Source organism: Sapajus apella, unplaced genomic scaffold, assembly GCF_009761245.1.
Source record: "Sapajus apella isolate SASKATOON/1434 unplaced genomic scaffold, GSC_monkey_1.0 scaffold95, whole genome shotgun sequence".
Lineage (NCBI taxonomy): Eukaryota > Metazoa > Chordata > Mammalia > Primates > Cebidae > Sapajus > Sapajus apella.
In genome coordinates, this window is record NW_022437035.1 from 7,399,545 (window position 1) to 7,470,845 (window position 71,301).

At 44.4% G+C, this 71,301-nt stretch overlaps 2 protein-coding genes and 1 non-coding gene across 6 annotated transcripts in view; 2 read left to right on the plus strand and 1 right to left on the minus strand.

Annotated features, from left to right (window-relative positions):
- Positions 1 to 2,447: 2,447 nt before the first annotated feature.
- RNF185 (ring finger protein 185) lies at positions 2,448 to 46,722 on the plus strand. 2 transcript variants are annotated; one of them, XM_032256529.1, is made up of 8 exons: positions 2,448 to 2,606; positions 24,342 to 24,456; positions 27,656 to 27,879; positions 33,515 to 33,533; positions 36,194 to 36,306; positions 37,706 to 37,760; positions 41,871 to 41,988; positions 44,209 to 46,722. In XM_032256529.1, the coding sequence occupies exons 3-8, from the start codon at positions 27,704 to 27,706 to the stop codon at positions 44,304 to 44,306; spliced, it is 579 nt and encodes a 192-aa protein (XP_032112420.1). In that variant the 5' UTR covers positions 2,448 to 2,606; positions 24,342 to 24,456; positions 27,656 to 27,703; the 3' UTR covers positions 44,307 to 46,722. The 2 variants fall into 2 exon arrangements, with proteins under 2 accessions (XP_032112420.1, XP_032112421.1); XM_032256530.1 differs by lacking the exon at positions 24,342 to 24,456.
- Positions 46,723 to 52,627: 5,905 nt separating this feature from the next.
- LIMK2 (LIM domain kinase 2) overlaps positions 52,628 to 71,301 on the plus strand; it is a 68,346-nt gene continuing 49,672 nt past the window's right edge. For 2 of the 3 annotated variants that reach the window (XM_032256578.1, XM_032256579.1), the window contains exons 1-2: positions 52,628 to 52,852; positions 66,538 to 66,637. In XM_032256578.1, coding sequence (XP_032112469.1) covers positions 52,837 to 52,852; positions 66,538 to 66,637 — 116 coding nt within the window. In that variant the 5' untranslated portion in view covers positions 52,628 to 52,836. The remainder of the gene's footprint in view (positions 52,853 to 66,537; positions 66,638 to 71,301) is intronic. The other variant, XM_032256581.1, reaches the window with a different exon arrangement.
- On the minus strand, positions 63,252 to 63,354 carry LOC116535671. The gene has a single exon (XR_004262314.1). It is a non-coding gene; the product is annotated as a U6 spliceosomal RNA (small nuclear RNA).

The window sequence follows — 71,301 nt, forward strand, 5'->3', positions numbered from 1 at the left end:
GGGGCTTTGATCTGGATTGGATGCTGTCTGTGAGTGAATGCCTTGATAAACTTTATTTAGAAGAAGGGAAGAGTAGACTGAGGCTAAAGCTATAATCTCTTTATGAGTCAAAATAAGGAAATGTTTGGCCATTTTTGTAGTTTGAACAATGTTCATATTTTGTCTGGGTTCGGATGTGATTAGAGGGGTTTTATTATTGTCATGACACATCATGGTCACATAATGGCCTTGTTTGATGTTGATATTCTGTGAAGTTTTTACGTGCAATAGGAGAACACACCAAGGTTTATTTGTGAGTGCCAGGCCATCTCCTGGATATCAGGGGCTGCCTTTCTCTTAGAGCCAGGTTTCTTTTTTTTTTTTTTTTTTGAGACGGAGTTTCGCTCTTGTTACCCAGGCTGGAGTGCAATGGCGTGATCTCGGCTCACCGCAACCTCCGCCTCCTGGGTTCAGGCAATTCTCCTGCCTCAGCCTCCTGAGTAGCTGGGATTACAGGCACGTGCCACCATGCCCAGCTGATTTTTTGTATTTTTAGTAGAGATGGGGTTTCGCCGTGTTGACCAGGATGGTCTCGATCTCTTGACCTCGTGATCCACCCGCCTCAGCCTCCCAAAGTGCTGGGATTACAGGCGTGAGCCACCGTGCCCGGCCGAGCCAGGTTTCAAATCCAGGTTTGTGTGACTAAAAACATCTCTTGTATTGCTTCTTGATCACAGGAACTTGAGAAGGTGGCTGGCAGACTAGAAATTTCATCTACTTTTTTTTTTTTTTCTGAGACGGAGTTTCGCTCCTGTCACCCAGGCTGGAGTGCAATGGCACAGTCTTGGCTCACTGCAACCTCTGTCTCCTGGGTTCAAGTGACTCTCCAGCCTCAGCCTACCAAGTAGCTGGGATTACAGGCACCCCGCCGCTACACCTAGCTGATTTTTGTATTTTTAGTAGAGACAGGCTGGTCTCTAACTCCTGACCTCAGGTGATCCACCCGCCTTGGTCTCCCAAAATGCTGGTATTACAGGCGTGAGCCACCACACCTGCCCTTTACTGTGTTCACCTCCAACTCAGGCCCAATCTTTAACAGTTCCTGGGATAACTGTAGGCACTTAATAAATGTTTGCTGAATGAATGAAGATGGCTGTTAAGAACTCCAGTGACTGCTTGGGTGCAAATCACAACCTCCATCACTTACCAGAATGTGATTTGATACAATATGTATTAACAGCTAATCCACAGTCCATATTCAAATTTCATTACTTGTCCCAATATTGCCCATTGCAACTATTCCAAGACCACCACCACCCCAGTCTAGGGTCCTATTTAGAATCACACACCACATTTTGTTGTCATGCTTCTTTAGTCTCCTTTAAACTGGAACAGTTCCTCAGCTTTTCTCTGTTTTTCATGATAATGAGTTATTTTGTAGAGTGTCCTTCATTTGGTGTTCTCTAGCGCTTCCTCATGAGATGTAGATGGTGTACTTTTGACAGAAATACCACAGAAGAGATGTGTCCTCAGTGCATCTTATTAGGAGGCCTTTGATCTGATCCATTAACTAGTGGTGTTAACTTTGATCACTTTGATCTGTTAGTTCTGCTAGGTTACACCTCTGTAACATCACCATTTTCCCTTTGTAATCAATAGGTAATTTATGGGAGACGCTTTTAATGTTTTAAACATCCCGTTTCTCTAGTTTTACCACACATTATTGATTTTCTAACTTCACCATGCTTATTAGTTGGCATTCTACTAAAAGGAAGATTTTCCCTTCATCCATTAATATACTCACTTCTTTATGTCTGCAAAGACTCATGAATCACTATTTTATTGAATTAGTTATATTCTATTACTATCACTACATATTTTGACTCCGAAATTGCCCTGACTTGGCCAGTGGGATCGCCTTAAAGACAGCTTCTGTGTTCTTTGACACATTCCCATGATTCTTATTACCATCATCCTTATATTCTTGTGTAACATGATGTTCCAAGTTTATCTGGTACTTTCCGGAATCAGTTTTTTCTTTTCTTCCCCGCCCCGCCCCCCGCCGTCCTCCAGGCTGGAGCACAGTGGAGCGATCACCACTCACTGCAACCTCCGCCTCTAGGTTTCAAGCGATTCTCCTGCCTCAGCCCCCCGAGTAGCTGGGATTACAGGTGTGCGCCACCACACCCGGCTAATTTTTGTATTTTTAGTGGAGACGGGATTTCACCATGTTGGCCAGGCTGGTCTCGAACTCCCGACCTCAAGTGATCCACCCGCCTCCACCTCCCAAAGTGCTGGGATTACAGGTGTGAGCCACCGCGCCCGGCCGGAATCAGTTTTTCCTTTTGAGAGCCCGGAACTCAAGCTCTTTAAAAAGCTGCCCAGGAGCTCCAAGTTTCCTCCGCTTCCTGCCCGCAAGCGGAACCTTACCGCTTCGGACCTGGGCATCAATCTCTTCCGGTCGGGGCCGGAAGTTCCTCCGAAAGGGGAGGCTCCGCGTCAGGTGACTGGAGTCCTCGTAGGAGGGGTCGGAGGTCCTACCCAACAGATTGGGCGGTAGGACTGACCGTTCAGCTAAGTAAGTGATAGACCGGGCGGCCCCCAAGGTGTTAACTGCGCGGAAGCAGGTACGTGAGGGGCTGGGGTTGGGGCGGGGGTCGCCGCGGTTTAGGGACGGGGGCCGGGAGACCCGGGTCCGCCTTCCCAGGACACACGGGCGTCAACACCTGAGCCCAGGGGCCCAGAGACAGCAAGACTGGCCGTGTCTCCGCCCCCGAAAAGAGGACGAGCTGGCGTTGTGGTTCTCCGTCCCATGATTACAGATTGGGGAAACTGAGGCCTTGAGAAAGAGAGGGGCTCCCACAAGTTTTGCTTTCGAGGCATGGGCACTGATTCCCATTCCATCGCTCCTGCGAGTCCGCCTCTGTCATCTAGGAGTGCATTTCACGAGTTTGTCCTGAGTGGAGAAGCAGAGGCTCGGGAGCGCGATGAACAGAGTTGGGCTGAGAGTAAAAGACCTGGATTCGAGACTTCGCCTCCGACAGACAATTGTGCATTCTGGGCCAAATCTCCTCCCTGTGCTGGGCCTCAGTTTCCTTGTGTCTAAAACTGGGCAGTGTTTCTCAAAATATGGTTCTTATACTATCTGCTTTGAAATTCTCTGAGATGCCAGCTTTACATTAAAGTGCGGGACTCAATTCAGACATCTGGTTTAAAATCTGAGTAGGAACCTGAGAAACTGCTTTTTGAGCTTATGCCTAGGGAGGTCGTGTCTATACTGATGTTCGAAGTGCCTTGATTTTAAGTACTTTCCTGCTGTGAGCACTAGGTATCCATTCTTCCCTTTGAGGCAGCTGGTGCCAGTTCAGGAACTTTGAAAGAACTTAGTTCAGTAAAGAGAGCACTGGAAGGGAATTAACTTTTTAAAATTTGAAAATATTGTTATGGCAAAGAGGACTTCCACCTCATATTTGGGGCTAAAAGAGGCAGAACTGGGACTAACAGGTGAATTCTACAGGAAGACAAGATTTTTGTTTAATAGAAGAACTTAAATGAAAGAATCATCAGAAGTGACCAGCGATGGAGTGAATGGACTGACTGCCTTTGTGCCTCCTTTAGAGGGAGTTATATAGGTATTAGATGAAGGTCCTTTCCAACTTGAAAGTCTGTGATTCTAAGGAGTTATTCAGCATCTTTCTGGTGCTGACTCTCCTCTCAGGACAAATGTGACTTTTTCTTCTCTTTTTTTGGCACTTCCATCACTTTGGCCTACATCTCCTGTAAATAAGGCCATGCATCTGACCTTATGTAATCTCTTACTGGTTGTCCTGTGCACCATCCTTCTTTTCAAGGACTTTGAAATGACCCAATATCTGATAGAGGTACCTTAAATGTTTGTTGAATGAGTAAGTAAACTGGGTCCCACCCCATAGGTTAGTAGCTTTTTTCTAAGAACAACTTGGAAATGCCTCTGGAGATTTTGTGTTTGACCAGGAGAAGCCAGTGAACTCTTTGAATCACAGAATTGAGGAGTCTCAGTTGAAAGGACCCCTTGAGGCCATTCAGAACAGCCTTTTCCTCCCTGGAACATAACCCCCTCTTGAATCCTTTCTTCAGCAATATGTGTATAGATGTGAGAGAATTTTTGCAGTCTGTAGGCTAGCTTTCCATCCATCAAATAAAACCAGTCCTCTTATAGACCTGACTTGCTAGTTCACACACACCACCAGTCCTAGCTAATTTTTTTGTATTTTTAGTAGAGATGGGGTTTCACCATGTTGGCCAGGCTGGTCTCGAACTCCTGACCTCAAGTGACCTGCCTGCCTCAACCTCCCAAAGTGCTAGGATTACAGGTGTGAGTCACCATGCCTGGCCTCTAGCATAGCTTTAGTTTTCTAATCAAATATCATTATTTCCTTATTTTATGCATTACAAAGCTCTACCTAAATCACTTTTTCAACACCTGTTAGAATGCTTGGGAATGTTTATGTTGTCTTAGGGAGCAGAAGCTCCATATTATGACCCAGTTCTGCCGACTTGCTCCCCCACCCCCACAAAAAAAAGGTTAGTGTTGAGCCAAAACTTTCTGCCTGTGTTTATTGACTTGCTTGTGTTTCCCAAGATTCAAAAAAAAAAAAAGTTGCAAAATGCTTATTCAGATGTTATCCAGGTGCTAGGTAAAATGATCTTAATTTGTTGGAGTTTTTAGAACTTCTCAATCTAAAAATTTCCTTTTTTTTTTAATTGCAATTTAGGTTTTGGGATACATGTGAAGAACATGCAAGATTGTTGCATAGGTACACACATGGCAGTGTGATTTGCTGCCTTCCTCTCCATCACCTATATCTGGCATTTCTCCCCATGCTATATCTCTCCCCAACTTCCCACCCCCCTGAAAATTTCCTTTTAAAGAAGTACCTGAATTGGCATGCTCATAAGTGTGTTCTTCGGGCCACTGGTCTGAAGAAATGGCTCTGAAAAAAGGATTTGCTGCTAATAATAAGTTTGAGAAAGCTATACACCATTATCCTTTCTTGGAGCATCTCAATATGTAATACCACATTAAAAGCCCTGAGAGGTCCTGCAATAAGGAAATGTGCTTTATAAGCCAAGATAATAACTTGTTTCATTTGTTTAATCTACTTGATGTAAAATCTTTTTTTTTTTTTTTTTTTTTTAATTGAAGTACACATTAGCAAATGCTGACCTAGAGTGGGGTTGTGTATACTATGTATAGCCTGTGAACCAAACCTGGACCTACTGCTTGTTTATGTGGCCTGTGAGCTAAGAATGCTTTCTACCTTTTTAAATGATGGGAAATAAAAAAAGAATAATATTTCATAGATGACAATTACAGGAAGATAAAATTTCAATGTTCATTTCAGCCATACCCATTTATTTATATTTATATACGTATATTTATATATTGTCTTTGGGTGATTTAATGCTACTCAGTGGTGTTGAGTAGTAGTTGCCATAAAACCATATAGCTCACAGAGTCTAAAGTATTTACGGTATGGCCCTTTACAAATAAAAGTTGCCAATCCCTGACCCGCAACATGTACATTTTTTGTTTGTTTGAGACAGTGGCTCGCTCTGTTGGCCAGGCTGGTGTGCAGTGGCACGAACATAGCCTAGTGCAAGCCTTGACCTCCTGGGCTCAAGCCTTCTTCCCACCTTAGCTGGGAACTAGGGGCACACACCACCACACCCAGATAACTTTTACATTTTTTTGTAGAAACAAGGTCTCACTGTGTTGCCCAGGCTGGTCTTAAAACCCTTGAGCTCAAGCGATTCTCCTGCATCATCCTCTCAAGGTGCTAGGATTACAGATGTGAGCAACTATTCCCAGCCATATATTGTTTTTTAACTTTTTATTTTATTTTTTTCTTTTAATATTTTTTTTTAGACAGAGTTTCACTCTTGTTGCCCAGGCTGGAGTGCATGACACAATCTTGGCTCACTGCAACCTCCGCCTCCCAGGTTCAAGCAATTCTCCTGCCTCAGCCTCCCAAGTAGCTGGGATTATAGGCATGTGCCACCACACCTGGCTGATTTTTTTTATTTTTAGTAGAGATGGATTTCACCATGTTGGCCAGGCTAGTCTCAAACTCCTGACCTCAGGTGATCCACCCGCCTTGGCCTCCCAAAGTACTGGAATTACAGCCATGAGCCACCATGCCCGGCCTTTTTATTTTAAAATAATTTTAACCTTATACAAAACTTGCAAAAATAATACACAAACTTTCTGTATATCTGTTATCTAACTTCACCTAATGTCAAAACTGTACATAATTATATCGAAATTATAGAACTTTAACACTAATACAATATTATTAGCTAATCTAGAGACTTTATTCAAATTTTGCCATTTGTCTCACTATATACTTTTTCTGTTCCAGGACCTAATCCTGGATCCCACATCACATTTAGTTGTCAAGTCTCCCTGGTCTCATCAGACATCTGGGACAGTTCCTCATTCTCCTTTTTTTTCCTTTTTGAGACAGAATCTCATTCTGTCACACAGGCTGGAGTACAATGGCATAATCTCAGCTCACTGCAACCTCCCCCTCCCAGGTCAAGTGATTCTCCTGCCTCAGCCTCCCGAATAGCTACAATTACAGGCGTATGCCATCATGCCCAGCTAATTTATTTATTTATTTATTTATTTATTTGTATCTTTAGTAGCAACAGGGTTTTGCCATGTTGGCCAGGCTAGTCTCAAACTCCTGACCTTAAATAATCCACCTGCCTCGGCCTCCCAAAGTGCTGGGATTACAGGTGTGAGCCACTGCACCTGGCCTCTCTTTCTTTTTTTGTCTTTCATGGGTATAAATTTTTTTTTTTTTTTTTTTGAGACGGAGTTTCGCTCTTGTTACCCAGGCTGGAGTGCAATGGCACGATCTCGGCTCACCGCAACATCCGCCTCCCGGGTTCAGGCAATTCTCCTGCCTCAGCCTCCTGAGTAGCTGGGATTACAGGCACGTGCCACCATGCCCAGCTAATTTTTTTTTGTATTTTTAGTAGAGACGGGGTTTCACCATGTTGACCAGGATGGTCTCGATCTCTTGACCTCGTGATCCGCCCGCCTCGGCCTCCCAAAGTGCTGGGATTACAGGCTTGAGCCACCGCTCCCGGCCTCATGGGTATAAATTTTTGAAGAGGACTGGCCAATTATTTTGTAGAATATCTCAATTTTTTTGAGATATAATTCACATACCATAAAATTCACCATTCTGTTTTTTATTTTTTTATTATTTATGTTTTTAGACAGAGTCTCACTCTGTTGCCCAAGCTGGAGTGCAGTGACATAATCACTGTATCCTTGACCTCCCAGGTTCAAGTGATCCCCCTGCCGCAGCCTCCAAAATAACTAGACCACAGGCATATGCCACCACACCCAGCTAATTTTTTAAATTTTTTTGTAGAGACTGGGTCTTACTGTGTTGCTTAGGCTGGTCTCAAACTCGTGGGCTCAAGCAATCCACTCACCTCAGCCTCCCAAAGTGCTGGGATTACAGGCGTGAGTCTCTGTGCCCAGCCAAATTCACCATTTTAAAGTGCACAGTTCAGTAGTTTTTTTAGTATATTCACACCGTTTTATGACCACCACTCATTCTAGAACATCTCATTGCCCCCAAAAAGAGTTAGCAGTCACTATTCTCTCTTCTTCCCATCTCCTGGCAACCACTAATCTCCTTTCTGTCTCTGGATTTGCCTATTTTGGATATTTAATAGAAATGGAATAATATAATATATGGTCTTCTATGTCTGGCTTCTTTTATTAAGCATCAGGTTTTCAGTATTCATCACATGTAGCATGTATCGGTACTTCATTTATATTGTGTAGTAATATTTCATTGTAGGGATATACCACATATTGTTTATCCATCAGTTTATTCATTAATTGATCGACATTTAGGTTGTTACTACCATTTGGTAATTATGAACATTCATTTACTGGGGTTTTTTTTGAAGCAGAGTCTTGCTCTGTTGCCCAGGCTGGAGTGTGGTGGCGCAATCTCAGGTCACCTCAGCCTCCTGGGCTCAGGCGATTCTCCTGCCTCAGCCTCCTGAGTAGCTGGGATTATAGGCGTGTGCCACCATGCCTGGCTAATTTTGTATTTTTAGTAGAGGTGGGGTTTCACCATGTTGACCAGGCTGGTCTCAAACTCCTGACCTCAAGTGATACACCCACGTTGGCCTCCCAAAGTGCTGGGATTACAGGCATGAGCCACCACACCTAGCCTGATTTACAGGTTTTTGTTGGAACATATTTTTAGCTCTCTTGGATGTATACCTAGGAGTGGAATTGCTAGGTCATATGGCAACTCTGTGTTTAACTTTCTAAGGAACTGCCGAACTGTTTTCCATAGTGGCTGCACCATTTTACATTCCCACTAATTTTTTTTTTTTTTTAAGACAGAGTCTCACTCTGTCGCTCAGGCTGGAGTGCAGTGGCACAGTCTTGGTTCCTCTCAGCTTCTACCTCCTGGGTTCTAGCAGTTCTCATGCCTTGGCCTCCTGAGTGGCTGGGATTACAGGCATGTGCCACCACACCTGGCTAATTTTTGTATTTTTAGTAGAGATGGGGTTTCACCATATTGACCAGGCTAGTCTTGAACTCCCAAACTCAGGTGATCCACCTGCCTCGGCTTCCCAAAGTGCTGTGATTACAAGTGGGCCACCACACCTAGCCTGCATTTGCACTAAAATTTATGAGAGTTCCAGTTTCTCTGCATCCACAACAACACTTGTTATTGTCCACTAAAAAAATTATCTCTCTTCTAGTGAGTGTGAAGTGATATCTCATTGTGGTTTTGATTTGCATTTCCTTAATGGCCAATGATGATGATGATGATGATCTTATTGGCCATCTGCATATCTTATTTGGAGAAATGTCTATTTAGATCTTTTGCCCATTTCGTAATTAAGTTTTTTGTTATCATGTGCAGTTTTGAATGCAGGTATTCAAAGAGTTTGCAGATTCCTTGAAATAACTCAGTGATCTGACCTCCAAATGCTGAGGCAATACCCCTGTCTCCGTAATCTGAATGTAGTTAGATTTGGACATACTGAAGCACAGAGCACACTTCCATTTGAGGCTACTGACCATGCAGAGCTTGACCAACCCCAGCCACTCTGGCCATGTGGAATTGGAGTGGCCATGGTCAAGTGAAAGGAAGGTTAAAATTTGTGTCCAGAAATAAGGTTATCATCTAAGATATGGTAAGACCAGTCAGGGAGCTTTCATTTTGGGCGCTACTCTGATGTATGTCTGGTTATAGGCAGGGAGTAGAGCAGTCAGTGGTGGCTTTGAATGCTCAGGACTAGCTGCTTATAGCTACAGAACTACGGTGCACCCAGGCCTATCTTGACCCTACAGCATTTGGCTGTAACCAGACCATCTTGGACATGTACCTTAAAACAAACAAAAACTTCAGTAACGTAAATTGTGAAAGTAATATGTGCTTATTTTATTACTATTATTATTTAGAGATGGAGTCTCGCTCTGTTGCCCAGGCTGGAGTGCGGTGGCACAATCTCGACTCACTGCAGCCTCCATCTTGCAGATTCAAGCGATTCTCTTGCCTCAGTTCCCAAGTAACTGGAATTACAGGCACGTGCCACCATGCCTAATTTTTGTATTTTTAGTACAGGTAGGGCTTCACGATGTTGGGCAGGCTGGTCTCAAACTCCTGACCTCAAGTGATCTGCCCGCCTTCGCCTCCCAGAGTACTGGGATTACAGGCGTGAGCCACCGTGCCCGCCCAATGTGCTCATTTTAGACATTTTGGAAAATACAAAAAAATCTCCCTCTCTCCATGCTAATCATCCCTAGCTTTAGTATCTAGAGAACCTTTGTTGTAGTTGCTGTATTTCCTTCCAGCTTCCCACCATGGGACATATTTTTAAGGTTGGAATCACTCACTGTACACAGTTCCGTATCTTGCTTTTTCTTATTAACATTTTAAAACTGAAGAAAAAAAATTTTAATGTTAATGTCTTCATGTTTCTGCCAGCCTCTTCTATAAGCATTACTTCTGATGGCCTGCATAGATTTCCATTTCCTTAACTTTTCATTTATTCAGTAAGTCTTACTATGTAGACGTAATGTGTATAATAAGCACTTGGTATGTTCTTAGTGGGATAGAAATGTAGTTTTGATTTTTTTAAAATAAGGAGCATAGATTTTCTTAAAAATTTTTTATTGTGGTAAGATATACATACCATAATATTTACTGTTTTAACTAATTTTATTTATTTATTTATTTATTTTGAGATAGGGTTTCGCTCTGTGGCCTAGGCTGAAATATAGTGGCCTAATCACAGCTCACTGCAGCCTCAACCTCCTAAGCTCAAGCAGTCTTCTTGCTTCAGCCCCCTGGAGTGCTGGGATTACAGCAGTTAATCATTGTTCCTGCCCCATTTTAACTATTTTTAAATGTACAATTCAGTGGCATTAAGTAAATTTACAATGTTGTATAACCATCGCCACTATTTCCAAAACTTTTTCAGCGTCCCAAACAGAAACTCTACCCATGAAGCAATAACTCCTCACTCTCCCCTCTCCTCTAGCTCCTAGTAACCTCTGATCTACTTTGTATCTCTATGAATTTGCCTATTCTAGATATTTCTAATAAGACTCTAATAAGAACATCACACAATATATGACCTTTTATGGAAATGTAGGGTCCCCCCCACTTTTTCCTTTTTTTTTGGGACAGAGTCTCACTCCGTCATTACCCAGGCTGAGTGCAGTGCAGTGGTATCATCTCAGCTCACATCAACCCCCACCTCCTGGGTTCAAGCAATTCTTGTGCCTCAGCTAGAATTACAGGCGCTCATCACCACACCTGGCTTATTTTTGTATTTTTAGTAGAGATGGGATTTTGCCCTTTGCCCAGGCTGGTCTCAAACTCCTGACCTCAAGTGACCTGCCAGCCTTGGCCTCCCAAAGTGCTGGGATTACAGGGATGAGCCACTGTGCCTGGCCTCAGTTTTTTTTTAATTGTAGTGAAATTCATATAAAATTTACCATCTTAACCATTTTTTAAGTGTACAGGTCAGTGGTATTATGATATTGTTCTAGAAACATCACTACCATCTACCTCCAGAACTGTTTTCATTTTGCAAAAGTGAAACTCTGTGTCCATTAAACAATAACCCCCTATTTCTTCTTCCCCCTAGCCACTGCCAGTCACTATTCCACTTTCTGTCTCTATAATTTTGTTTACTCTAGGTACCGCATATAAGTAGAATCATACAGTATTTGTCCTTTCTTTTTCTTTTTAAAAATGAGGTCTAACCATGTGGCCCATGTCAGACTTTTGGGGTTAAGTGATCTTTCTGCCTCAGTCTCCCAAGCAGCTGGGGTTACATGTGGGCGCCACTGCACCCAGCTGAGTATTTGTCTTCCTGTGACTGACTTATTTCATTTAATATGATGTTCTTGAGGTTTATTTATGTTGTAGCATGTGTCAGAATTTTTCTTCCTTTTTAAGATAAAATGATATTCCATTGTATGTGTTTTGCTTATACGTTCATCTGTTGATGCACACTTGGATTGCTTCCATGTTTCACCTATTGTGAATACTGCTGCTGTGAATATCGATGTACAGAATCTCTTTGCGACCTTGCTTTCAGTTATTTGGGTACATACCTAGAGGTAGAATTGCTGGATCATATGGTAGTTCTATTTTTAATTTTTTTGAGGAACCTCTGTGCTGTTTTCCACAGCAGCTGTACGATTTTACATTCCCATCAACAGAGCCCAAGGGTTCCATTTCTCTACATCCTTGACAAAACTTGTTATTTTATGGTTTTAAAAAATAGTAGTCCTTTTAATGGTATCTTGTTGTGCTTTTGATTTCCTTTTCCCAATTTTTTTTTTTTTTTTTTTTTTTTTAAGATGTAGTCTCGCTCTGTCGCCCAGGCTGGAGTGCAGTGGCACGATCTCAGCTCACCGCAGCCTTCGCCTCCTGGGTTCAAGCGATTCTCCGGCCTCAGCCTCCCGAGCAACTGGGACTATAGGCGCATGCCACCACACCCAGCTAATTTTTGTATTTTTAGTGGAGATGGGGGGTTTCACTGTGTTAGCCAGAATGGTCTTGATCTCCTGACCTTGTGATCCACTCACCTTGGCCTCCCACAGTGCTGGGATTACAAGCGTGAGCCACGGCACTCGGCCTCTTTTCCCTAATGATGAATGATGTTGAGCACCTTCTGTGTGCTTGTTGGACATTTGTGTATCTTCTTTGAAGAAATGTATTCAAGTCCTTTGCCACCCTCCCCCCCCCTTTTTTTTTTTTTTTTTTTTGAGACAGAGTTTCTCTTTCTTTCTCTCGCCCAGGCTGGAGTACAGTGGTGCGATCCAGATCGCACCAACCTCACTGCAACCTCCGTCTCCTGGGTTCAAACAATTCTCCTTCCTCAGCCTCCTGCGTAGCTGGGTACAGGCATGTGCCACCACACCCAGCTAATTTCTTTGTATTTTTAGTAGAGACAGGGTTTTACCATGTTGCCCAGGCTGGTCTCGAACTCCTAACCTCAAGTGATCGGCCCACCTCAACCTCCCAAAGTGCTAGAATTACAGTCCTGAGTCACCACACCTGGCCCCACTTTTGAATTAGGTTGTTTTGTTGTTAAGTTTTAGGAGTTCTCTATGTATTCTGGATGTGAATTCCCTTTCAAATATATGATTTGCAAATATTTTCTCCCATTCTGTGAATTGCCATTTTACTCTATTGGTAGTGTCTTTTTATGCACAAAATTTTTAAATTTTTATGAGATCCAATTTGTCTGTTTTTTTTGTTACCTGTGCTTTTGGTGTTATTCCAAGAAATCATTGCCAGAAATAAGCTTTTAAAGTCATGACCAAGTGGCTCCTGGTTTAAAATTCTCAGAGGTGGCCCTAATTGCTGCCTGGTTACATACCCTATTTCTCTCTTTTTAATTTTTATTTTTCTAAAGACAGGGTCTCTCTGTCACCCAGGCTGGAGTGCAGTGTTGTGGTGTTGGCTCACTGTAACCTCCGCATCCCGGACTCAAGTAATCCTCCCACCTTTGACTCTTGAGTAGTTGGGACCACAGGCTTGCACCACTGCTCTTGGCTAATTTTTGTATTTTTTGTAGAGATGGGGTTTTGACATGTTACCCAGGCTGGTCTCAAACTCCTGGGCTCAAGTGATCCCACCTGCCTCGGCCTTCCAACGTGCTGGGATTACAGGCGTAAGCCACAGCGCGGGCCTTCAAACCCTACTACATCTGCTGTGGATAACATGGGTCTCTCTCTTTATTTTATTGGTCATTGGGAATGAAGCACCTGAGTGTTGGATCCTTGCCTTCCAGCTGGCCTTGGGATGTGCAGAGATTAGAAGCAGCACTTCTATCTTCTTTGAGCCAGATGGTGTCTGCTTCTATGGAAATGGCCTAGGGGACTAACTGGCCATTCTGTCCTGGGTCCAGTTGTCAGGTTAATTCCTATGACAGTTGCTATAGCACCTGACTCTTTGATATTCACTCTCAGAATTGCTCCTCAGAAGTGCCTTGTGATGAAACAATGTCGTTTTTATTTTTTATATTTTTTATTTATTTATTTATTTTAGTTTATTGTGGCAGAGTATCACTCTGTCACCCAGACTAAAGTGCAGTAGCGTGATCTCGGCTCGCTGCAACCTCCACCTCCTAGGTTCAAGTGATTCCCATGTCTTAGCCTCCCAAGTAGATGGGATTACAGACATGTGCCACCACACCCAGCTAATTTTTGTTTTTTTTTTTTTTGTTTTTTTTTTTTTGAGACGGAGTTTCGCTCTTTTTACCCAGGCTGGAGTGCAATGGCGCGATCTCGGCTCACCGCAACCTCCGCCTCCCGGGTTCAGGCAATTCTCCTGCCTCAGCCTCCTGAGTCGCTGGGATTACAGGCACACACCACCATGCCCAGCTAATTTTTTTGTATTTTTAGTAGAGACGGAGTTTCACCATGTTGACCAGGATGGTCTCGATCTCTTGACCTCGTGATCCACCCGCCTCGGCCTCCCAAAGTGCTGGGATTACAGGCTTGAGCCACCGCGCCCGGCCTAATTTTTGTATTTTTTAGTAGAGACAGGGTTTCACCATGTTGGCCAAGCTGGTCTCGAACTCCTGACCTCAGATGATCCACCCACTTTGGTCTCCCAAATTGCTGGGATTACAGGCATGGGCTACCACGCCTGGCCAGGGTTTTTTGTGGTTTTTTTTTTGTTTTGTTTTTGTTTTTTTTTTGAGACTGAGTTTCACTCTGTTGCCCAGGCTGGAGTGCAGTGGTGCGATCTTAGCTCACTGCAACTTTCACCTTCTGGTTCAAGCAATTCTCCTGTCTCAGCCTCCCGAATAGCTGGGATTACAGGCACATACCACCACGCCTGGCTAATTTTTGTATTTTTAGTAGAGACAGGGTTTCATCATATTGGTCAGGGTGGTCTTGAACTCCTGACCTCGTGATCCACCTGCCTCAGCCTCCCAAGGTACTGGGACTACAGGCATGAGTCACCGAGCCTAGCCTAGGGTTTTTAAAATTTATTTATTTTTGCTTATTTGTTTGAGATGGAGTCTTGCTCCCATCATGCAGGCTGGAGTACAGTGGTGCAATCTTGGCTCACTGCAACCTCCACCTCCCGGGTTCAAACGATTCTCTTTCCTCAGCCTCACGAATAGCTAGGATTACAGGCGTGTGCCACCACCCCTGGCTAACTTTTTTTGTATCTTTAGTAGAGACAGGGTTTCGCCATGTTGGCCGGGCTGGTCTCAAACTCCTGACTTCAGGTGATCCACCCAACTCAGCCTCCCAAAGTGCTAGGATTACAGGTATGAGCCACTATGCCCAGCCAGGTTTTTTTTTTTTTTTTTAATATTTATTTATTTATTTTTGAGACAAGGTCTTTCTGTGCTGCCCAGGCTGGTCTCAAACTCCTGGCCTCAAGCAATTCTCCTGCCTCAGCCTCCTGAGTAGCTGGCATGTTCCCCTGTGCCTGGCATGGTGGGGTTTTTAAAGAAGGACAGGTCTCTGAATACAGGAGTGGATCTTGGGCAAAGCCAAGGAAGTTTTTTGTTTTTTCTTAACAGTATCACCTCTGCCAAGGCAATTATCAAGGTGAGAAGCTTTTTGTTTTTTAATGGTTACATTCTGACTTGATCATAAATTCCTTGAGCACAGGAACCAGGACCTTCTATGATTTATTTTTACCATGGCCTAGTAGTTGGCATTCTCTCAGTGTTTGCCAAACAGCACTGGTAACAAACACAATGGAGGTGGCTCAAGGCACAAGTCCAATTTGTAAAAGTCAATATTATAGACTTTTCAAAATGGTATCGTTTTGGTTTTATCTTTAACCACAGTTAGTCCTCATCAGGACCTCCTGTTGAAATGAGAAATGAGATTGTTGTTTGTCAAGTATATACCAGGTATTAAACTCTAGAAAATTTTCTTAATTGGTTAAATCTTGTCAGCTTTATTGTTTTTATACTCCATAGTATTTTAGAGGACTTTAGCTCAACCTCTGGTAAAATATGAATTAATGACATTTTATAGAATCTGAACTAATGAAATTTCACTGACTGTGTGAAAATAAAAGTGAAACCCAGATGAGTGTGGTGGCTAACGCCTATAATCCCAGCACTTTGGGAGGCCAAGGCAGACAGATCACTTGAGGCCAGGAGTTTGAGACCAGACTGGCCAATATGGCAAAACCCTGTCTCTACTAAAAATACAAAGAAATTAGCCAGGCGTTGTGGCACACACCTGTAATCATGAATTCAGAATATTAATCTTACTGCTTCCTCCTTAATTTTTTTGTCTAATATGGGCTAGGCACTGTTTCATACTTATTTAAAATAACAACAAGGTTTAGCATGGTGGCTCTCGTCTGTAATCCCAGCACTGGGATTACCACCTGGGAGACCGGAGGTGGGCAGATCACCTGAGGTCAGGAGTTTAAGACCAGCCTGGCCAACATGATAAAACCCCATCTCTACTAAAAATTCAAAAATGATCCAGGTGTGATGGCACATGCCTATAGTCCCAGCTACTCAGGAGGCTGAGGCAGGAGAATCGCTTGAACCCAGGAAGCAGAGGTTGCAGTGAGCCAAGATTACACCACTGTACTCCAGCATGGGCAACAGAGAGAGACCACATCTCAAAAAAAAAGCAAAACCCTTATTTTGTAAATTTTTCTCATGATGCAGGGATGGCAGAAATAAATATTCTCCATTTGTGGTAAGGACACTGGCATCGTGAGTGAAAGAGTTGAGCCTTAAGCTAAGTCTTCTGGCTCCAGATTATTCCTTTCACAGTGTTATACTAGAACTTCATAGTCCTTAACTAGTGTCTATCCAGTCTGAAGCGCTTTTCTTTAGAACATTATTTTGCTCATTGATTCACATATATTAGTCAAACATCCACTTCCTGTCAGGCACTGTGCTGTTAGCCCTAGGAGATATCTCACTGGAGTGGATAATAGTTCAGTGGATAACCAAACCTCTGTGTGAGTATGTTATCTTTACTACAGGTGGGTATCAATTTGGGAAAACTTGAACCGTCTTCTGGTTGCAGATCCCTGAATTTTTTTTTTTTATTTGTTTAAGAGTTTTGGGTAATACTTAAAAAAATATATATGACTAAGTTATGTAACATTTCCAACTTTAAACAGCATGTTTTGCTCTTATAGGATACTGATTTTCTACAACTCTAGTTGTGGCTATATTGAGTTATGCAGTTCTAAGTGCTCCTGGGCCTCAGATCTGTCAACACACACACACACGCACGCACGCACGCACGCACGCACGCGCGCGCGCGCGTATATATCGGGTGCTCCTGAGGCACCTAACCCCCCTTCCCACACACACATGTATATATCAGGTGCCCCTGAGGCACCTAACCCTGTGCTGAATAAGAAACCTGGAAGCTGGGTCTCAGCTTGAAGAGACACACAAAAATAGATCACTGAGTTACCATCTGTTAAGGACATTGGCTTGGGTTGAGAAGCTTTGCCTCTGACTAGGCCTGTGACCTGTGACTGTGGACAAGTGACCTAACTACCCTGAGCCTTTATGTAACATCCCAAGGGATGCTGATGATGATACAGTAGTGTTTACTTAAAAGCAGGCTGTAATGATTAAATGAGATAATTCACGTAGAGGACTGAGCAGAGTGTTGCCTGTGTAACTTATAGTGATAAGAAATACAAGTGAACCCTAATTTTAACAACTGGGGAAAATCCGATTTTCTCTGGGTCAAAGTGTGTCTAACTTTAGATTTCCTCTCACCTCATAAACATACACAGTTCTGATGTCTCATCTACTCTGCAGTCAAGGAACGATGCTCATTCAGAAAGGGAGGTTGTGACTCATTTACTCAGCACATTAACCAAGTACCTGCTGGTTGCATATCTCTGTGAGGAATATACAAAAACAATTTACCTTAAGTGAACTCAGAGAACTTAAAAGGGAGGGGTATTAACATTTCGTGAGCACTTAACTATGTGCCAGGCACTATGCTAGTCCCTACTGTTTTATCTCTGATTCTTACAACTGTCTTGTGAGGAAGCTATCAGCCTCATTTTAGCAAATGAGAAAAACAAAGGCTCAGGGAGAAAATAACTTGTCTAGAGTTACAAAATAAGTGGCAGAGCTGAGATTCAAACTCAGCCATCACATTCCTCTGTGCCATGCTAGTTTTTAAGGAAAAAAGTTAAGGAACATTTTATGACAAAGGGCAGCCTCTTGGATGACCTGTAAAAGTTTGTGCCAGTGGTAGTACAAATCCCATTTCACTCTTAAAAAAATTTTTTTTTCTTTAATTTAAGAAAGAAGGTCTCCTTCTGCCTCCTAGGTTGGAGTGCAGTGGTGTGATAATAGCTCACTGCAGCCTTGAACTCCTGGGCTCAAGTGATCATCCTGCCTCAGCCTCCCAAGGAGCCAGAACTACAGGCTAGCTACATGCTACCACGCCTGGCTAACTTTTAAATTTTTTTGTGGTGATGGGGTCTCACTATATTGTTCAGGCTAGTCTCAAATTCTTGGCCTTAACTGTTCCTCCTGCCTCTGCCTCCCAAAGTGCTAGGATTGCAGATGTGAGCCACCACTCCTGGCCTCCATTTTGTCCTTTTTAAAAAATGAAACCTGATAATCTTTTAAAAATAATTGAAGCTTAAAATCCAACAAATGAACAAAATATCCTTTTTATTTAAAAATAATGGAAGAGGCCAGCGTGGTGGTTTATGCCTATAATCCCAGTACTTTTGGAGGCTAAGGTGGGCTGATCACCTGAGGTCAGGAGTTTGAGACCAGCCTGACCATCATGGTGAAACCCATCTCTACCAAAAATACCAAAAAAAAAATAGCTTGGTGTGGTGGCGGGCGCCTGTAATCCCAGTACTCAAGAGGCTGAGGCAGGAGGATTGCTTGAATCCGGGAGGCGGAGGTTTGCAGCAAGCCAAGATCACACCATTGCACTCCAACCAGGCAACAGAGTGAGATTCCGTCTCAAAAAAAAAAAAAAAAAATAGTGGATGAAAATGTGAAAAAGTAGAAATAGCTGACTCTAGAAACTCCACTCAAATATGTGTCATATCTGGGCACAGTGGCTCATGCCTGTAATCCCAGCACTTTGAGAGGCCGAGGTGGGTGGATTGCTTGAGCCCAGGAGTTGGAGAGCAGCCTGGGTAACATGATGAAACTCCATCTCTACAACAACAACAAAAAAAACTAGCTGGGTATGGTGGCACATACCTGTAATCCCAGCTACTCGGGAGGCTAAGGTGGAAGGATTGCCTGAGCTTGGCAGGTGGAGCCTGCGGTGAGCCAAGATTGTACCATTGCACTCCAAACTGAGTGCCTGAACAAGACTTGTGTCTCAAAATATTTTTATGTGTGTGTTTGTGTGTGTGTTTGTTTGGAAATTGTCCTGTGTCTAAGGCCTAGTGCACCATGTGGAACATAATCTTAGTAGCAAATTGGTGAATTTAAACTATCTTCCCAGGCTGCCAACATTACATTTCACATTTGACTTAATATATATTCTCAAAGCCGGGCATGGTAGCTATTCCTGTAATCCCAGCACCTGGGGAGGTTGAGGCGGGTGGATCACCTGAAGTCAGGAGTTCTAGACCAGCCTGGCAAACATGATGAAAACTCGTCTCTACTAAAAATTTAAAAAGTAGCTGGGCGTGGTGGCAAGTGCATGTAATCCCAGCTACTTGGGAGGCTGAGGCAGGAGAATTGCTGGAACCTGGGAAGTAGAGGTTGCAGTGAGCCAAGATCACACCATTGCACTCCAACCTGGGCGACAAGAGCGAAACTCCATCTCAAAAAAAAAAACAAAAAAACATATATTCTCTTTTGAAAACATACATGTCATTGTCAAAGACATGGGGAAACAAATGTCTTATGTGTTTCTCATAGGAGTATAAATTGGTACATCCTCCCTGGAGGGTATTCAGCACTATCTCAAAGTTACAAATATGGATACTTTGACCCTGCAGTTCTACTTCTAGGATTTATACTAATGATATAGTCAAGCAGTCTTGAAGGTAGAGAACACAGCTACTGGGTTCCAGGAATAGGGAGAGACTTTTCAGCGTATATCCTTTTGTTGTTGTACCTGTTGAATTTTGAGCCATATAAACATGTCACTTATTTTTTTAAAAATTCATAAAATTGTTAAAATTTCTGAGATGATGATTATTCTAAGGACCATTCATACCTCAATTGTGAATGTCCTTAATTCAGATTGCTTTCCTTTTTGTCCTCTACTGAGATCCGAAGGGATTGGACCTTTCACATCTTTTATTTTGTAATTCTTTATTTATTTTTGAGATGGGATTTCTCTGTGTTGACCAGGCTAGTCTTGAACTCCTGGCCTCAAGTGATCCTCCCGTCTTGGCCTCCCAAAGTGCTAGGATTACAGGCATAAGCCACCATGTTTGGCCTATTTTTTTCTGTATTAACACAGTACTGTACTAACACAGTACTCACTATGGAAAAGGTGGCAAGTACATGTAATTATTTTTTAAAGCTTAAGAACTTTGTCCATAAGTCCACTGTTCAGAGACCACTACAGCTAATATTTTTGACCTCTTTTTTTGGTATCTTTTTAATCTACTGATGTCAAATAAATTCAGTTTTTTTTTTTCTTTCAGACAGGATCTCGCTCTGTTGCCCAGGCTGGAATGCTGTGCCATGATCTCCTCTCACTGCAGCCTTGACTTTCTAGGCTCATGAGGTCCTTCCACCTCAGCTCCAGAGTAGCTGGAACTACAGGTGCATGCCACCACACCCAGCTAATTTTTAAAATATTTTTTGTAGAGATAGGGTTTCATTCACTATGTTGCCCAAGCTGGTCTCAAAATCCTGGGCTCAAGCAGTCTGCCTGCCTCAGCCTCCCAAAGTTCTGGGAATACAGGCATGAGCTACCACACCTGGCCACTTATATGTTCAATTATATATACAATTTTACATCCTGCTTTTTTCACTTAACATTATGTTATGTAATTGAAATGTCTATGTAAGCAAAATATTTGCGAAAATATTATTTTTAATGGCTCTGGTAATCTATTATGCAAACATACCAGTTTACTTAACCAGGGAATGGGCGCTTAACTGATCCCTCCTGGGTGAGGAGAGAAAGAGACATTAAAATCATGGAGCCTTTTGGAAGGTTAGGCAGATCTGGGTTAGGTACCCTAGAAGGGTATGTGAGCCAGGCAGGCCAGGGCTGAAGGACACTAAGAATCAAAGGCCTGTCTTCTTGCCTCAGTCCAAGCCCTTACTACCTTACCATCCTTATATGTGCCCTGGGCTTCATTTACACTGAACTTGACACAGTGAATTACACACTTGTTCCTTGTGCTGTATCTACGTCCTCCCTAGCATTCCTTGTCTTCAGGTACTATGAACACACTGCTGTCAGTTCCTAGTACACTCAGTTGCCTTGTTGTTTTATTTGTCTGTGTATCCCTTTAGACTGAAGAAGCGTTTCATCTCTGTATCTTGAATGTCTGGCACATAACAGGATCTTTAATTAATCTTTGAAAGTAGGAGTAACGTTGAAAGAGTAGATAGGAAGATTAGAGGGAACCAGAGACCACCAGTGCAGCCCCAATGAAAAGAAGCCAGTCCTGTCAGCCTTCTCTGTTCTTCTGATCCTATATTTGAGGGCCAGATCTCTGTGGGCTAGCCTAGGGACCTAAACACCACTTTGACTTTAAGATCTCAAAGCTGGTTTCTGTGTGTTCCAACTTCCAATAAACTTATTCAGAGTTCTTTTCATTCCAGCTTTCTATGAGTGTGATGTAGACATTCTTGGAATGCAGGTCGCATCTCTGCCTACATGTGGTCCAGTAACAGTCTAATGAGCAGCACAGACAGGCTCAGGCATGCTGGGGTTCCTGGCAGAAAGCTTCCGTGTGAATAAGCATATGTCCACAGAAACAAGACCTCTGCTGGGATCATGCCAGTTATTTATCACCCAAATTCATAATCTTGATAACGAAGATTAATGTTTCTAGGTGCCTCACTACACCCTGGTCTAGAAATTCTTGGAGTTAAAGGAGCAGAGAAGGCAGATTATTAATTCCTATAGTTCTCTAGAACCTGAGAATTGAATGTAAGAATGCTATAGAGAGATTTCCTCGTGAGATCAAGTTCTCTGGTGGTTCCAGCAGGGATATTCAACTCTTGTGTTCTCTTTCTTGCTCAGTTCCTATGAGGTGGGCCAGGGCAAGTGGACCAAAGGCCAACTCTGGGAAGGTAATAGTATTGAAGATGCTGGGTCAGTCAACTTCAGCCACCAGGCTCTGTGTTCCTATAGGATCATTAAGTGCTGCAAATCTGCCTTAGTCCCAGCACCACATGTGTCACTCTGGACATCTCAAAGTTAGGACTGTTCTTCAAAACTAGGTGTGAACTTATTTCTTAAAATTATCAGCTGTGTTCCAGCTGGACCAAGTGCTGATTGATCTGAATTCAGCAGATTTGTCCTTTACCCTCAAGTTTATTTGACCTCTCTGTAGTCCCTGTGGATTGTATCTGGATAGGCCCTAAGGTTTCTGTCCTTGTGGAATACTGTATTGTGTTGGTATGGCTTTGTGCTATTGATAGAGCTGTACCCTCTTCTAGATCTGGGTTTCCAAAACTCTGTTAATTAGAGAATCATCGAGGGCAGAAAGTGAGGGCTACGTTAAAAACATACAGATTCTTCAGCCTGATCTGGGTCCAGATCCTATTTAAATATCTGAAGGGATCTGGGAACCAGATCTTTGGAGGGGTGGGAGGATGCTTTGTTTAAGAAAAACAGGCAAAGCCAGGCATAGTGGCTCACGCCTGTAATCCTAGCACTTTGGGAGGCCAAGGCGGGCAGATTGCCTGAGCTCAGGAGTTCAAGACCTGCCTGGGCAACTTGGTGAAACCTCGTCTCTACTAAAATACAAAAAATTTGCCAGGAGTGACGGCATACATCTGTAGTCCCAGTTACTCAGGAGGCTGAAGCAGGAGAATTGCTTGAACCCAGGAGGTGAAGGTTGCAGTGAGCCAAGATTGCCCATCTGTACTCCAGCCTGAGTGACAAAGTGAGACTCCATCTCCAAAAATAAAAATAAAAACAGGCAAAAGCAACAACAAAAAACAGGTGAGTTTGATGGAGTCCCTTGTTTAGAATTCCTAAAATTAATCTACTTGCCTTTATTTAGCTCCTATACTAGACTCCAAGGCCTCAACTTGGTTTTGTTCTTCTTTGTAACTCGTCCACAGTTGGTAGCACCAGACCTCAAATGTAGTTGGCACTGGAAAACTGTTGGTTGAATGAATAAATGGATGAGTGATTAATTGACTCTGCACTCATTTCAAAGAGCATAAAAGTTACAATATTGCACAATAAATTTGAGGGAAGACAAAGACCAGGTACTTAATTTTGTAAAGCAGCATGTTAATAGGGTAACATAAGAGTTGCTCGAGAAGAGGCTGGACGCAGTGGCTCACGCCTGTAATTCCAGCACTTTGGGAGGCAGGCAGATCATGAGATCACGAGGTCACGAGATCGAGACCAGCCTGACTAACATGTTGCAACCCCATGTCTACTAAAAATACAAAAATTAGCTGGGCATGGGGGTGGATGCTTGTAATCCTAGCTACTTGGGAGGCTAAGGCAGGAGAATCACTTGAACCCAGGAGGTGGAGGTTCCAGTGAGCCGAGATTATGCCATTACACTCCAGCCTAAGTGACAGAAGGAGACTCCATCTTAAGAAAAAAAAAAAAAAAAAAAAGGAGTGAAAAGAGTGCTCATGTTGTGTCACAAAGTCTGAATTTGGCGCTGTGTGGTGTCCTGGCCTTAGGCAGTCCTCTAATGTCCCTGGCCCAGTATGTTCATCTGTAAAATGGCATGAGGATGAAATGCAGTGATAGATGTGAAATGCTTTGAAAACTAGAGAGTGAATTCTGGTCAGGAGAAAAGAATGGTCAGGGTAAGGTCAGGCACAGAACTAGCCACAACAAGATTTCTCTGTGATCAGGTCAAAGTCTGCAGCTTCTACAGGGACCGTGGGAAATTTTAGCAGGATGGCAATATAGGTATACTCAGGACCTGATTCTCTTTCTGCCTAGTTCCTGAGCCGATCAGGAACCTCTATCTTTTGGGCCACTGTCCCAGTCCTGGTAGGCCCATATGGTTCTGTAGTCGCTCAGTAGACAATCCCTAGGGGAAGCTGCTCATTTCTGCCATGCCACCTTGGGGTGCTGAGGTTCCTGTGCACAGGGGTAGGAGAAGGTGAGGAGAGATGGCTCCAGGGATGAGAATGCAGCTCTGAGGCCCAAAATATGTTACAAAGAAAAGTTGGTGACCAGCCAGCCTGGTAGTTGACCAAAGTCGGTCATGCGTGGCTTTACTCACTCACTTAGCAAATATTTGAGTACCTATTAGGATGAGGCTCTAGAGCCTGGGTGGGGACCACATGAGGTCTGCTAAGAATTATAAGGAGAGTGATATGGTCCGCCTACAGTTGGGACATGCAGGCCTGTCTCAGTGCCTGGCCTGGCAAAGGCTGTCACTCCCTGCAGACTCTGAGTTGACCTGTTACTGCCCCTTAACCATTCCTATGCCAACACCTACCTTGATCCTGGTTATCCCCTTATACCTATGTGTAGGTGTATGGGCTATGTACCGCTTTATTGCGTCCAGGAAGTGGGATGGCAGTGGACCAGGGTAAATGGTGTGAAATGTGTGCCTCTCCAACAGCAACAGCCCTGTCCTGCCTTGGTAGGTCCTCCAGGTCACTGTGTTATTTCATAGGGCCATCTCAACCCTGTAGGAGCCCATGATACTCTCACTTTTCAGGTGAGAAAAGAGATGCAAATCATCAAGGGATCTACCATGGCCATATGGACAGTCAGTGATGGAATCAGAACTTGAACTCAGAACTTTCAGGATTGAGGAAAACTGGAACATGGGGGTAAAGTTTTATATACTATTATTCTTTTGACTGAGTGCAAAAGTAATACATGTAAAGGCCGGTTGTGGTGGCTTACGCCTGTAATCCCAGCACTTTTTGGGAGGCTGAGATGGACAGATCACCTGAGGTCAGGAGTTCAAGATCAGCCTGGCCTACATGACAAAACTCCATCTCTACTAAAAAATACAAAAATTAGCCGGGCATGGTGGTGGGTGCCTATAATCCTAGCTACTCAGGAGGCTGAGGCAGGGAGAATTGCTTGAACCTGGGAGGTGGAGGTTGCAGTGAGCCCAGATTGCACCACTGCACTCTAGCTTGGGCGACAGAGCGAGACTCCGTCTCAAAAAAAAAAAAAAAAAAGGAAGAAAAAAAGTAATACTTGTAAAAACGTTGGTTTTTTTAAACTTAGAGGACTTAGAAAGTATAAGTCATAACCTTCGCCTCCTGGGTTCAAGTGATTCTCGTGCCTCAGCCTCTCAAGTAGCTGGGATTACAGGCACGTGCCACCACACCCTGCTAATTTTTGTATTTTTAGTAGAGATAGGGTTTCATCATGTTGCCCAGGTTGGTCTTGAACTTCTGACCTCAGGTAATCCACCTGCCTCGGCCTCCCAAAGTGCAGGGATTACAGGGTGAGCCACCATGCCTGGCTGGTAATTCATTTTAGATACTTGATTAGTGTTTGAATTTTAAGGCAAACATTCTTCATTGGTGGTGCTCTGTACTTCTGTTGCATCATGTCAGGAGGCTGATGTGACTGATACGACTTTATGGTTGTCTTTCCAAAATCTATATGCATAATTCTTAATTTTTAAAGTTTTTTTAAAAAAATCAAACACATAGGTTGGGTACTTAGGATTGTTGAGCTGGAATAATGAGGAAAGACAGTAATGTGGCCCTCAAAAGTGGGCTTTATCCTAAGACAGAGAGAGCACATGTAACGTAGAGGAGGAACGTCAGGGAGAAGGTCCTGGAGCCAAGGCCAGTGCACAGCACTGGTGCTGCCAGCAGCCAGCTACCCTTCTGGGACATTATGTAAAATGATGTAACTGAGTGAAAAAGTGGTGGTGAACCAGCCTCCTCTCCCTGCTCGAGTCACTAAGCTGCATCGTGGTGAGGGATGCTCATGAGGCCGGAGCTCTGAGTCCACCGTGTGAAGGAAGGACACTTTCTGGGTCTGAGAAGGCTGTAATTTTTTGATCCTTGTCTTCTCATACTCTGGAAGTTGACATCAGGACGACCCTCTGGTGTTCCAGTGGTAAGTCCTAAATTTGTGAAGGGGTTACCTGTTTCGGAGATACTAGTAGGTTAAGATAACCTGGAGAGGCATAGTCTAAGAGCTGGAAAGGGCCGGCCAGGACACCGGGGAGTCCAGTGCCTCATTTTACAGATGAGAAAATTATGATCAGTAGAGGGGAAGGGAGGTTCCCAAAACCACCTAGCAAGCTAGAGGCCGAGTCCAGCATCCAGGCCTCCAGTTCTCTGACTGTGGTAGCCAGCCAACATTTCCTACTTAAAATTTCTGAGATGATGAGGGTGGCCAGATAAGGCTCCTGACAGATTCTTAATTTGCATCCAGAATTTCTGGGTATCCCTTGGTGTTGGTTTTGTCCTCTCTTGTTCAGCTCCTCTTTCTTGTTCAACCCATTCTTTGACTTGAAGGTGATAGTCAACAGTGGTCTGTTTATACCAACATTTAGTGGCCAGTTTAGTATGTAGTGGTACAGTAGTTTGAATACAGAGTGTCATGAGTCCCAGTCTCAGCCCCACATTAGTCAGCTAGCCGAAGTAACTTGCAGTTTCCTAAAGAAACTGGACCAGATCAAGATTGCCCAAAACATAGTATCAGTGTGCCTCATGATTTCAGGTGGTATGAGAGTAAACAACTTTTCCTTCATTACATTTATATTAATCTTTTAACTTATGGTAAGTATTACAGGCTCTCCATTTACAGCAGTGACATAAACCTCTTTAAATGTACTGAGGCTACAAAGTTGATATATTTAGATAAAATAAGGTAAGTAGTATTCCAGTGTGGCATAAGAGGGAATGAAAAAGACTGCAATATGGAAGACCTTGGACCAGATGATCTTTCTGATCCTTCTTAGCTTCCTAGCCTTTCATTAGTTACAGGAATTTCTTAATATTCTGTTATATGGGCCAGGCGCAGTGGCTTACTCCTATAATCCCAGCACTTTGGGAGGCCGAGGCGGGTGGATCACCTGAGGTCAGGAGTTCAAAACCACCCTGGCCAACATGGTGAAACCCTGTCCCTACTAAAAATACAAAAATTAGCCGGGTGTGGTGGCGGGCACCTGTAATCTCAGTTACTTGGGAGGCTGAGGCAGGAGAATCGCTTGAACCCAGGAGGCAGAGGTTGCAGTGAGCTGAAATTGTGCCACTGCACTCCAGCCTGGCCGACAAAGTGAGACTCCGTCTCCAAAAAAAAATATTCTGGTGGCCGGGTACGGTGGCTCACGCCTGTAATCCCAGCACTTTGGGAGGCCGAGGCGGGTGGATCACGAGGTCAAGAGATCGAGACCATCCTGGTCAACATGGTGAAACCCCATCTCTACTAAAAATACAAAAAATTAGCTGGGCATGGTGGCGCGTGCCTGTAGTCCCGGCTGAGGCAGGAGAATTGCCTGAACCCAGGAGGCGGAGGTTGCGGTGAGCCAAGATCGTGCCATTGCACTCCAGCCTGGGTAACAAGAGCGAAACTCAGTCTCAAAAAAAAAAAATAATATTCTGGCATATGCCAGTCACAACCTTCCTGCCTTAGCAGATTGACCTGCCAATGTGGAGCCTGTCCATTAGAGGACAGCCTGAACATTCCATTTAATTGAGCATATATTTATCACCTGGTTTCATTATCGTAGGAGAATCTAAAGACGAGTGAGACAAGGTCCTGGTTCCTGTGGCAAACCATCTGGAGGCTGCTCTGTATTTGTGGAGTTTGTGTATCTGTGTGATATATTCTGGACCATCCAGAATATATCTCATCCAGAAATGAGAAATTTCTGGATTACTGCTCTCTGGGTAGAGCCCTACAACTCTTGTCTTCTGCAGCTCTTTGGGAAGTCTGTCCAGGGGTTCAGTCATAATCAGCTCTGGAGCTGAGAGAAGATGGGAATGTTGGCATGGAAGCTTGGGGGAGAGGGCTGCAGAAATGGGCAGTCAAGAGTTCTCTGCCTTTTAGGATTTCCCTGGAGAGAGTCTTCACTCAGAGCTTCGCTGACAGCCAAGGATGGCAAGCAAGGGGCCCTCGGCCTCTGCCTCCCCTGAGAACTCCAGTGCAGGGGGGCCCAGTGGGAGCAGCAATGGCACTGGCGAAAGCGGAGGGCAGGACAGCACCTTCGAGTGCAACATCTGCTTGGACACAGCCAAGGATGCCGTCATCAGCCTGTGTGGCCATCTCTTCTGGTCAGTACCTCTGCTGCCACCCCAGAAAACACATTGCCAAGTTTGGAAAGCCTGTGGCCCTGGGCAGTTGGAGCAGGATGCTTCCTGCCCACTTTGGGAACACACTCAGGCTCAAGGGACAAGAGACCTTAGTTCCCATCTCAGCTCTGCTACCAATGAGCTGGGTGACCTTGGGCAAATCCTGTCTCCACTCTGAGCTCCTTCTCCCCATCTCTAAATTAATACTTACCATTTAATGAGCCCTTACTACCTGCTACTTGCTGTGCTGAGCCTAGAGGCAGTATAGCATAATGGTTCTGAGCAAGGACGGTGGAACTGGACTTCCTCCTGAAGCTTGACTCTGCCACCTTCCTATTTGACGTTGGGCAAGGTACTTACACACATTCTGTTTGATTTTAGAGGTTTGTTTGCATGTATTAAATGACTCGAAATATGTAAAAGGCTTAGAAGAGCGCATAGCTTGCAGTAAATACTATGTGTTATCTATGACTGTAATTATTACTATATTTTATGTTTATATATAGATATATACACACATCAAAATGAAGTGTCAAGGTCAGTGTCTGTTCCAGCCTTCATGGTTACAGGAGCCCTTTCTGGCTCTGAGAACCTAGGTGAACATTTTTTTTTTTTTTTTTTTTTGAAACAGCCTCTATCTCTGTCACCCAGGCTGGAGTGCAGTGGCATGATCTTGGCTCATTACAACCTCCAGTTTCCAGGTTCAAGCGATTTTTCTGCCTCAGCCTCCCGAGTAGCTGAAACTATAGGTGCCTGCCACCACACCTGGCTAATTTTTGTATTTTTAGTATAGTCGTAGTTTCACCATACTGGCCAGGCTGGTCTCCAACTCCTGACCTTGTGATCTGCCCACCTCTGCCTCCCAGAGTGCTGGGATTACAGGCGTGAGCCACTAAGCCCAGCCGATTTTTGTTTTCTTTGTCTTGAGATTTTGAGCTGAACCTTGAAGCGTCCATCAAAAAATGCTAGGTAAAGCGAAGGGTGTGTGTGTCACCCCAAGGCAGGCAGTTCCTGGGGACAGGCACATGCACTGTTGGACTCATCTGAGACCCTTGAAGCTACTGTATACCTCTTACAGCACTCTGGATGAGGGCCTGGGAGTGTTAGGAAAAAGAATGGTTATGGGAGCATTGGGCCAGATTATCAAACCCAGATTCAACTAAAAGGACACAGAGAAAATGAGTTTTTTTGAGCAGATAAATCATGTGAAGAAAAGGCCATTTAAACAATATTTAAGGGATTTTAAGTTGGCAACAGCATAAAACATCAATTTATTGGTGAATAAATAGAATGGGACAGAGATTTTTATTCTTTTTTTTTTTTTTTTTTTGAGACGGAGTTTTGCTCTTGTTACCCAGGCTGGAGTGCAATGGCGCGATCTCAGCTCACCGCAACCTCCGCCTCCTGGGTTCGGGCAATTCTCCTGCCTCAGCCTCCTGAGTAGCTGGGACTACAGACACGCGCCACCATGCCCAGCTAATTTTTTTTTTTTGTAGTTTTAGTAGAGACGGGGTTTCACTATGTTGACCAGGATGGTCTCGATCTCTTGACCTTGTGATCCACCCGCCTTGGCCTGATTTTTATTCTTGAGGCTGTTGACCTAATCATTATTCTGTGTAAAAACTGTTGTGATCCATGCTCTCCTAGAAATTCAGGATATTTCAGGGTATCATAAAACCAGGACTTGAAATGATTGACAAAATTGAGATTTAAACAACAGGCTACTCCTGATTTGATTATATGAATATATCAAATTAACGCACGTAACATAAAAAATACGTGCAGCTGTTATGGCTGGGCTCAGTGGCTCACATCTGTAATCCCAACCCTTTGAGAAGCCTAGGTAAGAGGATCGCTTGAGCCCAGGAGTGGAAGATGAGTCTGGGCAACATAGTGAGGCCCCACCTTTATAAAAAAATCTAAAAACTAGTCAGGCATGGTGGCGGTGCCTGTAGTCCTAGCTACTTGGGAGACTGAGATGGGAGGAAGGCTTGCGCCCAGGAATTCAAGGCTACAGTGAGCTATGATTGTATCACTGCACTCCAGCCTAGGCAATAGAAAGAGACCCTGTCTCTTAAAAATATATGTATATTCTGGCTGGGCGCAGTGGCTCATGCCTGTAATCTCAGCCCTTTGGGAGGCTGAGGTGGGAGGATCACTTGAGGTTAAGAGTTGACCAGCCTGGTCAACATGGCAAAACCCCATCTCTACTAAAAATCAAAAATTAGCTGGGTGTGGTGGCATGTGCCTGTAATCCCAGCTATTCGGGAAGCTGAGGCGGGAGAATATCTTGGACCTGGGAGACAGAGGTTACAGTGGGCTGAGATCGAGCCACTGCATTCCAGGATGGGAGATAGTGTGAAATCCCATCTCAAAAAAAAAAAAAAAAAAAAAAAAAAAGTGTGTGTGTGTGTGTGTGTGTGTGTGTGTGTGTGTGTGTAATATATATGTATTTATTAAATTTTAACATGTATATGTATTATATATATTAAATATATATATTTAAATATATACAGCTATTGTGTATCTTTTTGTGTGTGTATGTGGAGACAGTCTTGCTCTGTTCCCCAGGCGGGAGTGCAGTGGCGCAGTCTCGGCTCACTTGGCAACCTCTGCCTCCCGGGTTCAAGCTATTCTCCTGCCTCAGCCTCCCTAGTAGCTGGGACTACAGGCATTCACCACACCTGGCTAAATATTTTTTTGTATTTTTAGTAGAGGTGAGGTTTCGCCATGTTGGCCAGGCTAGTCTCAAACTCCTCACCTCAAGTGATCTGCCCACCCCGACCTCCCAAAGTGCTAGGATTACAGACGTGAGCCACCATGCCCAGCCCTGTATCAATTTTTTTTTTTAAGGCAGAACACCATTGGGAAGAACACAGACTCTAAAATGAAACGGATGCTTCACATCTGGATGTTGTGTCCCTGGGCAAATATCCTAGCTTCCTTGTACTTTGGTTTCCTCATCCATAAGATGGAGATAATGGCACTGCCTCATAGGTTAATGTGACCATCCAGTGACATTAAGAAATGACATCCAATGTCATTTCTTAATGTGACATTAAGAAATAAGCTATTCAGCTACAGCCCAGCACACAATACAGTCATGCAGCATGTAACAACATTTCGGTCAATGATGGACTACATAAACAACAGCAGTCCCATAAGATTATGATGGACCTGAAATATTCCTATAATTTAGTGATGTCATACCTTTTTTATGTTAGGTATGTTGGATTTTTGTTTGTTTGTTTGTTTGTTTGAGACAGAGCTCTGTTGCCCAGGCTGGAGTCCAGTGGCATGATCTTGGCTCACTGCAACCTCTGCCTCCCAGGTTCAAGTGATTATCCTGCCTCAGCATCTTGAGAAGCTGAGATTATAGACACATGCCACCACGCCTGACTAATTTTTGTATTTTTAGTAGAGATGGGGTTTCATAATGTTGGCCAGGCTGGTCTCAAACTCCTAACCTCAGGTGATCCGCCTGCCTCAACCTCCCAAAAGTGCTGGGATTATACATGTGAGCCACCGCGCCTAGCCTGGTTTTTGTTTTCTTTGAGATGAAGTCTCACTGCATCATGCATGCTGGAGTGCAGTGGCACTCCAGATCGAGTAGCACGATCTCAGCTCACTGCAACCTCTGCATCCCAGGTTCAAGTTACTCTCATGTTTCAGCCTCCCATGTGGCTGGGATTACAGGCATGTGCCTCCACACCTGGCTAGTTTTTGTATTTTTAGCAGAGACAGGGTTTCACCATGTTGGCCAGGCTGGTCTCAAACTCCTGACCTCAAATAATCTGCCTGCCTCAGCCTCCCAAAGTGCTGGGATTACAGGTGTGAGCCACTGCATCTTGCCTCTATATGTTAGTTATGTTTAAATACACAAATACTTACCCCTCTGTTACAGTTGCCTATGATATTTACATGCTATTCATGTTTGTAGCTTAGGAACAATAGGCTATACTAGGTAGTAGTAAACTATTCTAGGTTTGTGTAAGTATACTCTGTGATGCTCACACAATGATGAAATTGCCTAATGACACATTTCTCAGAACTATCCCTGTGGTTGTCTGTCGTTGCTTAAAAAATGGGAGGAGTGGTCATTGTTGTAAACTCTGAACTTTCCCCTGAGGGTCATTCGTTCACCTCCACTTCTCCCCTGTAGCCTTGAAGGGAACTTGCCAGTGGAGATCTGCCATAATTTGGGGTGTTCTCCACTCAGTTTAGAATGATTTTGTAGGATTAATGTTGGAGTCAGATGTGGTGTCCAGGAAGATTGTGTGTCTGGTTTGTGAAGCTAAACTGTGGTTCAGGAATTGGAAAAGGAACTATCCTTTGAGTTCAGAGTGTACTCAGCTAAAGATACTTGGTATGTGAGGTACAGAAGCCATGTCTGCATTTTTCACTGTCCTTGCATGCAGTAGATGCACAGTAGATATTTGTTGACTAAATAAATGAAAGAAAGAAATAAAAAATGTGGGCCAGGTGCCGTGGCTCACACCTGTAATCCCAGCACTTTGGGAGGCCAAGGCAGGCAGATCATCTAAGGTCAGGAGTTTGAGACCAGACTGGCTACCATGATGAAACCCCATTTCTACTAAAAATACAAAATATTGTCTAGGCATGGTAGTGCATGCCTGTAATCCCAGCTACTCAGGAGGCTGAGGCAAGAGAATCGCTTGAACCCAGGAGGTGGAACTTGCAGTGAACCAAGATCATGCCATTGCACCCCAGCTTGGGCAACAAGAGCAAAACTGTCTCAAAAAAAAAAATTTTTTTTTGAAAAAATTTAAAATGTAGAATTGAATAGTTTTCTTTCAATTCTATAAATATTTTTTTTAATGCAGTGTTAGATTATAGAAAGGGCAGTGAGTTAGAACTCAGGAGACTTTTTTTATTAAATCCTGATGCAATTCATTTTATGTTTGAGCTTTGGTTTCCTCATTTGAAAATGGAGAGATTGGACAGCAGCTCTCTAAGTTAAAAGCAGCCCTTTCTGTCAAGTAGCATTCCCATACTTTCCATTACTTAAAGATGCTTTTAGAGTAGACGTGCACTTTTAAGCTGCTTCCTGCTAGGAGAATTCTCAAGGATGAGGACAGCCTGAAGATTTTGTTAAACATCTATGAACTACCTGAGAGTCCACACATCCCTTGTGAGCCTGACGAGGCTATGAACCCACTGAAATTGAGTGTAAAATACTGTGTGGTACATGTGAATGTGAATGCCCCCATTACTTTTTTCGCATAGGGGGTTCCGAGCTGTTATTGGATTCCTTCAAATGCTATAATTCTTACAGGTTGATTTGTAGAGAAGCTGTGTCTATGTGGTCTGAGCCCTGGGGATTTCATGTATACTGAGATCCCAAAGGCAGAGACTGGGGTCTTATCTCCATTGCATCATTATTTTTCTGTGGTTTTAGCCCAATCTTTTCTAATTTCCAATACCAGTAATCCCTACAGAACCTCAGTGGAGATGCAGTGCTTCATAGTTTTCTCCTATTTTCTCATTCTGCTACTACAACCCTACCTATCAAGTGTTTCTGCTAATGAAAGCATTTTTCTTCATTTCCCCCTTTCTCCTTCTCCTTGATGACTGGTTGCCCTGGGGACTCTGGCAGTTGGCCGTGTTTACATCAGGTAAGATACATCTCATTTTACTTTGTCTTTCATCAGCTGTGGTTGCACAAGACAGCTCTCATCTCAGGAGACTGCTGTCAGAAGCTGCAATCTGCCCTGCTTGTGGGCCCATTTGCTTACTTACCCCCAGCCTTCTTTACGTACCTGCCCACTGACAGGCGCTTGATGAAATCGAGATGGTCCTAACTCTGCCACAGATGGCCTTTGTGGGTCTCGGTTACTCATTTATAAGTTGGGGCTGATTGATAGTATGTTTGGTCCTTTTTATTTTTGAGATTCTGCTTCTATTAAAACAGCACCTCCTATTATATCACAGTCCCCGAGCCCTTAAAGGTTTTGAAAATATTAGGAAGGGTAAAACTTTTTTGGTATCAACAAAGAGCTTTTATGAGGAGGGAAAAGTCTGTTTCCCTGCTTTAGCACCTGCTTGGTGAGACAGAGCTGGGCCTGGCATTCACAAGTGGCTGTGAATAATCGCAGTCAGCTGAATGTCTCCATGGTCGTCAGCAGTAGAGTACCACACTCAAAGGTGGCCTGGGAATGTGGGGGAGGACAGAAGTTCCAGACTGCTAAAGCCTCAGAATCTGGATGGGAGAAAGAAGGTGGGGACAGGGCTGCACATTCTGTCCCCAGCAGGACCTGGTAGAACATATTGACTGTGAGTTTTTGAAGAACACATAACACATAAGTTTTGGAGCTGTGAACAGTAAAAGTAGGAAATAAAATAATTCAATGCTGCTGTCTCCTCAGCCCTGAAGTCCTAGATTCTTGTTTATAGAATGTCGATAAAAACACGTTTTGGCCGCACGTGGTGTCTCACACCTGTAATCCTAGCACTTAGGGAGGCCAAGGCAGGTGGATCACTTGAGGCAAGGAGTTTGAGAACAGCCTAGCCAACATGGCAAAACCCCATCTCTACAAAAAATACAAAAATTAGCGAGGCATATTAGTGTTCTCTTGTAATCCCAGCTACTTAGGAGGCTGAGACACAAGAATTGCTTGAACTTGTGAGGCGGAGGTTGCAATGAGCCGAGATCGTGCCATTGAACTCCAACCTGGGCGACAGAGCAAGACTTTGTCTTAAAAGAAAAAAGAAAACACATTTTTATCACCTTAATTTTTTTTTAGATGGAGTCTTACTCTGTTGCCGAGGCTGGAGTGCAATGGCGAGATCTTGGCTCACTGGAACCTCTGCCTCCCAGGTTCAAGTGATTCTTCTGCCTCAGCTTACCAAGTAACTGGGATTACAGGTGCATGCCACCACACCTGGCTAATTTTTTTTTGGATTTTTAGTAGAGATGGAGTTTCACCATGTTGTCCAGGCTGGTCTTGAATTCCTGACTTCAGGTAATCCACCTGCCTCAGTCTCCAGAGTGCTGAGACTATAGGTGTGAGCCACCGCACCTGGCCGAAACAAAAATTTTTAAACAGTGAAAGGGCCTGAGAAACCCAAAACAGGATTTTTTTATATTGAAAGAAATAGTTGAATGCAAAAAATCAATGAAAGTACATAAAAAGCATTAAGCAAATTTAAATAATGAGCAAAACCTATCCTTTTAGCACATGGTAAGTCACCAGAAAATGATAAGCGTATCTCCTGATTCTGATGCCTGGGCTACACAGTTGTTGGGGAAATGCTATAAAAATGAGAAATCGGCCGGGCACGGTGGCTAACACCTGTAATCCCAGCACTTTGAGAGGCCAAGGCAGGTGGATCATGAGGTCAGGAGTTCGAGAACAGCCTGGGCAACATGGTGAAACCCCATCTCTACTAAAAATAAAAAAATTAGCCAGGCACAGTGGTGGGCACCTGTAATCCCAGCTGCTCGGGAGGCTGAGGGAGAATTGCTTGAACCTGGGAGGTGGAGGTTGCAGTGAGCTTAGATGGCGCCACTGCACTCCTGCCTGGGTGACAGAGCAAGAATCCTTCTTGCGGGGGAAAAAACATCATAGAAAGAAAAATATTACTGACAGGAAAATACAGTTGTTACTACTGGGAAGATAGGGATTTAAAGTTTGTTGTACTTATGCCAGCAGCCTAAATTGAGGCTGATTATGTCAGACTTGACAGCCCCAGGCTTGCAGTTTCCTTCCCTCTGTGTTCCTAGGAACCCCTAGAGAGAAACAAAGCATGAAGAAGCCTGTTTAATTTATGACGGGTTTTTTTTTTTTAAGACAGAGTCTTGCTCTGTCTCCCAGGCTGGAGTGCAGTGGCGTATCTCGGCTCACTGCAACCTCCACCTCCCAGCTTCAAGTGATTCTCTTGCCTCAGCCTCCTGAGTAGCTGAAACTCCAGGCATGTACTGCCATGCCCAGCTAATTTTTGTATTTTTGGTAGAGATGGGGTTTCACCATGTTGGCCAGGCTGTTCTCAAACTCCTGACCTCAGGTGATCCACCCACCTCGGCCTCCCAAAGTACTGGGATTACAAGTGTGAGCCACAGTACCTGGCCAATTATGATGATATTTAAAGGCAGTTTTGATTTTGCCACTGGTAAGTATTTATTGATTGCTAGGAGAAGGAATGGTAGTCTTGAGGTGTTCGTGCTCATGCTGGTGTTTCCCAGTTTGAGGCCTCTGGCCTGTGTTGTTCTCATGGCTCTGGCTGATCACTCTGGTGGGTCTTGGGCCATTCATGTATTTTTCTCTCCTGCTTGCAGTGGTTGGAAACCAGACCTAACAGACAGGTGTGTCCAGTTTGCAAAGCTGGCATCAGCCGAGACAAGGTCATCCCCCTCTATGGAAGGGGCAGCACTGGGCAACAGGACCCCAGGTGAGGACTTAGGATGCCTCTCCTACCCACTTCTCCTCTTGGACATGAATTCACTCCCATTCAACATCCCCTAACCCCACCCTTTACTTATTATTAGATGATCCCTTGGTTTTGAAGCAGTCTCATCCAGATGAGAGTCAGCCATGAGGGGAGGAAGGAGAGGGGATCCAAGCTACCACTTGCTGGGACCCAGCAGTGAACAGACATCACAATCACAAGTGTGCAGAGCACTGTGAAAGAGTACTTCTGCCTCCTGGGAAGCAGGATGTGTAGCAGGAGAGGCTCCAGGGAGTAGGGTTGCTGCAGCAGTGATATATACAAGCATGGGGGTAGAGGAAACACGATCTGGGTGACTTTGTGGAGTTTGGGATTTATAGAAATGGAGTGGGGTCCAGCATTCCACAAACAAAAGTACTGAGAGCCCTTCATGGTCTGGCATTCCCAAGCTCTCCAGAAGAATCTCTTACCTTCTCCTACCTAGCCTAGTATATGCTGTGTACCGGACATATTAGACTTCTCTTAAAGGGATTTGCTCTTTCACATTTATCAGCCTATGTATTTGCTCTCTCTTCTGCCTTCTGCCCTCCCCAGTCCTGCTCGAGCTACCCTTGTACCCCGACCTTCTCCTCTAACTTCTACTCATCTATCATGAACAGCCCTAAAGTCCCCTCCTTGAAGTGGTCTGTCTTCTCCACATTAGTTGCTCTCATCCAGTTCCCAGCAAACTGTCATGTGATTGGTTCTATCCCCCCGAAACCATGAATACCTGAAGAGTTGGGCCTGTCATCAGTCTTAGTATTATAGCATCCTGCGTAATGCTTATTGTATAACTAAGCATTGTATAACTAATGCTTATTATATAACTAAGCCCTCAATTGAGTATTCATGGGTTGAGTGATCTGAGTGGCTGAGACTTGAAAATAATAGCATGGGGTATTTGCCCAAGAATAGTGGGAGATACAGCTGAAGTTAATAGGGGAAGGGTCAGAGAAACCACGAACCTCAGCCCTCACTGCTGACAACCCACCCTCTGCTCCAGTTTGGATTTGGGATTTCTGATATCTGTAACAGGCCCAGTATCATACAGACCCAGGGAAGGCAGCTGGCCATGTTCCTAACTGTCTGAGTCAGGATCTCTGTGAATAGAGTAGGCTGTAGTGCAATCTGATGAATATCTCATAACAAGCTGATTTTCTCCCTTGTTCTCTATACAGATGGGAAGAACAGTTGCAGGTAGAATGAAGAGTTAGTATTTGGAGAATTAATTTGGCATAAGTTCATGTCCTGGGCAAGAAAGAGGCTATGGCCCCGACTCTCTGTTGGTGAAGAGCTCGCGGTCCTCATAGGGAGAAACTGAAAGCATTTTGTAATAGACTTATTTACACCATTTCTGTTTCAGAGAGAAGACCCCTCCCCGTCCTCAAGGACAGAGGCCAGAGCCAGAGAATAGAGGGGTGAGAAACATTCTAGGAGAAGCTTCTACAAATGAGCTGATGGCTTTAGAAGTTTCCTTCTTAGACTTATCATTTTTTTCCTTGATTATAAAAGTAAAGGAAATCTTATAAAATACAGAAAGGAAAAAGGGGGAAAAATCACTTATAATCACACCAATCCAGAGGTAACCACTGGAAACATTTTGGTTCTATTTTCTTTTCCATTTTTCTATAATTATATACACACACAAATTTTATAAATCTATGCGTGTATTTTATAGATGTGTGTATACTTTTTACAGTTTTTGTTTTTTACAATATGTGGCTCCTGTTTTGTGACCCTCTCAAAATTTCATTTGTTCTACAGATATTTAAGTGCCTTCTGTGTGCAAGTGGGAGTCTTTTAGTATTATCTTGAGATTTTACATTGCCAGCAATATTTTACTAAATAGCTGTTTAGCATTTAGTTTTGTGGATTTAACATAATTCAATCCTTTGTTAGACATTTAGCAGCTTTCTTTTTCCAATTTTAGAAATATTTTGATGAATTTATAGATAAATTTGTGAGCATATTCACTATTATTTTACTAGGATAAGGCAGGGTCTCACTCTGTAGCCCAGGCTGGAGTGCAGTGGCACTATCACAGTTCACTGTAGCCTCGATCTCCTGAACTCAAGCAGTCTACCTCAGCCTCCCATGTAGCTGGGACCACAGGTGCACGCCACCATGCAAAGCTAATTTTTTTTTTGTTTTTTGGTAGAAACAAGGTCTCACTATGTTGCCCAGGTTGGTCTTTAACTCCTGGGCTCAAGCAATCCTCCCACCTCAGCCTCCCAAAGTGTTGGATTACAGGTGTGAACCACTGTGCCTGGCTTAGGATAAATTCTTAGAAGTAAAATTACTTGCTAAAAAAAATTTGCATGTTTATCCCTGGTGGTCTAATGGCTAGGAACAAAAACATTGAAAATTTTTTGCATATTTACATCACATGTTATTCTTAAAACAAATTCTGTTAAAATGTTAAAGAAATTTTAAAAGCAAAATATTTACCCAAATTGCCAAGAGCCCAGAACAAGTATATTCTCATTTCCTCATGTTCTCTTCATCTGTATGCTGTGTATATGTATTTTTATGTAGCCATCACCATTCTGTTTGCTTTAAAATTTAATTTTGGCATGTTTTCCATGATGCTCTGAAGTATCCTCTTTATTATTTAGGCTGCCATTTATCCCAATGAGGTTTTTATTTTTTATTTTTTTTAATATTTCTATGCTCTTACTGGGAACCCACTGAGCTTTGATGCATTATAATTTGGGTTTTCCTCATCGAAGAACCATTTAGTTGTTCCCCATTTTGCTCTTTAAGTAATGCTACAGTAACCATCTTTGTACACTCTTTAGTTTGAATAATGGCACTTCATTAGGATTCCCAGGAGTAGGATTATTGAGTCAGGGATCTTGACAAAAATTAAGGTTCTTGGCTGGGCACGGTGACCCACACCTATAATCCCAGCACTTTGGGGAGGCCAAGGTGGAATCACCTAAGGTCAGGAGTTACACAGCAGTCCTGACCAATATGGTGAAACCCCATGTCTACTAAAAATAGAAAAATTAGTCGGCTGTGGTTGTGCACACCTGTAGTCCCAGCTACTCTGGAGGCTGAGACAGGAGAATCATTTGAACCCAGGTTTCAGTGAGCCGCGATCGCACCACTGCACTCCAGCCTGGGCTACAGAGTGAGACTCAGTCTCAAAAAAAAAAAAAAAAGAGAAATTAAGGTTCTCTTCTCCAGATTATCCTTAATAATAATATTAGCAGTGAACACTTGTTGAATGGCTACTATATGGAAATAACTATATGTTAAGAGCTTTATATTCTTGATCTCCTTTAAGCCTCACATCTACTCATTTAACGAAAGAGGAAACTGAGGCCCAGATAGGTGAAATGACCTGTCCGGGGCCACACATACAGTGCTGAAACCCAGATCTGGCTGGTATTGGAGTCCCTGCTCTTGACCACCAGGTGACACCACTTTAACATTCCCAGGTTTTGGTTTCCTACAGAGCATTAGCAACTAATGCAGGAATCAGAGGCCCTCGAAAACCAGAGGCCCTGGTCTTGGTGACCGAGGAGCATACCTCTAGCATTTATAAGCACCTGCAGCTGCTGGTGATTTTTTTTTGGCATACTCTGCCCTAGGAACATAATCCCACCAAATGTGAGGACTGGTAAGCTCATATAGATGTTGCTAAAAGGGAAGCAGAATGATTAGTCCTCAGGATTGCACTGAATTGAATCTGTAGTTCCTGATGAAACAATTGCACCTTCCCAGGTAAGGCAGCCTCAGTCCCAGGAGCCCTTAGGTTCAACCATGAACTGAATAGTAGGCATTTTGTATTGAGGAGATGGAAACTCATTGTTTTCCTTCCCTTTAGATTTGCCCTCTCATTAAGTCAGCTGTTAGGCTTTATAGGTGGTACCATCTGCCAAGAATTTTAGAACTAAAGGCTTATCAGTGTGTGACAGAGAGCAGCTACTTCTGTGACTTGCAAAAGATTCATAAATGAAGGCCAGTGAACTCTTTGTGAAAAGCATTTGGCCCAATAGTCTGTCTTCTTTTTATTCTTTTTAAAATCATTTGTTCTAAACCTCTCACCAGGAATGCAGGGGAAGAGAAAAAAATATCTGAAAGATGTGCACAGTAATTAAGAGCATGAAGGCCAAGCACAGGGCTCAGGCCTCTAATCCTAGCACTTTGGGAGGCCAAGTTGGGAGCATCATTGAGCCCAGGAGTTTGAGACCAGCCTGGGCAACAAAGTGAGACCCTGTCTGTACAAAAAAATTTAAAAATTAACCAGGCATAGAGGGGTGCACCTGTGATCCCAGCTACTTAAGAGACTAACATGGGAGGATTGCTTGAGCCTGGGAGGTTGAGGCTACATGATTGCACCATTGCACTCCAGCCTGGGTGACAGCGATACCCTGTCTCAACAAGAAAAAGAAAAGAAAAGCATATGTTTTCAGATCAAATTGACCTAGTTTTAGATCTAAACTGTACTCCTTGGTAAGTTATTTCACCTCTCCAAGCCTCAGTTTGGTCATCTGTGAAATTCAGGTGAAGCTAATGTAAAAATTAAACATGATTTGTGTGTGCCAGTGCTTAACATGGTGCTTAGCACAGAGCTTATGCTTTAAAAAAAAAAAAAAAAAAGTTATTTATTCACAATATTGTTGCTACTGAATCTTTTCATGTGAAAGATGATTCAGTGTAGAACATGCACAGGGAAAAAAAAAAGCTGAGCTTGATACACCAAACTGCTGGCAGTGGTTATTTCAGAGGTAAAGTGGAGTGGCTGTGAAGTGGGAGGGTGAATAGAAGATCTCTGACTTTGTCAATTATTTCTGTAATGTGTGTGTTTCCTATAGCAAGCATATATTACTTTTATAATCAGAAAACATTAAAGTGTTTTAAAATGTAAAAATTCTATGTAACAATATTAAAAGATATTTTCATCCATAACTTGTCCATATACCTGCATATTGTTGTGTACTTTTCACCACAGTGTCCAAACAATTTTGTCTGATAACATGGTCACAAGACTTTTTCAGTGTTACTGCATAAGTCAGGTTAATGGTTCTTTGAATGCATGTATCAAGATTTTGATTATGACTTCCATTGTTGGCTAATTGGGGTTTCAGCATTTTTTGCTATTAAAGGTAACGTGTAGCTTGTTTGATGTTCCCTTGGGCATGGGGGTGACTGTCAATATTGCTGTTATAAAGCATGCAGAAGATATTATTAGCTAATGTGGGACTCTGGAAAATATCCTCAAGCCCTAAGATTGCTGACTTATGTCAGCAGATTGTTTCACATTGGGTCAGAACCACTCCTTTTTGGCCCATTCATAGATCCTTAGCTGGAAACTAAGGCTAAAAGGGCAGAGGGCTTGCCAGAGTTCCTCTGCTTCAGGGTATATATGGGAGGAAAAGCTGTCCCCCAACCTGGAAACATGTGGCACAGGGCAGGAAGGAGAGGCAGGTGCCACATGCAACGTGATGTTTATTGAGTTTGACAGGCACAGGAGAAACCTGCCTGATTCTCCTCCCCTTAATTGCCTTTCTTCCACACAGGGATTTCAAGGATTTGGATTTGGAGATGGTGGTTTCCAGATGTCTTTTGGAATTGGAGCATTTCCCTTTGGGATATTTGCCACAGCATTTAACATAAACGATGGGCGGCCTCCTCCAGGTAAGACCCTATTTCCTTGAGAAATCAGGAAAATATCTTAGTAATATTGCTTGAAAACTCATTGGAATTCAGCAGTATGTAAGTTACGGATAATTGTCACTACATGGATAATCAGCCTTTTCAAAATGTCTTAAGCTGTTTTCAGATCATGTATAGTCATGGTAACAATGTACTTACAATGTAACAGTGTACTTACCAACTATCAGGCACATATATATTATATAGCACTTTCCATTCCAAGTTCAGGGGATCATCACAACCATCCTGTCGAACAGGAGGTGTGTGATTAGCTCTATTTAACAGATCATAAGGCCGGGCGCGGTGGCTCACGCCTGTAATCCCAGCACTTTGGGAGGCCGAGGCGGGTGGATCACAAGGTCAAGAGATCGAGACCATCCTGGTCAACATGGTGAAACCCCGTCTCTACTAAAACTACAAAAAATTAGCTGGGCATGGTGGCACGTGCCTGTAATCCCAGCTACTCAGGAGGCTGAGGCAGGAGAATTGCCTGAACCCGGGAGGCGGAGGTTGCGGTGAGCCGAGATCGCGCCATTGCACTCCAGCCTGGGTAACAAGAGCGAAACTCCGTCTCAAAAAAAAAAAAACAAAACCAGATCATAAAATGCTCAGTAATGTTACCAAGACATACTCCATATCTATAAAATGAAAAACTATAAAGAGCTGAGGAAAAGCCTAGTTCTGCGCATTTGCTCCCCACTTTGACCATTTGGGGGCATGGAAATGCGAGATGACCCATAAAGAGTGAGGGCATATCCATTCTCTGGCATCTCTGTCCAGCTTCCTTCATGACACAACGTGGGGCTGGTCATAAGCCTCAACCCTGTGGGAACCATGCCTAGGTCTACCACCTACTGCTGCATTTCTCCCTCCGCTGCTTGAGAGTGCCATCTGCATTCAATATAGAGCAAGGCAATGAGGTGGGTGCCCTGAACTCTGACACCTGAGCCAAGATCCTTACTGTGGAGCCTGCAGAGATACCATGATCAGTTGAGCTCTGCCTGTACTCGTTGGAGCTTCATGTACACTGGGCACAGTGTTTGGTACAGCAGTGACCATTGTGTGAGCTTGTGCCCTAAAGACAGTAACTGGGTCATCCCAGTTATTCTCATCCCCACCCTGGTTTTTTGGTACACAGCAGGCAATCTATAAGTCTTTCTTGACTGCCTGTCTGCCTTCGTGAATCCATCAGAGCACCCAACAGAGGAATCTCAGCACCAAGATATCTTGGGGATGCCCTTTCTTACCTTATCTACCTTGAAGATTTATTATCTGTTCACATGTTTTTTTCAGAGGAAGCACACCCCAAAAGATATGATGTACTCTGTCCTGAAGAAAGGGCAAATCCCTGTGAAGCCAGTAAGAACCTGCCTGGTAGCTTGTATCCTTCTAACCTGGTCCAAGGCTAACCTTGGATTCCCCAGCTAAGCAGAGTTCCACAGCCAGGCTAGACTCTGGATCACTTTATTCCCCCTGCCACAGTCACAGTTTTCCCTTGTCATTCTTGGTACAATTTGCCCATCCTACATAACAGATTCTTTTATCCTCCTCCTCCCAAAGTCAAGACAGGGAGCTCTAAATGGTAGCTTTTCTCAAAGCAGAGAAGAGTGGAGACTTAGATTCTCATCCCAGTTCTTCTGCCTTTGCCTTGAAAGACAAGTCATTTTGCCTGTCTGAATCCTAGTTCTCTCCTGGGAAAGGAAGGCAGTCCCTGCAGGGCCCTTGAGAGGCAGTGTGGAAAGGCTAGAGAGCATGACTATAGAGCTCTGCCACTAACTTCTGAGCTTTCGATTTTGAACAGGTCACCTCAAACCTATGTTTCAGCTGCTTCCTACTCAAAATGGAAATAATAATATCCACCAAATAATAATATGTACAAAACACTTAGCAGATAGAAGATACTCAACAAACAGTAGGCTTGCTTTCATTATTTCCTCTAAGAGTTTTCTGTTAGTCACCTGGTTTATTGGCGTGTCCAGGCCAAATCTTTTATAATAAATTGGAGACCATGTTCTCATTGTTATATTGTTTCACATAGTTTCCTTTTGCCTGATATTATTTGGGGTTTAGAAATCTTTTTAGTGTGTAGGATTCTGATGTTGTAAAGAGATAAAGATTGATGCTGTCAGCTTCTGGCCCGAGTGGGCAGTGTGTATAGCTGCAGTGTTCTGACAGCCTCTTTTCTCCCTCCTGTCTCTCCAGCTGTCCCTGGGACACCCCAGTATGTGGATGAGCAGTTCCTGTCACGCCTCTTCCTATTTGCGGCCCTGGTGATCATGTTCTGGCTCCTGATCGCCTAATGCTGGGCTCCTGCCTATATCTGTGGCAGGGCTCTGGACTGGTGACGTGCCACCCCCACTCCTGGTGTTTGGCTTCCTGGCTAATCTTGACTCCTAGAATCAGTGGGATTAGTAACACATCAAGGAGTCTTGTTTCCCCATCAGAGCTTTGGAACTCAAGACCAGTTGGCGATGACACCTGAGTATTGCCACTGCTGTAAACACCCTATAACCTCAGGCCTTGGCATTGAGTCCTCTCTCATGGGTGACACCATGAAATCTTGTTTCATCCAGTTCAGCAGGTCCTGACTCTGCAGAGGGAAGAGGCAGAAAGAGAAACTGTCAGAGTATAATTTCACCTGAGTTTAATATTACAAAAACAAAAGGATGCACCAAATGTTATTTCTGGAAACTTTCATCTCTTTAAATACCCCTTGGAAAGTTGCCTCTGAAGCCAGCAGGGGCTTCTCAGAGAGGTTCCCCTTCCAAATCCCAGTGCTGCTCTGTTCTCTTTCTTCCCCCTCCCCTTCCTCTTCCTCTTCAGAGATGCAAGAAATTGCTATCCCATAAAAATCATAATTGTAACAGCTGAAGCTGGAGTCACTTCATGAATTCACCATAGATTCAAAGATCTTTTATTGGCTCTGGGCTCTGCTCAGCGTCTTTGGCCTCAGAGAGCAACTTGAATGACTTCCTGATTTCCTGGCGTAAATTATTCCTGGTGAGACATGTGGTTTCACTTACAGATTTTCCATCAGCTTTCTCCCTAAAACTATGTGCATCTGCCTCTCTCTGCCAGAGAACACACAGCCAAGGCTACTGCTGAAGATGAGACTGACTACTGTGCATTAGGAAAGACCTGGAGTCAGGACTTTGGTGGGATTTTGAGCTCCGATGCAGGAACAACTGAACAAGTAGCCCTGTCCCCTAGGCTGCAGAAGCTTGAATGCATCCTCTCCCAGAACCTGCCACAGGAAACTGGGGGCTTTGTCAGGTCAGCCCAACTGCATGCGGAAGACCACCATCCTCAGAAGCCAAGTTGTCCTTTAAGAAGAGGCAAGGAAAGGGAAAACCCACATGTGACCCTGACTTTGGTATGGCTTGATGGAGTACCCTGAAAACTCCTTTTATGTGTGCTAAAATCAGGGAAGCATGTGACTCCCAAGCAGACAACCCCTGATGATTTGTAAAGCGAGGTGGCAGGGCTTGGGGAGCCCCAGCACAGTGATATGGTGTGGTCTTTCATCCTGTGGAATCAAGGGGAAATTATTCTTCCCAATACCTTGATTTGATTTTCAGCTTCACAAGCTTCTTCCTCTGAACCTTATTGAGGGAGTGTGGTACTAAGCAGGTAGGACAGTTCACCTGGTGGAACAGTTCTTGCCCTGCCTTCTACGCTTCATCCCAGAAGTCCAGCCTCTTTCTGGAGACCCCAAAACTCAGGGGAGATGGGCTTCCTCTGGGCCTCTTTCTTACTTTCTTACTTTGCCATCCACACTGGCTAACGCTCAGCAATGACCAACAAATGGTAGGACGCCCCACTTAGTGCTTTTTCCCAGTTATGACTCTGCATAGTTTGTGGAAACAAAAATCTTGAGGAAGATGAGGGAAGCCCTCCCCTCTTACAGCCCCCACCCCTTCTCCTTTGTACGTGTCAACACCAGAGTTCAGTGTTTAAACAGACAAAATATAAAGTATTGAGTAGGTGGTTTATTTGCCGAATCCACTTGGTAGGAAGAAGCCACTAGCTTTATAGTGTGCTTGATGGATTTTTAAACATTCCTGGGCACCCACTCAAGAGTGCTCTTTTTATCACCTGGAAATCCCCATAGTTGGAGGGGCCCCTGGAGTGTCTCTGCTGTAGAGATAAGTGGTGGGACCCCTTCAGTGCAGTGGCCCCAACTAGTGGAGGAAGAGAGAACTTCAGTCAGATGGACTCAACAGAAATGGGTTTCTAGAAGAATACTAAAGAGTTGTAGGTAGGAAAATCAATAATTTGGACTCTTCAACAAAATGGAATGAGCCCAGGAGAGCTCCACCAACAAAGGCACTCCGGGTGCCTGATAGTAAAGCCAGGCTGGCCAAATGCTGTTTGATTTTGAACCTTACAGGTCCCCACTCACCCTCTGCCAGGAGCTAAGGCAGGAGAGCTGACTTGGGACTGCTGGCTTGGCCCCAACAGGGAGCCCCCTTCCTACCACCCCTCTGCAAGCTCACCACCTCATACTTCTGCCAAGGCAGCTTTCCTTTCTTTTGTGTGTTTTCTGTGTTCTTGGCCTCCACCCTCCTCCTGCCACCCTTGTGGACTAGGACCAGGTCCTGACCACAGTCGGAAAATGATGATATGTATAGTGGCACACCTTAACCAGTCAGTAATTTTCACTGTTGTGAAAGTGATTTGATTTAGAATTAAATAAATGGTTTTACATTACTGTGAGCTTGGACTTCTTGTCTGTGTCATGGAGGGTGAGTCGGTGGGGAGTAGTCACACTGGTCTGGCCTCATGGAGGTTCCTGTGCATCCTTGGTAATGTCACACGGAGGATGAAAGTCTTCAAAGAAGCTGGGCATGGTATGTATGCTTGTAGTCCAAGTTACTCTGGAGGCTGAGGCAGGAGGATTGCTTGAGCCCAGAATTTCAAGGCTTCACTGAGCTGTGATCATACCACTGAACTCTAGCCTGGGTGACAGAGTGACACTATCTCTTAAAAAAACAAAAAAGGAAAAGACTTTAAACAGCTATCAAAGGTTAGAGATGAGAAATGTAGGCTGGAGGCCTGGTTTCATACACAGCCTTGCCCAAGGTAAAACCTGTCTGACAAGCAGCCACAGTCCTGACAAGTACGTGGCATTCCTAAGCTTGCAGGTGACAAGCTGCCACAATGGTGCTTAGCTTGTGTCTGACCAGAGCCTTTAGGACAATCATAGGTTACTCACTGTCAGCATCTCTCCATCTGTTTAGTAACAGGGCAGGTGGGCTCTTGGCCAAGTCCTCTCCCTGGAGCAGAAGGTGTGTCCCTCCCTAAGGTTCCTTAGTAGCAGGGTGTAGTGTGAGATGGAAGATGTTGCTGAAGTTACAAATCTGGCCCAGCCTCAGGCTTGTCAATATGCCAGAGCTACAGGTAATTCCTCTGAAAAGAGCTTTTTTTTCTTCCTGATTTTGATCTAACAGTTATCAAATTGAGTAGTACCAAGATACAGTGGGGAATGCAAAGGTAAGGGAACTTCAGGAACTCAAAAGCCCAATGAGAAAATACTAGGGTTTTTTTCTTTTTTGAAAAATTTTAATTTTAGGCCAGGCATGGTAGCTCACACCTATAAACCCCAGCACTTTGTGAGGCTGAGGTGGGAAGATCACTTAAGGCCACAAGTTTGAGACCAGCCTGAGCAACACAGGAAGACTCTGTCTCTACAAAAATAAATATTAGCCAGGCACAGTGGTGTATGCCTGTGGTCCCAGCTACCCAGGAGGCTGAGGTGAGATGATCATCCGAGCCTGGGAAATCAAGGCTGCAGTGAGATATGATCATGCTAGTGCATTCCAGCCAGGTCAACAGACCCTTTTAGAAACGGTCTTATTCAGTTGCCCTGGCTGGAGTACAGTAGTGTGAACACAGCTCACTGCAGCCTGGAACTTACAGGGTCAAGAGGTCCTCCCACCTCAGCCTCCCAAAGTGTTGGAATTACAGGTGTAAGCCACCATGTTGGCCTTAGGTTTTTTGTTTTCAATGTGAAAAAAAATACCACACAGTAGTAGAACAGGACAATAAAGCCTCCATGTATCATCACCGAACCCCAGTAACTATCAACTCAGATCCAGTCTTGTTGCATCTATACCTCCCGCACACTGTTCTCTCCCACTGTCTGAACGATTCTGAAGCAAACTCCAATCATATGTCATCTATTAAGTATTTCAGTATGCATCTCAAGTATTTTAGAAACAAGCAAAATAGGCTGGACGCAGTGGCACACACCCGTAATCCTAGCACTTTGGGAGGCCAAGGCGGGTGGATTGCCTGAGCTCAGGAGTTCGAGACCAGCCTGGGCAACACAGTGAACCCATCTCTACTAAAATATAAAAAATTAGCCAGACGTAGCAGTGTGTACCTGTAGTCCCAGCTACTTGGGAAGCTGAAGCAGGAGAATTGCTTGAACCCAGGAGGTAGAGGTTGCAGTGAGCATTCTACCATCACACTCTAGTCTGGGAGACAGACCAAGGCTCCATCTCAAAAAAAAAAAAAAGTTTAAAAAAATTTCTTAAAATCAAATATCCAGTTATTGTCCAGATTTCCCTAGTTTTCATAACTTTTGTAGTTTGCATTGAGATCCAAATCAGTTTCATACATTGCTATTATTTATCTCTGAAATCTTTTTTTTTTTGAGATGGAGTTTCACTTGCTGTCCAGGCTGGAGTGCAGTGGCGTGATCCTGGCTCACTGCAGCCCCAGCCTCTCAGGTTCAAGTGATTCTCGCACTTCAGCCTTCCAAGTAGCTGGGACTACAGGTGCCCACCACCATACCCGGCTAATTTTTTGTTTTTAACAGAGACAGGGTTTCACCATGTTGACCAGGCTGATCTCGAACTCCTGACCTTAGGTGATCCACATGCCTCAGCCTCCCAAAGTGCTGGGACTACAGGCATGAGCCACCTGACCCGCCTCTGAAATCTTTTCTACCCTGCAGTTTATCTGTTAAAGAAACCCGGTTATATGTCCTGTTGCATTTCCCACAGCCTCAGTTTTGCTATTTGCATCATGGAAATGTTATTAAGCTCCTCTTACCCATGGTATTTCCTGATGGTTGTTTAGATCTAGAAGCTTGACCAGATTCAAGCTTTTTATTTTTGTTTTGTAAGACTATGTCGTAGGTGATAGTATATACTTGGTACATCTTATCTGAAGGTACTTAATGTCTCATAGTCCTACTTTGTGATATTATAGAAGCCATTACTGATCATTTAGAGTTGAGAAACAAGACTGCACTCTGGGCAGAGTAGGGCACAACAAGACAGAGAACATAGAGAGCTTGTTGTTGTAGGAATGGCAGATGGCACAAGGCAGGATTTGCTCAGGAGAAAGCAGAGTCCTGGAGTGAAGGGAATAGGGAGACAAGGCCGCAGGGTGAGATGTGGTCAGTTCATGAGGGCTAGTTTGGCCTTTATTTTGTAGGCAGTGGGGTACTGTTGAAGGGTTTTGAACAGATGACAGGACCAGAAACATATTTTTGGAAGATTAACCAGTCCATTTTGGGTAGGATGATTCAGGGAGGGCAGAGACGGGAGGCCAGAGACTAGCTCAGTTTGAAGCAAGTGGAAGTACACTGGACAAGTCTGGCTGGGTACCAGTGGACCAGTACCTTCAGCAGGGCAGAACCTTGAGTTGTTTTTCAAGGTCCAGGTTTTCAGGATCCTAGGCTCCAAGAGTTGACTGTGAGGCAGGTAGCAGGATCTGGCCCTAGGGACTGACCAAGCCATGGTCAGTGAAGTAAACTATGGACAGGTAACTTGGGTGCTATTGAAACTCAGTTGGTCTACTCCCTGCCCAGGCTGTTTCTGCCCTCCAGAAGTCCCCCTTGAGTTCACAAGTGATTTCTGGAATGTTCTTTGGGTCCCTATATATCTCTTGGCCATAGCATTTCTACAGAAAGCTATATTCCCTTCCTTTACATTTTCAGCTTGCATTTCTCAGAGTCGCCTGAACTTCCCTGAGAGGAACCTGGGGGACTTGGATATCCCCCAGCTCCCTGCTGGTGAAGACCATGAGGCTGGAAGTAGGAGGAAGTAGAATGTGAGAGGGAAGGAGGAGGGAGAAGAGAGAGATCTGGGTGCCTTGGTGTGGAGTGGAGGGAGAGGGAAGACACCCAGGAGGTTTTGGTTCCCAGGATGCCAGTGCTTTGTTGCCTGGGGAAATACAGTATTACATCTTTCTGTAGGAAGGATGAGGAAAGTCCCTGTCCCCTGTTTGCTAGTCATGAGGCAGCTTGTCAGGAGCATCCCCTGGATTCTTGTCACTTTTTTTTTTTTTTTTTTTTTGAGACAGAGTCTCGCTCTGTCGCCAGGCGCCAGGCTGGAGTGCAGTGGCACAAGCTTGGCTCACTGCAACTTCTGCCTCCCAGGTTGCAATGCTCCTGTCTCAGCCTCCCAAGTAGCTCGGACTACAGGCACCTGCCACCACACCCAGCTAATTTTTGTATTTTTTAGTAGAGATGGGGTTTCACCATGTTGGCTAGGATGGTCTCGATATCTTGACCTCATGATCCGCCCACCTCGACCTCCCAAAGTGCTGGGATCACAGGCGTGAGCCACCGCGCCAGGCTGATTCCTGTCACTTTAAACCAATACACAATCTTGTGTTTACTATAATGATTTCCTTAGAAACTATAAAACTGACTACTGAAATTAGTTCCCAGGAATTAACGGAAGTGGGACACAGTCCTCCTCCCCAGCACTTTGTGCACGCTCAGGACATGGTGAGCCACCTGCCACACCCAGAGGAGAAAAATCTGACCGGCATCCGGTTTGAATTCGATGGTCAGAGCAGGAAGAAAGAGAACTGTGTGTGCTTGCCTTTGCCTTTGCTTGCCCAGCTGCTGAGACCAGAGACAGCTGGGTTGAACTTCTCCTTGATCAGGGGTGGGGGTGGGGGACAGAATCCATTTCCCTGGGCCCTATCCTCTTGTTGGTCATTTGGACACTTTTCCCACAATCTAAATCTGATCTAAGGAAATGACAATTGTGAAAGACCCAATATGAGAGAATCAGATGGGAAGGTGAGTCATCAGGGACCAGCTGACCTGGCTGATGGTGTATTAATACCTTCATCACACAGAGGACCCCAAACCTAATGAGGGGAAGTAGAAGTGGTTATCAAAGCTACTCAGCCAGCTAGCAGCTGCCCTAACCCAGTCAGCAGTCTTAATTTTAGTCCTGTGATCTCTCCTCCTCATAGGAGATTCCACAGGACTAATTTTTTTTTTTTTTTTTGAGACGGAGTTTCTTTCTTGTTACCCAGGCCGGAGTGCAATGGCGCGATCTCGGCTCACCGCAACCTCCGCCTCCTGGGTTCAGGCAATTCTCCTGCCTCAGCCTCCTGAGTAGCTGGGATTACAGGCACGCGCCACCATGCCCAGCTAATTTTTTGTATTTTTAGTAGAGACGGGGTTTCACCATGTTGACCAGGATGGTCTCGATCTCTTGACCTTGTGATCCACCCGCCTCGGCCTCCCAAAGTGCTGGGATTACAGGCTTGAGCCACCGCGCCCGGCCCCTCATAGGAGATTCTAAACTGGCAGCCCACAGGGCAAATCTAGTGGGCAGGTGTGTTGTTTCATTTGGCCTACATGGCATTTTAAAAACTTTTTGATGCTATCAACATTTTTTTTTTTTTTTGAGATGGTGTCTCACTCTGTTGCCTGGCTGGAGTTCAGTGGCGTGACCTCGACTCATTGCAACCTCCACCTCCCGGGTTCAAGTGATTCTCCTGTCTCAGCCTCCTGAGTAGCTGGAACTACAGGCACGTACCACCACACCCACCTAATTTTTGTTTTTGGTAGAGACAGGGTTTCACCATGTTGGCCAGGATGGTCCGGATCTTTTAACTTCATGATTCGCCCGCCTCAGCCTCCCAAAGAATTGGGATTACAGGCGTGAGCCACAGCACCTGGCCAGCTATCAACATTTTTTAAAGTGGCAAATTTCACCTAAACACCTGGATTTTTGCCATGTTTTGAAAGGTTGTTAGACCTGGGACTGGTAGGCCCATGTTCCTGCAGGACTGCTCATTTTTCAGGTGGGGCGCACAAGCTCCAGCATCCTGTGCTCATTTCTATACCTAATTGGCCTGGTTGAGGATCTGCTCCTGGGATGCTGGTTGGCCGTCTCCAACCATCGTTGATCTAGAGATTATTTAATGTCAGCTTACTCATAGTGACGCAGAGACGTGGTTTCTCTGAGCTAGACGCTTCTAAGAAAAGTCCATCCTCAAAGCTGTTTGTGGGACAGACCTGGCTCCTCCATAGTAATATTCCTGATTCCAAACACAATATTGGGAAGAGCTCTGGACTGGCAGTCAATAGGCCTATCCAAGCTCTCCTCCTAATGAGCGGGCATATTTCGAGGTAGTCAAATTCGGCCTCTGATCTGTAACTTTCCCTATCTGTAAAATGAGGGCGACTAGATGGGTGCGGACCGTCATCCGTGTTGCGACTTCCGGCCCACGCAAACTCACCCTTACTAGCAGGAGCACCTCGTGGGGACGCCGCTCGCACTAGGGGGCGCCAGGACCCCTGCAGAGCCAGAGCCAGGGGGCGGGGCCGCATCTCGGGGGCGGGGCCTGGCCGTGGCGGGGCGGGCCGTCGGCGGGAAGGCCACAGTGCCAGGTGTGGTTTGGTCCTCCCCGGGCGCCGTAGGCAGTGCATCCCGTTCCCGCCTGGGGCTGTGGTCCTTCCTCGCCTGAGGCGGCGGCGGCGGGAGCTGAGGGTAGCTGAAGGGGGCTGAGGGGAGCTGCTGTAGCTTCCCCCCGCCTCTTTCTCCCCATTTCTGCGCTACCGGGACCATGTCCGCGCTGGCGGGTAAGGAAGGACTGAGCCCTGTCCCGCCGTTATCTCCGAAGCCCGGGTCCATGGCGCCTGAGGGAAACCGGCAGTCTCTCGGGGGTTTCGGGCTGTTTGAATCCTCGTGTGTCCGGGCTCCTCAGAAGAGCTGGAAGGCGGGGTGGGCACAGCGCTCCCCAGGCACTCGGAGGGTGGGACTCCGTGAATGGGGAGGAAGGGCATCCGGGAGACAGAGGGCTCTGAGAGGCAGGCGGGTTGGGCGGCTTCCTGGGAGTTGAGGTCCCCGGGAGGAAGAGATTCTGTCTTTGCCAGGAATCCAGGTATTTGTAGGGAACTGGCGGCCGCAGACCCCCAAATTAAAACGGTTTTTAAGGAAGTTGAGAAGCATAGGGTCCTCTTAGAGTGGAAACTCGTGGAATTCTAGTAGTACAGGATCCTCTGAGGTTCAAGACAGTTGAGAGAGTTATTCCGGTTCTGGGTTTTCTGTGGGAAATGAAGGAGGATGTGACTTCCCCGCCAGGACCCAAGGCTTCTCGAGGGCATCTTGATGCCTGGGATTCCTCCGGGTGCTGGGAGCTCTTTGCAGGAATTAAGAGAGTATGGAGCCCCTTGAGGCTTAGGACAGGAATAAGGGTAAGGAGAGATCGGACCATTCTTTTTGGAGCTCAAAGATCTCTGCTACAGGTGACAAAAGTAGGTCAACTGGGGTTCTGAGTCCTCCCGTGGAAGCTCCCCTTGGCCTCTCTAAAGACTAGAGGGATGTGGCCAAACACCTCCTGGAAGGAAAAGTTGCTAGGGTGAAGGGTGGCTTCAGAGCTGGGTTAGCTGCGCCTGCAGTCTCCTTCCCGTCACTTCACACAACACCGTGCAGCTTCCTGCCTTCCCCATCTGTTCCTCCAGCAGCAGGAACCTTGTGTCTCCTATGTTTCCCAGCCACCTGTGTGGGTGGGCCAGCGTCTGGGTCCACCAGGGTCAGCGTCCAGAAGCTTTGGAAAGGCGGCAAGAGGGTATTGAGGTGGAGGGGGGCTGGCTGGCTGCCCCCTGCTTCCTGGCTTTCCGTCTGTGGACAGTCACTTCCTTCATCCTGAATACAAGGGCCGGGCTACCAGTGGGTCATTTCCTCACCATGGGAGCATGGGATTTTCTCAATGGGTGATAATAGGCCTCTGGAGAAAGACAGCTAGAGGTGGAAATGCCTAAAAAAATTTTTTTTTTTAGACTGGACGTGGTGGATCATGCCTATATTCCCAGTACTTTGGGAGGCCAAGGCAGGAGGATTGCTTGAGTCCAGGTGTTTGAGACCAGCTTGGGCAAAATAGCAAGACCTAATCTCTTAAAAACAAAACGTTGTCTCTTAAAAACAAAACGTTGTCTCTTAAAAGATGATTTTTTGTTTTAGCTTCCAGAGTTCTTCAAATGATTTCCAGTAATTTTTTCTAACAGCTATGTAATATAGGCTGCCTGTCTTGAACCCTGTTTCTTAGAAACTTGTGAAAGGTTTCACAGTGCAATAGTCTAGAGGCATAAAGCCTCTAGATGCATTCGTTTATGCATTCTTTCTTTCATTCATAGAATGTTTGTTGGATTCTTCTGTGTCATATACTTAGCCAAATGCTGAGGAGTACAGTGGTGAACAAAACAGACATAGTTCTTGCCTTTGTGGTCCTTGTAATCCTAGAGATGGACAATAAATAATTGTAACAATTGCAATAAATACTATAGTAGTTGAGATAAACAATTGAGATAAGTGCTGTGAGAGTGCACCGGGGTGAGGGGTATTCTCTTTCTTTTTTTTTTTTGGTAGAGACAGGGTCTCACTATGTTGCCCCCACAGTGGTCTTGAACTCCTAGTTTAAAGCCATCTTCCTGTCTCAGCCTCCCAAAGTGCTGGGATTACAGGCATGAACCACCATGCCATGCCCATTCTCTACTTTTTTTTTGAAGGGAATGCTTTTCTTAAAAATGCAAGTTTTTGCTGACCCCTGGAGATAAGTAAAAGTTAGTCTGGCAAAAAAAAAAAAAAAAGCCCAAGGAACATTCCAGACAGAGGAAACAGCTTGAAAAGGCCCTAAGGTAGGAAGGCATGTGATGCCTTTGAGCTCGAAGGTCAATGTGGTTTTTTGTTTCTTTTGGTGGGGGCAGGGGTGGGAAGGCAGAGTCTCGCTCTGTTGCCCAGCCTGGAGTACACCGGCACGATCCCAGCTCACTGCATCCTCTGCCTCCTGGGTTCAAGTGATTCCCCTGCCTCAGCCTCCTGAGTAGCTGGGACTATGAGCAAGTGGTACCACGCCTGGCTAATTTTTTTGTATTTTTAGGAGAGATGGGGTCTCACCGTGTTGCCCAGGCTGGCCTCAAACTCCTGAGCTCAGGCAGTCCCCCCACCTTGGCCTCCCAAAGTGCTGGGATTACAGCCATGAGCCACCATGCCCAGCCAAGTAGGGCTTTTATATACGTGAGGTGACTAAGGCCCAGAAATGACAAGGTTCCATAGCTAAATAAGTGGTGGTGGGCAGAGTTCATATTTTCTGACTTCAAGTTTAGTGCTTCCTCCTTTGTGTAACACAAACAGCAGAATGAAGTTGACCATGGAGTCTGAGAAGGAAGTAGGACTTAAACTTTTACTTGTTATTCCATCCAAACTGTTCAGAGGCACCTTAGATTCCTCTTGTGTAACCAGAGAATCAACAACAAAGAAATCAAATATTTACTGAGTGCCTGTGATGTCTCTGGCATTGGGTAGAACCAAGTTTTACCTTTTATAAATTGTAACATGTTTTAGAGCCAGGAGAGACTTTGAGATAATGTATAGTCTCCTTGTTTTACTTATGAAGAAACTGAGGCTCAGGGAAAAAAAATGGAGTTGTCCAGGGTCACACAGCTAGTGATAAAGCCAGCAGCAAGGTAGGACTCCTCCAGTGTTCTTTCCAATGTTTCAGGCTGCCTAAGACTTACAGGGTCTGGCACATGCTAAGCCCTTAATAAGTATTTGTGGAAATGAGTAATATATAGTTTGTGCCTTTGAGAAACTTACTGTCTAGTTAAGGTAATTAAGGAAAAAAATCAAACTCCCATGGTGATCAGTAGTGGGATTGCACCTGTGAAAAGCCACCATACTCCAGCCTGGGCTACGTAGCAAAATCCCCATCTCTTAAAAAAAAAGAAAGAAAGAAAGAAAAAAATTGATAAGACAAGCTATTATAAGGCCTGAATATGATAACATTATAGAATTTCAAAGATGAGGGAGAATTCTCCTCATACATTAATTCCACAAATATATATTGAGTTCCTGCTATGTGCCAAACACCTTTGACTCCTGGAGATATAGCAAGGAACAAGAATGAACAAATCCCTTCCTTTATGGAGTGTGTGTTCTGGTGGGAAGAGATAGGCAGTAAATAAATATATGAATATCATACTCAGGGATAAATGCATTGAACTGAAGTAGGATAGGGGATAGGAGAAGTGAATTGTCAGGGAATGTGTTTGGCAAGTTTAAAGAATAGTAGGGTAGGCTAGGTGCGGTGGCTCATGGCTGTAATTCCTGCACATTGGGAGGCTGAAGCAAGTGGATCACCTGAGGCATAGTTCAAGACCAACCTGGCCAAATGCTGAAACCCAGTCTCTACTAAAAATACAAAAAATTAGCCAGGGAGCCGGGCGCGGTGGCTCACACCTGTAATCCCAGCACTTTGGAAGGCCGAGGCGGGTGGATCACGAGGTCGAGACCATCCTGGTCAAAATGGTGAAACCCCGTCTCTACTAAAACTACAAAAAAAATTAGCTGGGCATGGTGGCACGTGCCTGTAATCCCAGCTACTCAGGAGGCTGAGGCAGGAGAATTGCCTGAACCCAGGAGGCGGAGGTTGCGGTGAGCCAAGATCGCGCCATTGCACTCCAGCCTGGGCAACAAGAGCGAAACTCCGACTCAAAAAAAAAAAAAAAAAAAAATTAGCCGGGGGACGTGGTGGGGAGCGCCTGTAATCACTGCTACTCAGGAGGCCTGAGGCAGGAGACTCACTTGAACCTGGAAGACGGGGGTTGCAGTGACCTGAGATCGCTCCACTGCACTCCAGTCTGGGAAACGAGTGAAACTCCATCTCAAAAAAAAAAAAAAAAAAGAATAATAGGGTAAAAGCTGGAAAAAAAATTTTAAATAAGAATAGTAGGGTATCCAGGGTGGCCATCAGTTTTGGTTAGGGAATACTTCTTGAAGTGGGTAAGATTTGAGAAATCTTCAGTAGGTTTAAAGAAGGTGGGGGAGATGATAGTAGGGAAAAAACTTTGGGAATAAGAGACAAATATAGGCAAGTTTTTTGTCTTCATAAAGGGTGGCAAATAATGTGGTAGAGGCAAGAATTGGGAGGTAGAAGATTCATAGGAAGTAGAAGGTACAGCTGAGAAGGTGGGTGAAGCCAGACTAGAGGGTTTAATGCCAGACTGAGGATTTTGGAAATTTCTAGTCTGCAGTAGACACCATAGGTTTAGAGACAGAAAGAGTCATGATGTGGGCACAGGGCTACCAATCTGGATGTGGGTACAGCGGGCCCTGAGATGAGGTGTTAACTGGTAGGAATTAAGGCACCAACCAATAAAAGATGCCTCTGACATGGACAAGCCAGGGTGACTTGGATAGCCCTGGATAGAGCGGGGTAGGGTCCAAAATGACCACAAGATTTCTTTTTTTTTTTTTTTTTTTTTTTTTTTTTTTTGAGATAGTGTCTTACTCTTTGGCCAGGCTGGAGTGCAGTGACATGATCTCAGCTCACTGCCACCCCCATCTCCCGGATTCAAGCGATTCCCCTGCCTCAGCCTCCTGAGTAGCTGGGACTACAGGCCTGCGCCACCACGCTTGGCTAATTTTTTGTATTTTAGTAGAGACGGGGTTTCACCATGGCTAGGATGGTCTCGATCTCCTGACCTCATGATCCACCCACCTCAGCCTCCCAAAGTGCTGGGATTACAGGCGTGAGCCACCATGCCCAGCCAAGATTTCAAAACTAAATAAAAATCTATCATGTTCAAGGGGCTGTATTAGCTTTCCACAATCATGGTAGATTTTCTGCATCTTCTGGAGGCAAATTCCCAGCACGGGGCTGGCTTCTTGTCAGTATAACCTTGAGGGGGGCTAGTAGGGCCGCCCTCACACATCTCATTTCAACGAGAGGACATAAAACTGTAGCAGTCTCTTACAAGTCTACCTTCTTTCACATTCTTGATCTATCTTTATATAGTAGAAAGGATAAGACTATTTTACCTATTGATTTACATTGAATAGTAACTAGAACGTGAAACCAATGCCTGGTTTCATTAAAGTATTCCTTGAGCATTCACCCTGGGATTCTTTTTTATTATGTCTTTCTGCCTGTAATTTGTTTTGTCCAGGAAAGAAAGTCTAAAATGTAGTTAAAGACAGACTTTGGAGACTAGACCTGTGGTCTAATCCCAACTTAAACACTTATTAGCTGAATATTTCAGTTTCCTCTTCCGTAAAATGAGAACAATAATAGTTCTTCAAGACTAGTCCTTGTCTCATGGGATCTTTGTATTCAGTTCATACTTGCATAGTGCCTAGGACACTGCCTGGCATAAAGTAGTTTTTTCCCCTATCATTGACAACTAGCAGAGGACTGCTGTATGAGAATATATCAATTGGTTAACCAGTTCTCTGATAAAGATATTTTTTATAGGCCCTCCATAGATAAGAAAATGCCTATTCATTCTCAGTTAAGTGAACTTCTGGTTGGAAGTAACAGCCTGGGTGGCCTGAAAGCCATAAGAACCATTTGTCTCATTTGTCACTCTACACTGTATTCTGTTACTGTACTGAGCTTGCTTTGCTTCTAGCACCTGGTTTGTCCCTCTTTGACATGTTATTTCTGTATATATCCATGTTCTTCACACCCTGGAGTACTCACCATAGGCCCCAGTAATTCCTGGCCTAGTCTGTACCTTACACATGGGCACATTAAAAAAAGTTCGCTCAGTTTGTTTTGAAAACCTTCCCTTTAGACTTTAAGTTTCTATATTCAGCTTAACCTTTTCCCCAACCAACTTCCTAGATACACACACGGGAAGGAAGAGAAGTTACTCACAAATCGGTTCAACTAAGTGCCTGGCACCATGGGAGATATTTCACATCTAGTACATTATTTATATTAATCCACTTGGTAATCCTGAAAAGTAGGTGGTATTATCCTCTTTTTAATGATTAGGAGACAAGCTCAGAGAGGTCAAATAATTTGCCCAAGGACACAGAGGCAAACAGTGGCAGATCCAGGTTTCAAACACACACACACATTTACCACTCACAATTTTTTCCTAATAAACTAAAGAAGGGAAGAAGAGAACAACAGTAAGAATGAAACTCTGAGATGCCTGTGTCTGTACCTTAACCTGAAAAAGGAGAGGTCATTGGTTTGGTGTCAGTCTCTCAGAGCTGGAAAAAAATCACTTGATCCTTCCTTTTACAAAAGAACAATCTAAGGTTTAGAGAAGCTCACAAGCTCTTAAAAATCATCTAATCTTTTTTTTTTTTTTTCCTGAAACACTCCTTTTTGGTAAAATTTGGTAAGTTAGTGAGGAAGAAAATCCCTTGTGTTAAGGATTATAAATCGTTCTGTCATGAAGACACATGCACATGTATGTTCATTGCAGCGCTGTTTACAATAGCAAAGACCTGGAACCAACCCAAATGCCCATTGATGATAGACTGGACAAAAAAAAAATGTGGCACATAGACACCATGGAATACTATGCAGCCATAAAAAACGATGAGTTTGTGTCCTTTGTAGAGACATGGATGAACCTAGAAACCATCATTCTCAGAAAACTGACACAAGAACAGAAAACCAAAAACGTCATGTTTTCACTCATAGGCGGGTGATGAACAATGAGAACACTTGGGCACAGGGAAGGGAACGACACTCACAGGGCTAGGTTGTGGGGAGAAGAGGAGGGAGGGGAGGGGGGACAACAGAGGGGCAAGGAGGATGGGGAGGGACAACACTGGGAGAAATGCCTGATGTAGGCGACGGTGGGTGGGGGGGATGAAGACAGCAAACCACCATGGCATGTAAGTACCTATGCAACAATCCTGCAGGATGCAGGACATGCACATGTACCCCAGAGCCCAGATACAATAAAAAGAAAAAAGAAAATTCCTTGGGTTACAGGGAGAGTATCTAGAGGAATGTTAATCATTACTGTTAAGTCTTGTTGATAGTCACTTCATTAAAATGTGATCTTTTTCTCTTGGCTGTTCCCCAGCAGCTGCTGCCCTGCCCTTCTGCTTTCTGCTTTGTCCCAGAACAAGTGGGATTTATACATCTGACCCACCAGTTCCCAAGGGGTCCAGTGGTTACCATGCTTGTTTTATGTTGCACTGAATTGGCTGAGTTTTGTTCCTGGTTCTCATTGTCCGGTGGAACAGGAGAAGCTTCAAAGATTTTTCAAATGAAAGCATAGGATGTTGATTTAAGCTAGGCATTAGAGTCTCATGAGCTCTCAGTGCTTAAGGATTTCTCACCATTTTGAAGCCTAAAAAGGACTCATTTGCAGAAACCAAGCTCTTAGACCAAGTTTAAGGTGAGCATTTTGGAGAATGTATTGGCACTGAGCTGGGATACCAGGCCAAGCCCTTCCACTGAATAGCTGTGTTCTTGAGCAAGTCTCAACTTGTCTGAGGCAGCATAGGGTATTAAAATATAACTGGCTTCAGGTATAAACTTAAGACAAAGAAAAAAATAAAAAATAAATATGACTGGTATGGGTTTGAGTCCCTGCTGGACCATCTTTCAATAGCTTTGGTTAGGCAACTCAATTTTCCTCCTTTTTTTTTTTTTTTTTTTTTTTTCCAGAAAAGGCCCTTTAAAGCATTACCATCCTGTCATCCTAGTGCCTGCCCCAGTGGATTCACAGATTGTTTGAGGGTCACATTGCTAATTATTAAGTTGGGAGAGAGAAGCGTATATAAAGCAAACGTACAGTGAATGTATTTTGTACCAAGATTGAAAAGGTCTTAAAGGTGAGAACCTCTGTAATGAGCCATTTGTTGCAATTCTCACCTTATGTTGCACAGTTACGTTTATTAAAAGCAACATGTTCCAGTAATAACCAAAAACACAGTTTTCTGTTTATTAAACACCTAATAAGGGCCCTTTATTGTTTGAGGATGTTGTGAACATTTGCTACCTCGTTTTCTGGACTCTTTAACAATCAGTGGCCACCATTGATAAGTCTGCAAATATGAGAGGTAAACACTATAGAGGGGGAGGATGAACAGCCTGGTACAATTAGATATTTTCCTAAAGAAGAACTTCCCAGGCTGACTGGACTTTGGATTGGTCCTCTATTGGGCTTCACAGAAATCTCCAAGACTTTGTACTATAGTCTTACATTTATTTTACATTTCCTAGAATAAAGGTGTTAAGAGAATTAGATCAATGAATTTTAAGATTGTAAGAGAGCTAAAGAGGCCAAGAGTGTTCTCTTGAAGAGGGTCTGGGCTTTGGAGGCTGTGTGCTTTGGGTGACTTATCTTTGCTCAGGTACTTTCTAACAGAAAAGCAATGTTAATGCATAACAGGTAAACTGAGGCCAGCTTTATACACATGAGACTACTCAAAGGTAATCTGGGAACCAGAACACTTATTCCAGTGAAATCTTCTGTGCTGACCTTTGGAGTTTATCTTTGGAAATTGCCTTTAGAGCTGGCCGCTGGATCCAAATTTTCAGTTGGTTCACCACACAAAGGAATGTCTGTTTTACACCAGGCCCAGTGCTAAGCCCTGGAGATAAGAAGATAGTAAAGATACAATTATTGCAACTTAGTTTTCTGAACATGGTGTGGGGGAGGAGAGTGGAGCAACACTGAAGGAGACAGAAACATGTACAGTGTAATTAACAAATTAAGTAAAACATAGACAGACAAACACTGCCTGATTTTAGGGACCTTTAAAGAAAGGATAGAAATTTGATTAAGGGGCCAGGCGTGGTGGCTCATGCCTGTTATCCCAGCACTTTGGGAGGCTGAGGCAGGCTGGATCACCTGAGGTCGGGAGTTCGAGACCAGCCTGACTAACATGGAGAAACCCTATCTCTACGAAAAATACAAAATTAGCCAGGTGTGGTGGCACATGCCTGTAATCCCAGCTACTCAGGAGGCTGAGGCAGGAGAATCACTTGAACCCAGGAGGCGGAGGTTATGGTGAGCTTAGAGCACGCCATTGCACTCCAGCCTGGACAACAAGAGCGAAACTCCATCCCCAAAGAAGAAAAGAAATCTAATTAAGGAAAATATAGAGAAAATAACTTGAGATGTGAATGTCAGGATGCAAGTACATGAATATAAGTGGCAGGAATAGAAAATAGGTCAAAATGTAACTAGAGCATTCTTTTGTAAGGAATGATGAGCCAGAAGGGTCCTTTGGGACCACATTGTAAGGACCATTTGCTCTTTCAATAATTGTTTATTTAAGGATTGTAGCAGACCAGGGGCCAGACATGGTTTGCTAGTCCTTTGGAGGTAGCAATAGCCAACTTTAATGATACATGTGAGAAGTTTTTGTTCCTGCCCCAGGGCTTTCACACATGTCCCTCATCTCCAATGTTATCCTTCCTTCCCCCTTTTTTGCCCAGTTAATTTGTATTCATTCTTTAGAGCTAAGCTTGGAAATTACTTCCTCAAGGAGTAGTTTTCCCACCCTTGTTTTCCTAGTTAAGAACTTGATATCTTCATACCATTTGCCCCAATTATAATTATATTATTGTTTAATATTTGCTTTGTGTTTAATCTCTCTTTTGTTGGCTCCTTTTTCTCCAACACAGTATTAGGATGCATAGTTGGCATGCAATAAATATTTGCTGAAAGAATGACTGAAGCGGGTCCATTGAATTTAGCAATAAGCTGTTACTGTTACTGTTGACCTTGGTGAGACTGTTTCAGCGAAATGGTGGGGGTGGAAGCCAGATTGCAGTACATTATGCAGAAAGTGGGAAGTGAGGAAATGAGGGCAGTGATGTGTAGACAACTTTTTCTTTCTTTCGTTCTTTTTTTTTTTTATTGAGATGGAGTTTTGCTCTTGTTGCCCAGGCTGAAGTCTCAGCTCACCGAAACCACCGCCTCCCTGGTTCAAGCAATTCTTCTGCCTCAGCCTCCTGAGTAACTGGGATTATAGCCATGCACCACCATGCCTGACTAATTTTTGTATTTTTAGTAGAGGCAGGGTTTCACCATGTTGGCCAGGCTGGTCTTGAACTCCTGACCTCAAGTGATCCATCCACCTCAGCCTCCCAAGACAACTTTTTCACATGTGTGGCTATGAAGGGGAGAAACAAAGGTTCTTCCCCTTCACAGCCACACAAACGAAATGGGATCCAGAGGTTTTCTCTTCTTTTTTTTTTTTTTTTTAAATTAGATTTAATATATGGAACACTTCATGAATTTGCATGTCATCCTTGCACAGGGACCATGCTAATCTTCCCTGTCTCATTTCAGTTTTAATATATATGCTACTGAAGCAAGAGTACCAGAGGTTTTTTTTATGGCAGTGACTTGAACTTATTTAAATGATAATGAGGAACCAGTGAGGGAGAAGGGTGCCATAAACATAACTGAAAAAGTAAGATGGAATGGGATCCAAAACAAGGGTGTCATACTGAGTAGCCCAGCCTTTGTTCTGTGGACACTGGGGAGCCTAACCTGGAACTGAGATAGCTTGCAGTATATATGAGGCAGCTAAGAATACAGTAGGTAGGGAAAAGAAGCCAAAGATCTGAAATAGAACTGAAGTGAAGGGCGAGGAAGGACTAGAGAGACATTTGGAAAGTGAAACCAGGTGAATATGAGAGGAGAGAGTAAAAGGTCTTGATTTTGGGTCTTTCGTGCTTAATCCAGAGCAGGTACTAAAGTAAGTGTTGATTGAATGTCTTTGAGTTTCTCAAGACTGGAGAAAGCCAGGCAAGCTCAGGAGGGTGTGGCAATAACAAGTTATTTTGAATATCCTCATAGTGGAAAGTCCTGATCTTGTTTAAATTGTGGAAGTAGAAGCCATTCAGAGCCGAGACTTTGAATGGTTGAGTAAGTGGGTGGTCAGGTTAGAGACTATTCCTTTTGGGTTAAAAAGTAAAAACAAGAAACAAGGTGCGGTTCTAAAATAATGAGATTTGTTGGGGGTGGGGCACAGCAGCTCATAAACTGACCCTGAAAGCTCTGACATGTAAGACTTCCAAAAATATTTCTAAAACTTGGAGGATTCATTTGGATGTTTGTGTTCATTAAAATCTCTCACTAATTCATTGTCTTGCCCACTGTCCATAACTCAACCTGGGATTGGTTTGAATGAGTCTTTCAGACTTTCCACCTTGGAGTTTGTGGGAGTGATGGCATACTCTCTGACCACTGCTACCCAAAAACTAAAAAGGCCCCTCTTGACAAGGAATCTGAGGATTTTAGACCCAGGAAGAATGATGATGGGCACATATATGTCCTATTACTGAGGCATGAGAAGAGAGGAATAGGTGGGTTGAGGTGGTGTTTTAAAGCCTTCTGCCAGCTGGTTTAACTCTCCTCTAGGGTACACGGAGGACAACTATGTGCATTGGCTGCTCCAGAATAGTGTTGGGCAATCTTGAAATGCCGGGAGCTTTGCTTTGTCTATTCATGGCCCTGTGCCTGTGAAACAGGGTTCGGTGACTGTCACTGTGCCTGTGGCAGTCTGGAGTTACCCAGAGAGAACAAAGCTGCATACACAGAACGCACAAGGGAGTCTTGTAACAACTTTGTCCTGCTTTCTAGGGCTGAGTCAGGTACCACAGCTTGATCTCAGCTGTCCTCTTTATTTCAAAAAGTTGGCATCTGAGCCATACGAGGAGTATTGCATTTTGTTTGGGGCCCCTCTCTTTTGGAGAAACATGGACTGACTCTGTGCCTTTGTCTATTCTGGTCCCTCAGTTCGCACAACACTTCACTCTCCTTTCTTAGCCACTGGTAGGTAAATCTTCCCTATCTTGCAAGGCTCAGCTCTAGTGTCAGCTTCGTCTACAAAGGCTTTCCTGGTTCCCCTCGCTGGAGTGAACAAGAATTGACGTGGTAGAGTGAAAAGAGCAGAAGCTTTAGAATGAGCCAGACCTGAGTTTGAATGCTAGATCCATCACTTAGACAGTCAACCCAGCCCCTCGCCCCAAGTTTTAATTTTCCTACCCATTAAGTGAATATAATAATACCTGTCTCACAGGATTGTTTTGAGAATTAAATGAGATTAGGTCTATGAAAGTGCCTAGCAGAGTTCTTGACATATAGGAGGCATTCATTGAATGTTCTTTCCTTTTTATACCCATTACTTTTCTTTTTCTGAACGAAAATAGTACTTTGATTCTATCTCTGAAATAACATCAAAGTGAAAAATTAACAATATAAAAGATCGGTTCTTTTACAGTGGATTTGCTTCTTAAGGAGCAGAGATTATGTAATCTAACAGCCTCCAACATACAAAGAGCTTTGTATCTAGAGCAGGGGTCCCCAGCCCCTGGACCACCCACTGGTACTGGTCTGTGGTCTGTTAGGAACCAGGCTGCATAGCAGAAGGTGAGTGGCAGGCCAGTGAGCATTGCTGCCTGAGCTCCTCCTGTCAGATCAGTGGTGGCATTAGATTCTCATAGGAGTGTGAATCCTATTGTGAACTGCACATGCAAGGGCTCTTGGTAGCATGCTCCTTTTGAGAATCTCACTAATGCCTGATGATCTGAGGTGCAACAGTTTCATACCAAAACCATCCCCCTGCCCTCCAACCCCCGGCCTCGTGTCTATGGAAAAATTGCTTTCTACGAGATGAGTCCCTGGTGCCAAAAAGGTTGGGGACTCTTATCTAGAGGACCACCGATGTTGGTTGAATAAATAAGTGATGGAAAAATCTGAAAAAACAGGGCTTTTGAGGAATAGGAAAAGGCAATAATCTGTTTAACCCCGAGGGGAGAGGTTTCTGGGTGCTGGCTGGGAATGGTCATAAGAAGGGCTGACACTGAAAGGAAGGAGAAGTGTTCATTTCTTCTCAGAGATATAAGCAAAGGCTGAAAGTTGTAGAAAAGGGCAAGTTTTGTTTCAGTAGAAAAAAAGATAATCAGCCGGACATGGTGGCTCATGTGTGTAATCTCAGCACTTTGGGAGGCTGAGGCGGATGGATCACAAGGTCAGGAGTTCAAGACCAGCCTGGCCAAGATAGTGAAATCCCACCTCTACTAAAAATACAAAAAATTAGATGGGCATGGTGGCACGCACCTGTAATCCCAGCTACTTGGGAGGCCCAGGCGGAAAATTTTAATCCTAGCTACTCAGAAGGCCGAGGTGGAAAATTGCTTAAACCCAGGGAGCGGAGGTTGTAGTGAGCCAAGATTGTGTCACTGCACTCCAGCCTGGGCCACAGAGTAAGACTCTGTCTAAAAAGAAAAAAGGATAATCAGAACTATTTTTAGAAAATGGAATGAGACTACTTTTGAGGCCATGAGTTCTTTGTTGCTGGAGAGATGAGCAGAGGTTGAACAAATGCTTACCAGAGATCTTGTGGAGGAGGAAACTGTGCATCTAGCAGACCATTGGCCTACCCCTTTCAAATGAGATACTATTAACTCAGGCTTATTCTACATGGTAGGAACCTTGTCCCTTTGCCTCCTGCTACTTTGGGCCTCTTAACCTCTTGGTTTTGTGTGCAGGTGAAGATGTCTGGAGGTGTCCAGGCTGTGGGGACCGCATTGCTCCAAGCCAGATATGGTACAGGACTGTCAACGAAACCTGGCATGGCTCTTGTTTCCGGTAGGTGAGCCTATCCTCCTGTCTTTACCAATGTACTGTGGGCCAAACACTATTTCACGTTCGGTGGAAAACACAGAAACAAGTTTCTGAGTTGAGAATATCAGTCTTAGGGTGGGGAAAGGAATGTACCAAGGAAGAGCTCATGACCAAACCTCAAGTGTGGTCTCCCTGAACCCAGGTTAAATTGGAAGAGCCACAGATGGGCCAAGTGCAGCTGGAGGCAGGGTGGGAGGATGAGAGGAGCCCTTTTCAGGGTTGTCCCATGTCCCTTACTTTATGGGTGAGGAAACTGAGACCCAGGAAGAGTGACTTTCCTGTGGCTGCACTACAGATTATGCAGGTACTTCAAGAGTTGTTTTTGTTTTTATTTTATTTTATCTTATTTTATTTTATTATTTTATTTTTTTTTTTGAGACAGAGTTTCACTCTTGTTACCCAGGCTGGAGTGCAATGGCGCGATCTCGGCTCACCGCAACCTCCGCCTCCTGGGTTCAGGCAATTCTCCTGCCTCAGCCTCCTGAGTAGCTGGGATTACAGGCACGTGCCACCATGCCCAGCTAATTTTTTGTAGTTTTAGTAGAGACGGGGTTTCACCATGTTGACCAGGATGGTCTCGATCTCTTGACCTTGTGATCCACCCGCCTCGGCCTCCCAAAGTGCTGGGATTACAGGCGTGAGCCACCGCGCCCGGCCTTATTTTATTTTTTAAGAGGGAGTCTCACTGTTGCCCAGGCTGGAGTGCAGTGGCACAATCTCAGCTCACTGCAACCTCCACCTCCGGGGTTCAAGTGATTCTCCTGCCTCAGCCTCCTGAGTAGCTGAGATTACAGGCGCCTACCACCATGCCCAGCTAATTTTGGAATTTAATAGAGACAGGGTTTCTTCATGTTGGTCAGGCTGGTCTTGAACTCCTAACCTCAAATGAGCCACCCACCTCAGCCTCCCAAAGTGCTGGGATTATAGGCATGAACCACCACCCCCAGCCAAGAGTTGTTTTTAGTGTGGTTGGCAGAGCCAGCAGCTCTTCCTCACCACAGGTTGCCTCCCTAGGTTCCTACTTTTTGTTGTTAGCTTTATTATAGCTACATTATTATTATTTTTTTTGAGACAGAGTCTTGCTCTGTCACCCAGCCTGCAGTGCAATGGTGTGATCTTGGCCCACTACAACCTCTGCCTCCTGGGTTCAAGCAATTCTCCTGCCTCAGCCTCCCGAGTAGCTGGGGCTACAGATGCCTGCCACCATGCCCAGCTAATTTTTGTATTTTTAGTTTTTGCCATGTTGGCCAGGCTGGTCTCAAACTCCTGACCTCAAGTGATCTGCTTGCTTCGGCCTCCCAAAGTGCTGGGATTACAGGCATGAGCCACCACACCCTGCCTATAGCTACATTATTTTTGTAGGCAGCCCAGTTTCTTAAAAATTATACAGACTTCAAATCAGATTTGTTCCTGCTGTCTGAGGCCCAGTTTCCTCATCTGGAAAGCAGACAATAATAATCTTGTTGAGATTGAATGAAATAATATATGCAGTATACCTAGTACATGGCAGACACCCAGTGAATGGTTATTCCTTCCTTCCATCAAATTTGAATCCTCAAGGGTGGGAACTTGTCTTTGTATTCTTCACAACATAAAATAGTTGAAATTTGTCAGTGGCAAGAGGAGTGGTCCACTCCAGAGGCTGGATGGGCATACCTGCCGCCAAGGCCTGAAGTGGTGAGGCTGTGCTCATATCCTGAGAATGAGATAGACTAGACAGGCACCTTGTACTGTAGATTCCAGCTCCCGCACATAGCTCATGTTGTAAAGCATCCCCTGTGCTTATACCAAGTAATTGGGTTGACCTTTAAACACTTGCCTCTTCCCTGGGAACCATCTAGGGGATTGGCCTGGAGACATCTGGCCTCTGGAAGAGTTAGAGAGGAACCAGCATTATTATCCTTTCCTTTCAGCTATAACTCAGAGCTCTCAAGTCTTTTCTGCCTTGGTTCCTGCCCCTTTTACTCCTAGGAACGCTGAATCTATCTTTTCTGTTCCATTTAGTATGATAGGAGCAGAGAGTGTCAGAGCTGTAAGGGACATTATAGTTAAAGCCTTTGGCTGGCCCTTTCATTTTACAGCTGAGATTAACAAGTAATGTCAAAACCCAATGAGTTCACATATTGGGTCTCACCTTGGCATGTAACCCATATGTTCATATTTGTTCTTGCTGTTTTCCTATGTGTATGAATATTTTCTATGCAGAATAAGCAGGACAGGGTAGAGCAAGTTAATCTTTGGAATTTCTGGATTCTCCTAGAGCTAAAGAACTTCAGAACTAGAAGAAACCACCTACTGTGTGGTTATAACCCCTTCATATCGCAGATGAGAGACCTGAAACCAAAAAGACTTGCTCAGGGTTGCTTAGGCCATATATGACAAGAGCTGGCCTTAGAAGTGAAGTTTTGGCTCATGTGTAGGTCTAGTCAGATGCTAGCTTGTTAGAGGGCTCTCTGTGCATGCACACACATACATGGGTGTGTGTGATAGAGACAGAAAGAAAGAGAAACATGTACACAAACACATAAAGAGGAAGTAAGAAACGTTAGCATGATACGAGTACAGGCAGCCTGGGTGCGGTGGCTCATACCTGTAATCCCAGCACTTGGGGAGGCCAAGGCAGGTGGTTCACCGAAGGTCAAGAGTTTGAGACCAGCCTGACCAACATGGTGAAATCTTATCTCTACTAAATACAAAAACAAATTAGCCAGGCATGGTGGCACATGCCTGTAATCCCAGCTTCTTGGGAGACTGAGGCAGGAGAATCACTGGAACCCGGAAGGCAGAGGTTGCAGGGAGCCGAGATTGTGCCATTGCACTCCAGCCTGGACAGCAAGAGGGAAACTTTGTCTCAAAAAAAAGCAAAAAACAAAGAGTATAGGCTATGGAATGAGACTATGGTTTTAAATCCCGGCTTTGCAATTTATTAACTAACTTTAAGTGACTTCCTCGAGCTTCAGGCACCTAATCTGTAAAATGAGGATAAGAATATTACTCATGCCACATGATTGTTAGGGAGGATTAAATGTGATAACCTACATAAAGTGACTAGCGTAGTATCTGACACATAGAAAACCCTTACTAAGGCTGGATGCGGTGGCTCATGCCTGTAATCCTAGCACTTTGAAAGGCCGAGGCAGAAGGATCACTTGAGCTCAGGAGTTTGAGACCAGCCTGGCCAACACGGCAGAATTCCCCATCTACAACAAATACAAAAATATTAGCAGGCGTGGTGGTGCACACCTATAGTCCCAGCTACTTGGGAGGCTGAGGAGGGATGCTTACCTGAGCCCAGTGATATCAAGGCTGCAGTGAGCCGTGATCATGCCACTGTACTCCAGCCTGGGTGACGGAGTAAGACCCCTATCTCAAAACAAATGGAAAAAAAAAAAACCTTAATAATCAGTAACTGTAACTTTATGTTATATTGTGAGTGTGTTTCTATATACATCTACATGTATACGTTTCTTTTTCTCTTATTACACATTCATTGGTTATCTGATGTGGAGCCCCAGGGATTAAGGGCGCCTTTGAACTACCTTGACACAATCAAGCCAAAGATCGTTCCTGTGAAGGAAGTAGAGTATCTAGGTTCAGCTTTACCTAGTTGCAGCTTTACCTTGAGGATAGAGACTCTAATCCAGCTGTACTGAAGAAGCACATCTCCTGATTTCTGAGCTTTCTCCTGGTAAATTCAAACTGGATGTCATGGCGCCCTCAGATGGAGTCTGGTAATTTGCCCTGAGGAGAGGGGCTATCTTTTGGATCTGATTTGACGTTTGCCTCAATTGGAGGAAAATCTTCAGGATTAGGAAGGATTGTATTTGTCTTACCCAAGTGATAACCTTGGTTTTGAGGAACACGGAGCATCAACCTGAATGGTCCTTAAGAGCTCTGCCACGCCAGCTTACCAGTGTTTCTGTGATGAATTTAGAGTACCTGAGTGTAGGCCTGCTGGGAGCAGTACTCTCCCTCTGTGCTACTCAGAGAAATTCATTCTTCATGGCCCCCTTCCAGCCTTGCTCTTACCCAGCTGGGCTACAGTTACAATAAAGAAAGTGACTTTTCTTCTTCCCTTCCCCTAGTACCTTTGTTTTCCTAGTCACAGGGTGGGGCTGGATATTGAATGGAGCAATTGCTGGGGTCCATCCTAAACTCCTCCCCTTATCTCTCCTTTACATTACCCCATTCTACTGTCTACAGCCACATTCATAATCCTGCCTCTGTTAGCCTTCCAACAGACCCTCAGGTGCCCAGGACAACAGGAAGCTATTTAGCTGGAACCTGGGACTGTGCAATGGAGGCCGGTGACATAACTGAAAGTAGCCCTGTCAGTAATTGTGCTGGTGTGATTAGGTGGCTGGCCAGGATCCTTCTGATGTCCTGGACATATGGCTGACCAGCCCTCCCAAACCTTCCCAACAGGTCTTTTTTTTTTTTCTTTAGGCTAGTCAAGTGAAATAGTGGGAGTGGAAAAGGAACAAATCGTAACTGATAGCGATCAATTAGTTGTAAACACCATTGTACTCGGACCAGCCCAACAGGCCTTTTTTAAAACTCTGAGTACCTCTCTTTCCTTTCCTTAAGCAGTGCCATTAATTCTATATCTGGGGCAATCCTTTCTGACG

Excerpts from the sequence above, each read along its gene's own strand:
- RNF185 (XM_032256529.1), top strand. The coding sequence starts at position 27,704 with ATGGCAAGCAAGGGGCCCTCGGCCTCTGCCTCCCCTGAGAACTCCAGT. Across the intron at positions 37,761-41,870 it reads CAGAGCCAGAGAATAGAGGG|GGATTTCAAGGATTTGGATT; the intron begins GTGAGAAACATT and ends TCTTCCACACAG. Across the intron at positions 41,989-44,208 it reads CGATGGGCGGCCTCCTCCAG|CTGTCCCTGGGACACCCCAG; the intron begins GTAAGACCCTAT and ends CTGTCTCTCCAG.